Source organism: Arachis stenosperma, chromosome 3 (genome assembly GCF_014773155.1).
Source record: "Arachis stenosperma cultivar V10309 chromosome 3, arast.V10309.gnm1.PFL2, whole genome shotgun sequence".
In the NCBI taxonomy this organism is placed as follows: domain Eukaryota; kingdom Viridiplantae; phylum Streptophyta; class Magnoliopsida; order Fabales; family Fabaceae; genus Arachis; species Arachis stenosperma.
The window spans coordinates 96,058,205-96,130,293 of NC_080379.1; the positions used below are offsets into that span (position 1 = coordinate 96,058,205).

A 72,089-nucleotide genomic window follows, 5' to 3' on the forward strand; every position below is an offset into this window, starting at 1 on the left:
CGCCAGAACAGAGCATGAATCTGGCGTTGAACGCCAGAAACAAGCAACAATCTGGCGTTTAAACGCCTGGATTACACCCTGAGGAGAGCTGGCGTTAAATGCCAGAAACAAGCATGGAACTGGCGTTCAACGCCAGAAACATGCTGCAGACTGGCGTTGAACGCCCAAAACAAGCATAGAATTGGCGTTTAACGCCAGAAACAAGCATCAATCTGGAGTTAAATGCCAAGATTGCATGCAGAGGGCATTTTACACGCCTCATTGATGCAGGGATGATAATCCTTGACACTTCAGGATCTGTGGACCCCACAGAATCATCTCAGGATATGTGGACCCCACAGGATCCCTACCTACCTCAATTTACCTTCTCTCTTCTTCACACAATCCAATAACACTCTTCCCCAAAACCCCTTCACCAATCACCTCAATCTCTCTTCCCCATCACCTATTCACCACTCACATCCATCCACTCTTCCCCATAAACCCCACGTACCTTCAAATTCAAAATCCCTTTCCCACCCAAACCCATCCAATATGGCCAAACCTTAACCCCTCTCCCTCCACTATATAAACCCCTCTATCCTTCTTCATTTTCACACAACACAACCCTCTCTTCTCCCCCTTGGCCGAATACACACCTCTCTCCCTCTCCTCTATTTTTTTCTTCTTCTTCTCTTCTTTCTTCTCTTGCTCGAGGTCGAGCAATATGCTAAGTTTAGTGTGGTAAAAGCATAACCTTTTTTTGTTTTTCCATAACAACTTATGGCACCTAAGGCTGGAGAAACCTCTAGAAAAGGGAAAGAGAAGACAAAAGCTTCCACCTCTGAGTCATAGAAGATGGAGAGATTCATCTCAAAGGTCAATCAAGACCACTTCTATGAAGTTGTGGCCAAGAAGAAGGTGATCCCTGAGGTCCCTTTCAAGCTCAAGAAAAATGAGTATCCGGAGATTCGACATGAGATCCAAAGAAGAGGTTGGGAAGTTCTGACCAACCCCATTCAACAAGTCGGAATCCTAATGGTTCAAGAGTTCTATGCCAATGCATGGATCACTAGGAACCATAATCAAAGTATGAACCCAAATCCAAAGAATTATCTTACAATGGTTCGGGGGAAATACTTAGATTTCTGTCTGGAAAATGTGAGGTTGGCATTCAACTTGCCTATGATGCAAGAAGATGCATGTCCCTACACTAGAAGGGTCAACTTTGATCAAAGGTTGGACCAAGTCCTTATGGGCATATGTGTGGAAGGAGCTCAATGGAAAAGAGACTCAAAAGGCAAGCCGGTTCAATTAAGAAGACTGGACCTAAAGCTTGTGGATAGAGGATGGTTGGAGTTTATCCAACGTTCCATCATCCCCACTAGCAACCAATCCGAAGTTACTGTGGATCGGGTCATCATGATCCATAGCATCATGATTGGAGAGGAAGTAGAAGTTTATGAAGTCATCTCTCTTGAATTCTACAAAATAGCCGAAAAGTCCTCCACCATGGCAAGGCTAGCTTTTCCTCATCTTATTTGCCATCTATGCTACTCAGCTGGAGTTATCATAGAAGGAGACATTCTCATTGAAGAGGATAAGCCCATCACTAAGAAGAGGATGGAGCAAACAAGAGAGCCCATTCATGGATCTCAAGAGACACATGAGGAAGCTCATCATCAAGAAATCCCTGAGATGCCTCAAGGGATGCACTTTCCTCCAAACAACTATTGGGAACAACTCAAAACTTCTCTAGAAGACTTAAGTTATAACATGGACCAATTAAAGGTGGAACACCAAGAGCACTCCATCATTCTCCATGAGATTAGAGAAGATCAAAGAGCAATAAGGGAGGAGCAACAAAGGAAAGGAAGAGACATAGAAGAGCTCAAGGACATCATTGGTCCTTCAAGGAGAAGGCGCCACCATCACTAAGGTGGACTCATTCCTCGTTCTTATTTCTCTATTTTTCAGTTTTTATGCTATATGTTTGTCAATATTTGTGTCTTCATTACATGATCATTAGTGTCTAGTATCTATGTCTTAAGGCTATGAATAATTCTATGAATCCTTCACCTTTCTTAAATGAAACATGTTTTTAATACAAAAGAACAAGAAGTACATGAGTTTCAAATTCATCCTTGAATTTAGTTTAATTATATTGATGTGGTGACAATACTTTTTGTTTTCTGAATGAAATACTTGAAAAGTACATATGTTTGATCTTGTTGTTTATGAATGTTAAAATTGTTGGCTCTTGAAAGAATGATGAACAAAGAGAAATATTATTGATAATCTGAAAAATAATAAAATTGATTCTTGAAGCAAGAAAAAGCAGTGAAAAAGCAAAAGCTTGCCAAAAAAATGGCGAAAAAATAGAAAGAAAAAGAAAAAGCAAGCAGAAAAAGCCAATAGCCCTTAAAACCAAAAGGCAAGGGTAAAAAGGATCCAAGGCTTTGAGCATCAATGGATATGAGGGCCCAAGGAAATAAAATCCAGGCCTAAACGGCTAAATTAAGCTGTCCCTAACCATGTGCTTATGGCATGCAGGTCCAAGTAAAAAACTTGAGACTGAGTGGTTAAAGTCATGATCCAAAGCAAAAAGAGTGTGCTTAAGAGCTCCAGACACCTCTAACTGGGGACTTTAGCAAAGCTGAGTCACAATCTGAAAAGGTTCACCCAGTTATGTGTCTGTGACATTTATGTATCCGGTGGTAATACTGGAAAAACAAAGTGCTTAGGGCCACGACCAAGACTCATAAAAGTAGCTGTGTTCAAGAATTAACATACTTAACTAGGAGAATCAATAACACTATCTGAAATTCTAAGTTCCTATAGATGCCAATCATTCTAAACTTCAAAGGATAAAGTGAGATGCCAAAACTGTTCAGAAGCAAAAAGCTACAAGTTCCGCTCATCTAGTTAGAACTAATATTCATTGATATTTCGAGATTCATAGTATATTCTGTTCTTTTTATCCTATTTGATTTTTAGTTGCTTGGGGACAAGAAACAATTTAAGTTTGGTGTTGTGATGAGCGGATAATTTATACGCTTTTTGGCATTATTTTTAGGTAGTTTTTAGTAGGATCTAGCTACTTTTAGGGATGTTTTCATTAGTTTTTATGCAAAATTCACATTTCTAGAGTTTACTATGAGTTTGTGTATTTTTCTCTGATTTCAGGTATTTTCTGGATGAAATTGAGGGACCTGAGCAAAACTCTGATAGAAGGCTGACAAAGGACTGCTGATGCTGTTGGATTCTGACCTCCCTGCACTCGAAACGGATTTTCTGGAACTACAGAACTTCAAATGGCGCGCTCTCAACGGCGTTGGAAAGTAGACATCCAGAGCTTTCAAGCAATATATAATAGTTCATACTTTGTTCAAGCTTAATCGACGCAAATTGGCCTCCAACGCTAGTTCCATGCTGCATTCTGGAGTCAAACACCAGAAACACGACACAAACCAGAGCTAAACGCCAAAAACACGTTACAACTTGGCGTTTAACTCCAAGAGAAGCCTCTATACGTGTAAAGCTCAAGCTCAACCCAAGCATATACCAAGTGGGCCCCGAAAGTGGATTTCTGCATCAATTACTTATTTTTGTAAACCCTAGTAACTAGTTTAGTATAAATAGAACTTTTTACTATTGTACTAGGGGTCTTTGACTGTCTAGTCTTTTGACCACATCTCTGAATTGTATTTTGATCCTTTGATCGCGTTTTGGGGGCTGGCTATTCAGTCATGCCTGGACCATCACTTATGTAGTTTCAATGGTGGAGTTTCTACACACCATAGATTAAGGTGTGGAGCTCTGCTGTACCTCGAATATTAATGCAATTACTACTGTTTTCTATTCAATTCAAGCTTATTCTTATTCTAAGATATTTGCTGCACTTCAACCTGATGGATGTGATGATCCGTGACACTCATCATCATCCATCCTCATGAACGCGTGCCTGACAACCACTCCCGTTCTACCTTAGATCGAGCGTGTATCTCTTGGATTCCTTAATCAGAATCTTCGTGGTATAAGCTAGAATTATTGGCGGCCATTCTAGATAATCCGGAAAGTCTAAACCTTGTATGTGGTATTCCGAGTAGGATTCAGGGATTGAATGACTGTGACGAGCTTCAAACTCGCGATTGTTGGGCGTAGTGACAGACGCAAAAGAATCAATAGATTCTATTCCGACATGATCGAGAACCGACAGATGATTAGCTGTGCTGTGACAAGAGCATTTGGACCATTTTCACTGAGAGGATGGGAAGTAGCCGTTGACAACGGTGATGCCCTACATACAGCTTGTCATGGAAAGGAGTAAGAAGGATTGGATGAAAGTAGTAGAAAAACAGAGATTCAGAAGGAACACAGCATCTCCATACACTTATCTGAAATTCCTACCAATGATTTACATGAGTATCTCTATCTTTATTTTATGCTTTATTTATTATTATTTTTGAAACCTTTATAACCATTTGAATCCGCCTAACTGAAATTTACAAGATGACCATAGCTTGCTTCATACCAACAATCTCCGTGGGATCGACCCTTACTCACGTAAGGTATTACTTGGACGACCCAATGCACTTGCTGGTTAGTTGTGTGAAGTTTTGACAAAGTGTGATTCACGTTTGAGAGCGCTACCAAGTATTTGGCGCCATTGTTGATGATCCCAATTTCGTGCACCAAGCTTTTGAGATGAATCTCTCTATCTCCCAAGACTCAGAGTTGGAAGCAGCTGCCTTTCCTTTCCTCTTCCTAGAGGTTTCTCTGGCCTTAGGTGCCATTAGTGGTTATGGAAAAACAAAAAGTAGAGCTTTTTCCCACACCAAACTTAAAAGGTTTGCTTGTCCTCGAGAAAAAGAAGAAAGAAAGGAGAAGAAGAAAAAATAGAGGAAATAGAAGGGGTGAGTGGTTCGGCCAAGGGAGGTTAGGAAGTGTTTGTGATGTGTGAAATTGAAGGTGGCAAGGAGGGGTATTTATAGGGTAAGAGAGAGAGGGGATCCGTGTGAGAACGGGTGGGTTTTGGGAGGGAAGTGGTTTGAATTTGAATGGTGAGGTAGGTGGGATTTTATGATGGATTTTTGGGAAATAGTGGATGGATGTGAGTGATGGAGAGATTATGGAGAAGAGGGTAAGATTTGATAGGTGAATGGTGTTTGGGAAAGAGTATTATGGAATGGTATGAAGAGGAGAGAGCATGAGTTGGGGTAGGTGGGGATCCTGTGGGATCCACAGGTCTTGAGGTGTCAAGGATTTCTCATCCCTGCACCTTTCTGGTGTTTAAACGCCCTCTATGTGCCATTTCTGGCGTTTAACGGCAGCTCTGCTACCTTTCCTGGCGTTAAACGCCGGTCTGGCTGCCATTTCTGGTGTTTAACGTCCAGAATGCTGCCAAACTGGTTGTTAAACGCCCATTCTGCTATCCTTACTGGCATTTAACACCAGCCAGGCACCAGACACCCTTTTCTGGTGTTAAACGCCAGTTTAGCTGCCATTTCTAGCGTTTAATGCCCAGAATGCTGCCATTTTGGGCGTTAAACACCCATTTTGCTATCCTTACTGGCGTTTAGACGCCAGTAAGCGCGTCCTCCAAGGTGTGCTGTTTTTTATTCTGCTTTAATTCTGCAGTTATTTTGGTGACTCCACATGATCATCAACCTAAAGAGAACATAAACTAACAATGGAAAATAAAAAAGTCATTAACATAGATAAATAAAATTGGGTTGCCTCCCAATAAGTGCTTATTTAATGTCAATAGCTTGACAGGAAGCTCTTACAGAGCTTCACAGATACTCAGAGCATGATTGTGGCCTCCTGACACCAAACTTAGTGTTTGAATGTGGGGGCTCTGCTTGACTCTGTATGGAGAGAATTGGATGAAGCTTTTCATGCTTCTTCTCCATGTTTACAGAGGAAGATCAGTGAGCCTTAAACACAAGGTAGTCCTCATTCAATTGAAGGACTAACTCTCCTTTATCCACATCAATTACAGCCCTTGCTGTGGCTAGGAAGGGTCTTCCAAGGATGATGGAATCATCCTTATCCTTCCCAGTGTCTAGGATGATGAAGTCAGCAGGGATGTAGAGGCCTTCAACTTTCATTAAGACATCCTCTACAAGTCCATAAGCCTTTTTTATTGATTTGTCTGCCATCTCTAGTGAGATTCTTGTAGCTTGTACCTCAAAGATTCCTAGTTTCTCCATTACAAAGAGTGGCATGAGGTTTATACTTGACCCCAGGTCACACAGAGCTTTCTCAAAGGTCATGGTGCCTATAGTACAAGGTATTAAGAACCTTCTGGGATCCGGTTTCTTCTGAGGGTATTTTCAGCTGAACCAATGCATTCAGTTCATTGATGAGCAATGGAGGTTCATCCTACCAAGTCTCATTACCAAATAACTTGGCATTCAGCTTCATGATTGCTCCTAGGTATTGAGAAACTTGCTCTTCAACAATATCTTCCACTTTTTTAGAGGAAAAATACTCATCAGAGCTCATGAATGGTAATAGAAAGTTCAGTGGAATCTCTATGGTCTCTATGTGAGCCTTAGATTCCTTTGGTTCCTCATTAGGGACTTCCTTATTGGCTAGTGGGCGTCCATTGAGGTCTTTCTCACTGGAGATCACTGTCTCTTCCTCCTCTATAGATTCGTCCATTTCGGTTATGTTAATGGCCTTGCACTCTCTCTTTAGATTCTCTTCTGTATTGCTTGGGAGAGTATTAAGAGGAGTTTCAGTAACTCTTTTACTCAGCTGACCTACTTATGCCTCCAAATTTCTGATGGAAGACCTTGTTTCAGTCATAAAACTGAGAGTGGCCTTAGATATATCAGAGACCATGTTTGCTAAACCAGAGGGGCTCTGCTCAGAATTCTCTGTCTGTTGTTGAGAAGATGATGGAAAAGGCTTACTATTGCCAAACCTATTTCTCCCACCATTATTATTATTGAAGCCTTGTTGAGGCTTCTGTTGATCCTTCCATGAGAAATTTGGATGATTCTTCCATGAAGGATTATAAGTGTTTCCATAGGGTTCTCCCATGTAATTCACCTCTTCCATTGCAGGATTCTCAGGGTCATAAGCTTCTCCTTCAGAGGAGGCTTCTTTAGTACTGGCGGATGCAGCTTGCAATCCAGTCATATTCTGAGAAATCATATTGACTTGCTGAGTCAATATTTTATTCTAAGCCAATATGGCATTCAGAGTATCAATCTCAAGAACTCCTTTCTTCTGAGTCATTCCATTACTCACAGGATTTCTTTCAGAATTGTACATGAACTGATTATTTGCAACCATCTCAATGAGTTCCTGGGCTTCTGCAGGTGTTTTCAGATGAAGAGATCCACCAGCAGAATGGTCCAACGACATCTTGGATAATTCACACAGACCATCATAGAATATACATATGATGCTCCATTTTGGAAGCATGTCAGAAGGACACTTTTTGGTTAATTTCTTGTATCTTTCCCAAGCTTCATAGAGATATTCACCTTTCTTCTGTCTGAAGGTTTGGACTTCCACTCTAAGCTTGCTCATCTTTTGAGGTGGAAAGAATTTGGTCAAGAAAGCACTGACCAACTTGTCCCAAGAGTTCAAGCTTTCTCTAGGTTGTGAGTCTAATTATATCCTAGCTCTGTCTCTTACAGCAAAGGGGAAAAGCATAAGTCTGTAGACCTCATGATTAACCCCATTGGTCTTAACAGTATCACAGATTTGTAAGAATTCAACTAAGAACTGATGAGGATCTTCCAATAGAAGTCCATGAAACTTGCAATTCTACTGCATTAGAGAAACTAGTTGAGGCTTAAGCTCAAAGTTGTTTGCTCCAATGGCAGGAATTGAGATGCTTCTTCCATAGAAGTTGGAAGTTGGTGCAGTATAGTCACCAAGCATCTTCCTTGCATCTCTAGCATTGTTGTTGGGTTCGGCTGCCATGTCTACTTTTTTTTCAAAAATTTCTGTAAGGTCCTCTCCAGAGTGTTGTGCTTTAGCTTCTCTTACCTTCCTCCTCAGAGTCCTTTCAGGTTCAAGATCAGCTTCAACAAGAATGTCCTTATCCTTGTTCCTACTCATATGAAAAAGAAGAGAACAAAGGAAGTAGTGGAATCCTCTATGTCACAGTATAGAGATTCCTTTATTTGAGTATAAGGATAGAAGGATAGAAGGATGAGAAGAGAGAGGAGATGAAGAATTCGAACACAGAGAGAGAGAGGGGTTCGAATTATGAGTAGAAGAGAAGTGTTAGCAATTAAATAGAAAGAGATGAGAGAGGGAGTATTCGAATTTTTAAAGAGGGAAAAGAAAAATATTTTTTATTTTTATTTAATTAATTAAGTTAAGTTCAAAAATTTGAAAAAGAAATAGAAGAAAATTAAAAACTAAAACAATTAGTTAATTAAAAAGATTTTTGAAAAAGTGGTTAGTGATTTTCGAAAATTAGAAGTGGAAAAATAGTTAGGTGATTTTGAAAAAGATAAGAAATAGTAAACTTTTTAAAATTAAACGAACAAGTCAAGTAGTTAGTTGAAAAAGATTTGAAAATAAATTTTGAAAAGATAAGAAGTTAGAAAAAGATTTTGAAATTAAAATTTTAAAAAGATATGATTGAAGTTTATCTTGAAAAAGAATTGAAAAAGAAATTAAAAAGATTTGATTTTTAAAATTAAAGTTAATGACTTGACTAACAAGAAACTAAAAGATATGATTCTAGAATTTAAAGATTGAACCTTTCTTAACAAGAAAGTAACAAACTTGAAATTTTTGAATCAAAGCATTAATTGTTAGCAAGGATTTTAGAAAATATGAAATAAAATTAAGAAAAATATTTTTGAAAAATTAGTTTTAAAATTTTTGAAAACATAAAAAATTGAAAGATGAACATTTAAAACATGTTTGATGCAAAAAAATTATTAATTAAAACATGAAAAATTGAAAAAATTCGAATTGGAAATAAAATTACCTCCCTTGTGTCATCCTGACGTTAAACGCCCAGAATGCTATGCATTCTGACGTTTAACGCCCACTTGGCTGCCTCTATGGGAGTTTAACGCCCAGCCAGATACTCTGGCTGGCGTTAAACGCCAGGAATCCTTCTTTACTGGGCATTTTTCTAAACACCCAGAATGCTGCCCATTCTGGCGTTTAACGCCCAGAATGATACCTTTACTGGCGTTTTAACGCCAGTGAGCTCTTTTTCTCTGTGATTCTTCTGCTTTTTGTTTTAAGCTCTCTTTTTTTTTTTTGAATTTTGAAATTTTGACTTAACAAACAAGAAACAACTAAATTTTAAAAATGCTAGTCTAAGACTCCGGTCCAGGAATTAGACATGGCTTCACAGCCAGCCAAGCTTTCAAAGAAAGCTTCGGTCCAAAACACTAGACATGGCTAATGGCCAGCCAAGCCTTAGCAGATCATTGCTCCAATAGCAAGATTGATAGAAATCAACAAGCTATTGTGATGATCAGTTGAAACCTCGGTCCAATAAGATTAGACATGGCTTCTCAGCCAGCCAGATTTCAATAGATCATCATGAAACACTAGAATTCATTCTTAAGAACTCTGAAGAAAAATACCTAATCTAAGCAACAAGATGAACCGTCAGTTGTCCATACACGAAACAATCCCCGGCAACAGCGCCAAAAACTTGGTGCACGAAATTGTGATCATCAATGGCGCCACAGACTTGGTGGGCTCATTGCAATCTCAACTCTCTATCACAACTCCGCACAACTAACCAGCAAGTGCACTGGGTCGTCCAAGTAATAAACCTTACGCGAGTAAGGGTCGATCCCACGGAGATTGTTGGTATGAAGCAAGCTATGGTCACCTTGTAAATCTTAGTCAGGCAGACTCAAATGGGTATAGATGATATATGAATAAAACATAAAGATAAAGATAGAGACACTTATGTATATCATTGGTGAGAGCTTCAGATAAGCGTATGAAGATGCTTTCCCTTCCGTCTCTCTGCTTTCCTACTGTCTTCATCCAATCCTTCTTACTCCTTTCCATGGCAAGCTTATGCAAGGGTTTCACCGTTGTCAGTGGCTACCTCCCATCCTCTCAGTGGAAATGTTCAACGCACCCTGTCACGGCACGGCTATCCAGCTGTCGGTTCTCGGTCAGGCCGGAATAGAATCCAGTGATTCTTTTGCGTCTGTCACTAACGCCCCGCCTACTAGGAGTTTGAAGCACGTCACAGTCATTCAATCATTGAATCCTACTCAGAATACCACAGACAAGGTTAGACCTTCCGGATTCTCTTGAATGCCGCCATCAGTTCTTGCCTATACCACGAAGACTCTGATCTCACGGAATGGCTGGCTCGGTTGTCAGGCGAGCACTCGGTTGTCAGGCGATCAACCATGCATCGTGCATCAGGAACCTAAGAGATAAACACTAGAGCCTTGTATGCTTGTAGAACAAAAGTGGTTGTCAGTCACTTTGTTCATAGGTGAGAATGATGATGAGTGTCACGGATCATCACATTCATCAAGTTGAAGAGCGAGTGATATCTTGGACAAAGAACAAGCGGAATTGAATAGAAGAACAATAGTAATTGCATTAATACTCGAGGTACAGCAGAGCTCCACACCTTAATCTATGGTGTGTAGAAACTCCACCGTTGAAAATACATAAGAACAAGGTCTAGGCATGGCCGTGAGGCCAGCCTCCCAGTGATCAAAAGATTCAAAGATCTCCAGATGAAAAATACAATAGTAAAAGGTCCTACTTATAGGGAACTAGTAGCCTAAGGATTACAAAGATGAGTAAATGACATAAAAATCCACTTCCGGGCCCACTTGGTGTGTGCTTGGGCTGAGCAATGAAGCATTTTTCGTGTAGAGACTCTTCTTGGAGTTAAACGCCAGCTTTTATGCCAGTTTGGGCGTTTAACTCCCATTTTGGTGCCAGTTCCGGCGTTTAACGCTGGAAATTCTGAAGGTGAGTTTGAACGCCGGTTTGGGCCATCAAATCTTGGGCAAAGTATGGACTATCATATATTGCTGGAAAGCCCAGGATGTCTACTTTCCAACGCCGTTGAGAGCGCGCCAATTGGGCTTCTGTAGCTCCAGAAAATCTACTTCGAGTGCAGGGAGGTCAGAATCCAACAGCATCTGCTGTCCTTTTCAGTCTCTGGATCAGATTTTTGCTCAGGTCCCTCAATTTCAGCCAGAAAATACCTGAAATCACAGAAAAACACACAAACTCATAGTAAAGTCCAGAAAAGTGAATTTTAACTAAAAACTAATAAAAATATACTAAGAACTCAACTAAAACTACTAAAAACATACTAAAAACAATGCCAAAAAGCGTACAAATTATCCGCTCATCACAACACCAAACTTAAATTGTTGCTTGTCCTCAAGCAACTGAAAATCAAATAAGATAAAAAGAAGAGAATATGCAATGAATTCCAAAAACATCTATGAAGATCAGTATTAATTAGATGAGCGGGACTTTTAGCTTTTTGCCTCTGAACAGTTTTGGCATCTCACTCTATCCTTTGAAATTCATAATGATTGGCTTCTTTAGGAACTCAGAATCCAGATAGTGTTATTGATTCTCCTAGTTAAGTATGATGATTCTTGAACACAGCTACTTTATGAGTCTTGACCGTGGCCCAAAGCACTCTGTCTTCCAGTATTACCACCGGATACATACATGCCACAGACACATAATTGGGTGAACCTTTTCAGATTGTGACTCAGCTTTGCTAAAGTCCCCAATTAGAGGTGTCCAGGGTTCTTAAGCACACTCTTTTTGCCTTGGATCACAACTTTATTTCTTTCTTTTTCTTTCTTTTTCTCTTTCTTCTTTTTTTTCGTTTTTTTTTCACTGCTTTTTCTTGCTTCAAGAATCATTTTTATGATTTTTCAGATCCTCAGTAACATGTCTCCTTTTTCATCATTCTTTCAAGAGCCAACATTCATGAACCACAAATTCAAAAGACATATGCACTGTTTAAGCATACATTCAGAAAACAAAAGTGTTGCCACCACATCAAAATAATTAAACTGTTATAAAATTCAAAATTCATGCAATTCTTTTTTTTTTCAATTAAGAACATTGTTTATTTAAGAAAGGTGATGGATTCATAGGACATTCATAACTTTAAGGCATAGACACTAATGATCATAAGACACAAACATGGATAAATATAAGCACTAAAATTTGAAAAACAGAAAAATAAAGAACAAGGAGATTAAAGAACGGGTCCACCTTAGTGATGGCGGCTTGTTCTTCCTCTTGAAGGTCTTATGGAGTGCTTGAGCTCCTCAATGTCTCTTCCTTGTCTTTGTTGATCCTCTCTCATGATTCTTTGATCTTCTCTAATCTCATGGAGGAGGATGGAATGTTCTTGGTGCTCCACCCTTAGTTGTCCCATGTTGGAACTCAATTCTCTTAGGGAGGTGTTCAGTTGCTCCCAATAATCTTGTGGAGGAAAGTGCATCCCTTGAGGCATCTCAGGGATCTCATGATGAGAGGGGTCTCTTGTTTGCTCCATCCTTCTCTTAGTGATGGGCTTGTCCTCATCAATGAGGATGTCTCCTTCTATGTCAACTCCTACTGAATAACAGAGGTGACAAATGAAGTGAGGAAAGGCTAACCTTGCCAAGGTGGAGGACTTGTCCGCCACCTTATAGAGTTCTTGGGCTATAACCTCATGAACTTCCACTTCTTCTCCAATCATGATGCTATGAATCATGATGGCCCGGTCTAGAGTAACTTCGGACCGGTTGCTAGTGGGAATGATTGAGCGTTGGATAAACTCCAACCATCCTCTAGCCACGGGCTTGAGGTCATGCCTTCTCAATTGAACCGGCTTCCCTCTTGAATCTCTCTTCCATTGGGCGCCCTCTTCACAAATGTCGGTGAGAACTTAGTCCAACCTTTGATCAAAGTTGACCCTTCTAGTGTAAGGATGCTCATCTCCTTGCATCATGGGCAAGTTGAATGCTAACCTTACATTTTCCGGACTAAAATCCAAGTATTTACCCCGAACCATAGTGAGCCAATTCTTTGGTTCTGGGTTCACACTTTGGTCATGGTTCTTGGTGATCCATGCATTGGCATAGAACTCTTGAACCATCAAGATTCTGACTTGTTGAATGGGGTTGGTAAGAACTTCCCAACCTCTTCTTCGGATCTCATGTCGGATCTCCGGATATTCACTCTTTTTGAGTGAAAAAGGGACCTCGGGGATCACCTTCTTCAAGGCCACAACTTCATAGAAGTGGTCTTGATGCACCCTTGAGATGAATCTCTCCATCTCCCATGACTCGGAGGTGGAAGCTTTTGCCTTCCCTTTCCTCTTTCTAGAGGTTTCTCCGGCCTTGGATGCCATAAATGGTTATGGAAAAACAAAAAGCAATGCTTTTACCACACCAAACTTAAAAGGTTTGCTCGTCCTCGAGCAAAAGAAGAAAGAAGAGAGTAGAAGAAGAAGAAATGAGGAAGAAGGGAATGGCTTTGTGTTCGGCCAAAGAGGGGGAGAAGTGGTGTTTAGGTTGTGTGAAAATGAAGGGGTGAAGAAGGGTTTATATAGGAGAGGGGGGTTCATGGTTCGGTCATGTATGGGTGGGTTTGGGAGGGAAAAGTGGTTTGAATTTGAAGGGTGAGGTAGGTGGGGTTTTATGAAGGATGGATGTGAGTGGTGAAGAGAAAGATGGGATTTGATAGGTGAAGGATTTTTGGGGAAGAGGGGTTGAGGTGATTGGTGAATGGGTGAAGAAGAGAGAGAGTGGTGGGGTTGGTGGGGATCCTGTGGGGTCCACAGATCCTAAGGTGTCAAGGAAAAGTCATCCCTGCACCAAATGGCATTCAAAATCACGTTTTGAGCCAATTCTGGCGTTAAACGCCGGGCTGGTGCCCATTTCTGGCGTTTAACGCCAGGTTCTTGCCCTTTCCTGGCGTTTAACGCCAGTCTGGTGCCCCTTTCTGGCGTTAAACGCCCAGAATGGTGCCAGACTGGGCGTTAAACGCCCACCTGCTAGCCTTACTGGCGTTTAAACGCCAGTAGGTTCTTCCTCCAGGGTGTGCTATTTTTCTTCCTGTTTTTCATTCTATTTTTGCTTTTTCAATTGATTTTGTGTCTTCTTATGATCATCAACCTACAAAAAACATAAAATAACAAAGAGAACTAGATAACATATAACATTGGGTTGCCTCCCAACAAGCGCTTCTTTAATGTCAGTAGCTTGACAGATGGCTCTCATGGAGCCTCATATTTTCTCAGAGCAATGTTGGAACCTCCCAACACCAAACTTAGAGTTTGAATGTGGGGGTTCAACACCAAACTTAGAGTTTGGTTGTGGCCTCCCAACACCAAACTTAGAGTTTGACTGTGGGGGCTCTGTTTGACTCTGATTTGAGAGAAGCTCTTCATGCTTCCTCTCCATGGTGACAGAGGGATATCCTTGAGCCTTAAACACAAAGGATTCTTCATTCACTTGAATGATCAGTTCACCTCCATCAACATCAATCACAGCCTTTGCTGTGGCTAGGAAGGGTCTTCCAAGGATGATAGATTCATCCATGCACTTCCCAGTCTCTAGGACTATGAAATCAGCAGGGATGTAATGGTTTTCAATCTTCACCAAAACATCCTCTACAAGTCCATGAGCTTGTTTTCTTGAGTTGTCTGCCATCTCTAATGAGATTCTTGCAGCTTGCACCTCAAAGATCCCTAGCTTCTCCATTACAGAGAGAGGCATGAGGTTTACACTTGACCCTAAGTCACACAGAGCCTTCTTGAAGGTCATGGTGCCTATGGTACAAGGTATTGAAAACTTCCCAGGATCTTGTCTCTTTTGAGGTAATTTCTGCCTAGACAAGTCATCTAGTTCTCTGGTGAGCAAAGGGGGTTCATCCTCCCAAGTCTCATTTCCAAATAACTTGTCATTTAGCTTCATGATTGCTCCAAGGTATTTAGCAACTTGCTCTTCAGTGACATACTCATCCTCTTCAGAGGAAGAATACTCATCAGAGCTCATGAAGGGCAGAAGTAAGTCCAATGGAATCTCTATGGTCTCATTTTGAGCCTCAGATTCCCATGGTTCCTCATTGGGGAACTCAGTGGAGGTCAGTGCACGCCCATTGAGGTCTTCCTCAGTGGCGTTCACTTCCTCTCCTTCCTCTCCAAATTCGGCCATGTTGATGGCCTTGCACTCTCCTTTTGGATTTTCTTCTGTGTTGCTTGGAAGAGTACTTGGAGGGAGTTCAGTAACTTTCTTGCTCGGCTATCCCACTTGTGCCTCCAAATTCCTAATGGAGGACCTTGTTTCAGTCATGAAACTTTGAGTGGTTTTGATTAGATCAGAGATCATGGTTGCTAAGTCAGAGTGGTTCTGCTTAGAATTCTCTGTCTGTTGCTGAGAAGATGATGGAAAAGGCTTGCCATTGCTAAACCTGTTTCTTCCACCATTATTGTTGTTGAAACCTTGTTGAGGTCTCTCTTGATTCTTCCATGAGAAATTTGGGTGATTTCTCCATGAAGAATTATAGGTGTTTCCATAGGGTTCTCCTAGGTAATTCACCTCTTCCATTGAAGGGTTCTCAGGATCATAAGCTTCTTCTTCAGATGAAGCATCCTTAGTACTGCTTGGCGCATTTTGCATTCCAGACAGACTTTGAGAAATCAAATTGACTTGTTGAGTCAATATTTTGTTCTGAGCCAGAATGGCATTCAGAGTATCAATCTCAAGAACTCCTTTCTTCTGACTTGTCCCATTGTTCACAGGATTCCTTTCAGAAGTGTACATGAATTGGTTATTTGCAACCATTTCAATTAGCTCTTGAGCTTCTGTAGGCGTCTTCTTCAGATGAAGAGATCCTCCAGCAGAGCTATCCAAAGACATCTTGGATATTTCAGACAGACCATCATAGAAAATACCTATGATGCTCCATTCAGAAAGCATGTCTGAGGGACACTTTCTGATTAATTGTTTGTATCCTTCCCAAGCTTCATAGAGGGATTCTCCATCCTTCTGTCTGAAGGTTTGGACTTCCACTCTAAGCTTACTCAATTTTTGAGGTGGAAAGAACTTTGCCAAGAAGGCATTGACTAGCTTTTCCCATGAGTCCAGGCTTTCTTTAGGTTGTGAGTCCAACCATGTCCTAGCTCTGTCTCTTACAGCAAAAGGGAATAGCATAAGTCTGTAGACCTCAGGGTCAACCCCATTAGTCTTGACAGTGTCACAGATTTGCAAGAATTCAGCTAAGAACTGATAAGGATCTTCCAATAGAAGTCCATGGAACTTGCAATTCTGTTGCATTAGAGAAACTAATTGAGGCTTAAGCTCAAAGTTGTTTGCTCCAATGGCAGGGATAGAGATGCTTCTCCCATAGAAGTCGGGAGTAGGTGCAGTAAAGTCACCCAGCACCTTCCTTGCATTGTTGTTGTTTTCGGCTGCCATGGGTTCTTCTTCCTTGAAGATTTCTGTTAGGTCCTCTACAGAGAGTTGTGCCTTAGCTTCTCTTAGCTTTCGCTTCAAGGTCCTTTCAGGTTCAGGGTCAGCTTCAACAAGAATGCCTTTGTCCTTGCTCCTGCTCATATGAAAGAGAAGAGAACAAGAAAGTGTGGAATCCTCTATGTCACAGTATAGAGATTCCTTGAGGTGTCAGAGGAAAAGAAAAATAGAAGGAAGAGGTAGAAGAATTCGAACTTAATTAGATAGAGTTCGAATTGTGCATTGAGAAAGAGTGGTACTCCATAAATAGAAGGATGTGGGAAGAGAGGAAGAAATTTTCGAAAATCAAGTGAAATATTTTGAAAACATTTTTGAAAAACTCTAATTGATTTTCGAAAATCAAGAGTGGAAAAGAAATCAAGTAATTTTTGAAAAAGATTTTGAAATTAGAAATAAAAAAGATATGATTAAAAACTGTTTTGAAAAAGATGTGATTAAAAAGATTTGATTGAGAAGTTATGGTTTTAAAAAGATATGATTGAAAAGATATGATTTGAAAATAATTTTAAAAAGATTTGATTTTAAAAATTAATGACTTGCCTAACAAGAAAAGATATGATTCAAACATTAAACCTCTCTCAACAGAAAAGGCAACATACTTGAAATGTTCAATCAAATCATTAATTATTAGTAAGTATCTTTGAAAAAGGAAAGAAATTGATTTTGAAAACATTTGATTGAAAAGATTTGATTTGAAAAAGATTTGATTTTGAAAAACTTTTGAAAACTTAAAAAAATTGATTTTGAAAACAAAATCCTCCCCCTTGTGCCATCCTGGCGTTAAACGCCCAGAATGGTGCACATTCTGGCGTTTAACGCCCAATGCACTACCTTTTTGGGCGTTAAACGCCTAACCAGGTACCCTGGCTGGCGTTTAAATGCCAGTCTGTCCTTCTTTACTGGGCGTTTTGAACACCCAGCTTTTTCTGTGTAATTCCTCTGCTGCATGTTCTGAATCTTCAGTTCCCTGTACTATTGACTTGAAAATAGAACCAAGATCAAATAAACAATGCATGCAAGACACCAAACTTAAAATCAGACACTAGACTCAAACAAGAAACATAAAATATTTTTGGTTTTTATGATTTTTATAATTTTTTTGTGCTTTTTCGAAAATTATATGAAAATAGAAAATAAAGGTTTCAGAATTCTCAATTTGATTTCCAGGAATCATTGCAATGCTAGTCTAAGACTCCGGTCCAGGAATTAGACATGGCTTCACAGCCAGCCAAGCTTTCAAAGAAAGCTTCGGTCCAAAACACTAGACATGGCTAATGGCCAGCCAAGCCTTAGCAGATCATTGCTCCAATAGCAAGATTGATAGAAATCAACAAGCTATTGTGATGATCAGTTGAAACCTAGGTCCAATAAGATTAGACATGGCTTCTCAGCCAGCCAGATTTCAATAGATCATCATGAAACACTAGAATTCATTCTTAAGAACTCTGAAGAAAAATACCTAATCTAAGCAACAAGATGAACCGTCAGTTGTCCATACACGAAACAATCCCCGGCAACGGCGCCAAAAACTTGGTGCACGAAATTGTGATCATCAATGGCGCCACAGACTTGGTGGGCTCGTTGCAATCTCAACTCTCTATCACAACTCCGCACAACTAACCAGCAAGTGCACTGGGTCGTCCAAGTAATAAACCTTACGCGAGTAAGGGTCGATCCCACGGAGATTGTTGGTATGAAGCAAGCTATGGTCACCTTGTAAATCTTAGTCAGGCAGACTCAAATGGGTATAGATGATATATGAATAAAACATAAAGATAAAGATAGAGACACTTATGTATATCATTGGTGAGAGCTTCAGATAAGCGTATGAAGATGCTTTCCCTTCCGTCTCTCTGCTTTCCTACTGTCTTCATCCAATCCTTCTTACTCCTTTCCATGGCAAGCTTATGCAAGGGTTTCACCGTTGTCAGTGGCTACCTCCCATCCTCTCAGTGGAAATGTTCAACGCACCCTGTCACGGCACGGCTATCCAGCTGTCGGTTCTCGGTCAGGCCGGAATAGAATCCAGTGATTCTTTTGCGTCTGTCACTAACGCCCCGCCTGCTAGGAGTTTGAAGCACGTCACAGTCATTCAATCATTGAATCCTACTCAGAATACCACAGACAAGGTTAGACCTTCCGGATTCTCTTGAATGCCGCCATCAGTTCTTACCTATACCACGAAGACTCTGATCTCACGGAATGGCTGGCTCGGTTGTCAGGCAAGCACTCGGTTGTCAGGCGATCAACCATGCATCGTGCATCAGGAACCTAAGAGATAAACACTAGAGCCTTGTATGCTTGTAGAACAAAAGTGGTTGTCAGTCACTTTGTTCATAGGTGAGAATGATGATGAGTGTCACGGATCATCACATTCATCAAGTTGAAGAGCGAGTGATATCTTGGACAAAGAACAAGCGGAATTGAATAGAAGAACAATAGTAATTGCATTAATACTCGAGGTACAGCAGAGCTCCACACCTTAATCTATGGTGTGTAGAAACTCCACCGTTGAAAATACATAAGAACAAGGTCTAGGCATGGCCGTGAGGCCAGCCTCCCAGTGATCAAAAGATTCAAAGATCTCCAGATGAAAAATACAATAGTAAAAGGTCCTACTTATAGGGAACTAGTAGCCTAAGGATTACAAAGATGAGTAAATGACATAAAAATCCACTTCCGGGCCCACTTGGTGTGTGCTTGGGCTGAGCAATGAAGCATTTTTCGTGTAGAGACTCTTCTTGGAGTTAAACGCCAGCTTTTATGCCAGTTTGGGCGTTTAACTCCCATTTTGGTGCCAGTTCCGGCGTTTAACGCTGGAAATTCTGAAGGTGACTTTGAACGCCGGTTTGGGCCATCAAATCTTGGGCAAAGTATGGACTATCATATATTGCTGGAAAGCCCAGGATGTCTACTTTCCAACGCCGTTGAGAGCGCGCCAATTGGGCTTCTGTAGCTCCAGAAAATCCACTTCGAGTGCAGGGAGGTCAGAATCCAACAGCATCTGCAGTCCTTTTCAGTCTCTGGATCAGATTTTTGCTCAGGTCCCTCAATTTCAGCCAGAAAATACCTGAAATCACAGAAAAACACACAAACTCATAGTAAAGTCCAGAAAAGTGAATTTTAACTAAAAACTAATAAAAATATACTAAGAACTCAACTAAAACTACTAAAAACATACTAAAAACAATGCCAAAAAGCGTACAAATTATCCGCTCATCAGACACCAAACTTAAAATTTGACACAAGACTCAAACAAGAAACACAATTTTTTTTTGTTTTTGTGATTTTATTAAATGTTTTTGTATTTTTTGACAATAAAAATAAAAAGCTTTAAAAAAATAAAATTACCCAATCTAAGCAACAAGATGAACCGTCAGTTGTCCAAACTCGAACAATATCCGGCAACGGCGCCAAGAACGTGGTGCATGAAACTGCAATCACACTTTTGCACAGCGCACAACTAACCAGCAAGCTAAGTGCACTGGGTCGTCCAAGTAATAAAACCTTACGCGAGTAAGGGTCGATCCCACGGAGATTGCCGGCTTGAAGCAAGCTATAGTCATCCTGTAAATCTTAGTCAGGCGGATTCAAATGGCTATAAGGTTTTGATAATTAAAAAATAAATAAAATATAAAATAAAATAAAGATACTTATGTAATTCATCGGTGAGAATTTCAGCTAAGCGTTTAGAGATGCTTTGTTGCTTCTGAACCTCTGCTTTCCTATTGTCTTCATCCAATCATGCGTGCTCCCTTCCATGGCAAGCTATATGTTGGTAGATCACCGTTGTCAATGGCTACAATCCGTCCTCTCAGTGAAAATGGTCCAGGTACGGTTTCCGCACGGCTAATCATCTGTCGGTTCTCACTTGTGTCGGAATAGGATCTCTGATAAACCACTATTTTATGGTTTATATGTGTTTTATTGAGTGGTATTATCAAGCTTTTCACCCACTTATTCATATGATTTGCATGTATTTACAATTCCTTACTAAAAATATCCTATGATTAATAACTTACTTCCTAAGGACCTTTTTGTTGTATATTTTTATCTTCCTTCGTACCATTCGATGCTGTGATCTGTATGTTAAGTGTTTCAGGCTTCATAGGGCAGGAATAGCATAAGGAATGAAGAGGAAGCATGCAAAAATGGAAGGAACACAAGGAAATTGAGAAGATGACCAGCAAGAAGTCACGCGGTCGCATGGCTCACGCGACCGCGCGAAATGGAAGAAATCAGAGTGACACGTTCGCGTGCCTGACACGACCGCGCGGATTGGAAGCTGCACGAACGACGCGAATGCGTGGACGACGCGCACGCGTGATACGAAAAACGCTAAGTGACGCGATCGCGTGGACGACGCGGACGCGTGACGTGCGCGATCTGCAGAATTACAAAAGTCGCTGGCAGAGATTCTAGGCCGCATTTTCAACCCAATTTTTGGCCCAGAAACACAGATTAAAGTCAGGGAACATGCAGAGACTCAACAGGCTTTCATAATTAAATTTTAGGTTTTAGAAGTAGTTTTTAGAGAGAGAGGTTCTCTCTTCTCTCTTAGAATTTATGATTAGGATTCCTCTTAAAGGATTTAGGATTTATTATTATTTCAACTTACAATTTCTCTGAGCTCCAGGTTTAATATTCCTTTATTTTGACTTCTCTTATTTGTAATTATATATGTTGCCAATTTGGCTTAATGACATTCATGTTATGATTTTCTTAATTAATATTATTTGAGGTATTTCAGATTTAGGATTTCTTTCTTTTATTTATGTTACTGTTGCTTCCAATTCGAAGACCTTTTTATTCCAGTAGATTTACTTTTCTCCTTTTGGTCTTGGTTAAGAAATCAGTAACTCAGGAGTTATTAGACTCAACGTGATTGATAATCGCTATCTTTGCTAGTTAGCTTGAACTTCTATAATCCCAATTTTTTTCTAGGAATTAACTAGGATTTGAAGATCAAACTAATTAGTCACTTGACCTTCCCTTGCACTAGCAAATGTTAACTAAGTGGAATTAAGATTCAATTTTCATCATCATTGATAAGGATAACAAGGATAGGACTTCCAATTTCTCATACCTTGCCAAAAGTTTATTTTACAGTCATTTATTTATTTTACCTGCCATTTAAATTACTTGTTCCTCATCTTTAAAACCCCGATTTACAATCTTCATAACCAATAATAAGAACATACCTCCCTACAATTCCTTGAGAAGACGACCCGAGGTTTAAATACTTCGGTTATCAATTTATTTAGGGGTTTGTTACTTGTGACAACCAAAACGTTTGTACGAAGGGATTTTTTGTTGGTTTAAAATCATACTCACAACGCGACTATATTTTTATAAATTCTTTACTAGCAAAAATCCTAACGTTAAAATGGCACCGTTGCCGGGGAATTGCAAACGTGTGCCTTATTATTGGTTATTGTAAATATTTTTCAAAAAAAAATTCCTTTTACTTGTTTATTTGTTTTCTCTCTTCCCTCTTATTTCTGATAGCTATTATGAATTCTCACCCCTCTCGCTTTGAGTTTGGTTCTAATTTTGTTGCAAGAAATAGAAGTAATAACAGGACTATGCATCAAGGTCTAAGTAATCAAAGATGGATGGAGCCACGAGGATCTGATCACCCCTTTAGGCAACAACATCCTCCTAGATATCATGGACAAAGACCATTTTACAATGCATGCCCAACTAATAGATTTGGTGGACCGCCTTGTAACTACCAACAAGCCCCACCCTGTGCTCAGAGACCATCCTCTCGACATAACTTCGAACCACCACACTCACAAGCTTCTTTTCACCATTCACAACCACATGATCCTTATCCACCCCAACGCCAATCCAATTACTCCCAAGAACCACCACTCCCCTATACACCATGTTCGCATTCATCGAGCCAAGAATCACAGGTTCGCTTTGAAGAATCAGTAAACCAATTTAATGCAACCCTTCATCAACTGGAGCAAGAAATAAATCAATTATCTTCCAGACGTTCAGACACTCAACAGACTCCCATGGCTTCATGTGGGGAATCTAATGAAGAATGCAGCACGAAAAAGACACTAGAAGCTCCAGTGGACAGCATAGAGCATAACTTCGTACTGGAACAAATAGAGGAAGCTGTCATTGTAGAAGATGAAGAGTTGGTTGAAGATTTAGGAGATGCCGAACCGCCACCTGAATCCCGAGTTGTGGAGAATTCCGTCAAAGATATTACAATTGATGCTAAAGAGGATGTTGCGCAGCCCCCAATGCAGATATCTTATGAAGAACTGGACGGAATAACCCAAGATACAAGTTTCCTTGATGATGATGATCACAAGTCAAGTTCTCTTAGTAACGAACTTGCATCCGCAAGTGAATTCTTTGAGATGGAAGAATCTCCCCCAAGTGAATATGAAGATGATGCAGAGGTCGACTTTTCTCAACCTCCTGTTTATGACTCAAGTGATGAGGAAGATATCAATGACTTTGATTAAGACGTGGGTGAAGTTGAAGAAATTTGCAAAGAGGTGGAGGAATTCACTGAAGACCACAAGGGAGTAAAGCTTGCAGAACCACTGGAAACACCTATCCCAAGGCCACTACCACCCGACACAACCTTCAAGTGGGTAAACTCCTTGACCTTTCTCTTCAATTTTCCACTTGAATTTGGTTTACTTGAAACAGATGGCCAGCTTAGAGCTTTTTGCGGCTTTAAGAGGGAAATGACTCATACTCAGAGCTGGTGCACAAGGTTCAATAAGGTTCCACGCTTCAACTTGAAGTGCACGGATTGGTATCATGTTCAATCGAATGGATCTCGGAAAACGTTTGGTCATCTTGGTGAGAATACAATTTCTGAGCCGCCCGGATGGAAGAATATAGATCAAGCTAAAGGCGGATTTAAAAGTAAAGTTTGGGATCCTGGAAAATATTCTAATATTCGTCACCCCGGGAGCCTGAGAATTTGTTTGAATCTGCTCAGAAGCTTCACATGCCTAGTTTGGGACTCCGGAGGCTGTTGGCATTCCAAACATTGGTGGAGATTTTTAGATGAATACAAGCACAAGCCACCATAGCAGAAAACTCATCAAAAGTCCAACTTAAGGACCTTAACTAAAAGTGCTAGGTGGGAGACAACCCACCATGGTATGATCTTTTCTTTTGCAATTATAATTTTCTCTAGTTTTGTTTGTTTTTGAATTTTATTTTATTTTATTTCATTGAACCTGAAATTATTCATAACATCTGCATTAGCATTGCATTCTACATTTTTGCATAAAAAAAATCGCACGCGACGCGATAGCGTCGCTGACGCGTCCGCGTCGCAGGCACATTAGGGAGAAAAGAAAAGTGAACAGAGAGTCACGCGAGAGCGTGGCTGGAGGCGTGCCTTTGGCACAAATTGATCCACGCGTCCGCGTCATGTGGGAAAATTGCCTCCCACGCGTTCGCGTCACCCATGCGAACGCGTGACCTGAAATTCGACGTAAGAAAGTGTGCACGACCGAAAGTTGTACTGGAGTGGTGCTAGATTGGTGCTGAACGCACAAGCCTTACCATGCGGACGCATGGCTGATGCGTTCGCGTCATATCCCTGTAATGGCCACTCACGCGATCGCGTCGTCGACGCGGCCACGTCACCTTGGAATTTGGCAATAATGAATTTTGAACAGAGAGTTGTGCGAACGCGAGGCTGCCCTCGCGCCAGTAGCACAAAATGCGTCACACGTCCGCGTGACCGACGCGACCGCGTCGATTAATTTAAGCGCAAGTCGCGCGACCGCGTCCCCCACGCGTCCGCGTCGCTTGCGCCGCACAGCTTACCCTAAATTGCCAAAATATCTTATCTTTTCTTCCCCAATCCTAATTTTTCCTCCCTCCTTTCTTCCTTACTTCTTTCTTCCCTTCCTTCCCTTCTCATTCTTCTTATCTTTCATTTTATTTATTTGCATATTCCATTCATTGCATTTTAATCTAGTGTATATTTTTCCTTCTTTTCTAAATTCATTATTTTTCCTTTGGTGTTGAATTTTCTTATTTAACTGTTGCATCCTCTCTTGAATTATTTTGGGTGCTTAGTGACTTGTTTTATTCTGGTTAGGTAATATTATTTATATCAATGCCAATCTTTTATACCTGTATCACTTTTGCATTGACATGAATTTATATTATCTCTCCTTACCCACACTCTCTTCCCTCATTTTTGCAAATTTTTACATTATTGATATGCCATGTGTCTCTACTATTTTCTCACTTGCATGTTGTAGCTACTATGTAATTGAGACCCCCATTATTTGGCATTAACTCACCCAGACTTTATTTATATTCTTATTTTTATTTCTGGGTTACTTTTTCTTTTTTTCCCTCTTCTTTCAGGATGGCCACCACAAAGGGAGAGGAAAAGCTTCTTACTGGGGAGACAAACAAGTTCATCTGCTCAATTTTTGGAGAAAAGCATCAGTTGAAGCAACCCGTCCACCTGCACATCTTAGCATGCACCGAGGACGGTGCAATCTTTAAGTGTGGGGAGGTCGATACCGATCTCTATGGGTTAGTTATTTTCTAACTCAACACCAATGTTTAAACTTCTCTGTAGTTAGTTCTTGCATTTGCATGTTTGATTGCATTATAGTTAGATTTTGTGCATATTTTACCACCACTTGGTTGAAGTAATAAATTTCTTTTCAAGACTTTATTTTATAATATTTCACTAATTTAAATTAAAAATTAAAATTTTCTATGTGTTAAATTTGTTTGAAGATTGTAAATTGGAACATGATTTTTGAGCTAAAGAATACACAACCCATGAGATTTTGAGCTTATTTACATGGTTACATTATTTAACCATAAATTTTTATTCTTGTGTGTTTTCTTCTCTATGATTGCAATCGTTGCTTTGTTCCATTCTATATGTCCATTATTTAGTGTATTTACATGCTTGCATATGATTGAGGCCATATTTGATTATTAACTCACTTATCCCAAATAAGCCTATCCTTTTATGCCATCCTTGTTAGCCCCCTTGAGCCTTTTAGCCCCCTTCTGTTCTATAACCACATTACTAGCCTTAAGCAGAAAAATAAATTAAAAATCCCAAGTCGAATCCTTGGTTAGCTTAAGATAGAAATTATGTATCAACTAAGTGTGGGAAATTTATGGGAACATGGGATGATAGGAAAAAGATATTCAAGTGAATAAATTATTTGAAATTTGGGAGCATGCTCATGCGAAATCAAAATAATTAAAACACCATGTGCATTGATATATTATACTTATATTTCGAAAAAAAAAAGAAAAAAAAGAAAAAAAATTATTAAGTAATTAAATAAGGGGACAAAAATTACCCCGATGCAAAAAAATTAAAGAATCAATGCACATGGGATAAAATCAAAAATAAAATTGGTGCATGAGTATGTAACACACAAGTGGGAAAATTAGGTAGCTAGGCAAGATTTCTAGATTATATAGAGTATGTATATGTTAGGTGACATCTTAAACTAATCAAGGGTTCAATTATTAGCTCACTTAGCCTTATATATGTACCCTTACCCTTACCTTAGTCTCATTACAACCTTGAAAAAGACCTCATGATGTTTGTATGTATACATTAAATATTTGTTGATTGGTTAGATGAAGAACAAAGTTTAGAAAGCATGATTAGAGAAGAATAGAGTGATTACCCTATACACTAGAGAGACTAGAGTGAGATATACACTACCAGTAAGGGTTCAATGCTTGATTCTATGTTCCCTGCTTTCATGAGTTATCTTCTTCTTGAAAGTTATTTGTATTGTATTTTGTAATTTGAATTAGTGAAATTCAGTTCATATTTATTCTTGAAAGATTTATTTACTTTTTCACCAAGTAGGTAGAATCATTTCAGCATGTAGTTGCATTCACATTCATAGGTTGCATTGCATGAGTCTTGTCTTTTCCTACTCATTTATTTCGTCTCCTTGAGATTAGCATGAGGACATGCTAATGTTTAAGTGTGGAGAGGTTGATAAATCACTATTTTATGGTTTATATTGTGTTTTATTGAGTGGTTTTATCAAGCTTTTCACCTACTTATTCATATAATTTGCATGTATTTACAATTCCTTCCTAAAAATATCCTATGATTAATAACTTGCTTCCTAAGGACCTTTTTGTTGTATATTTTTATCTTCCTTCATACCATTCGATACCGTGATCTGTATGTTAAGTATTTCAGACTTCATAGGGCAGGAATGGCGTAAGGAATGAAGAGGAAGCATGCAAAAATGGAAGGAACACAAGGAAATTGAGGAGATGACCAACGAGAAGTCACGCGGTCGCATAGCTCACGCGACCGCGTGAAATGGAAGAAATCAGAGTGACGCGTTCGCGTGCCTGACGCGACCGCGCGGATTGGAAGCTGCATGAACGACGCGAATGCGTGGATGACGCGCACGCGTGATACGAAAAACGCTAAGTGACGCAATCGCGTGGACGACGCGGACGCGTGACATGCGCGATCTACAAAATTACAAAAGTCGCTGGTAGAGATTCTGGGCTGCATTTTCAACCCAATTTTTGACCCAAAAACACAGATTAAAGTCAGGGAACATGCAGAGACTCAACAGGCTTTCATAATTCAATTTTAGGTTTTAGATGTAGTTTTTAGAGAGAGAAGTTCTCTCCTCTCACTTAGGATTTAGGATTAGGATTCCTTTTAAAGAATTTAGGATTTATTATTATTTCAACTTACAATTCTTCTGAGCTCCAGGTTTAATATTCCTTTATTTTGACTTCTCTTATTTTCAATTGTATATGTTGCCAATTTGGCTTAATGACATTCATGTTATGATTTTCTTAATTAATATTATTTGAGGTATTTCAAATTTAGGATTTCTTTCTTTTATTTATGTTACTGTTGCTTCCAATCCGAAGACATTTTTATTCTAGTAGATTTACTTTTCTCCTTTTGGTCTTGGTTAAGAAATCAGTAACTCAGGAGTTATTAGACTCAACATGATTGATAATCGCTATCTTTGCTAATTAGCTTGAACTTCTATAATCCCAATTTTTTCTAGGAATTAACTAGGATTTGAAGATCAAACTAATTAGTCACTTGACCTTCCCTTGCACTAGCAAATGTTAACTAAGTGGAATTAAGATTCAATTTTCATCATCATTGATAAGGATAACTAGGATATGACTTCCAATTTCTCATACCTTGCCAAAAGTTTATTTTACAGTCATTTATTTATTTTACCTACCATTTAAATTACTTGTTCCTCATCTTTAAAACCCTGATTTACAATCTTCATAACCAATAATAAGAACATACCTCCCTGCAATTCCTTGAGAAGATGACCCGAGGTTTAAATACTTCGGTTATCAATTTATTTAGGGGTTTGTTACTTGTGACAACCAAAACGTTTGTACGGAGGGATTTTCTATTGGTTTAGAATCTATACTCACAATGCGACTATATTTTTACAAATTCTTTAATAGCAAAAATCCTAACGTCAATCTCTCTATCCTTTTGCACACTGTCACTGTGCCCAACATTTACGATTTTGAAGCTCGTCACAGGTATCCCATCCCAGATCCTACTCGGAATATCACAGACAATGTTTATACTTTTCGGATCTCAAGAATGCTGCCAATTGGTTATAGCCTATACCACTAAAGTTCTAATCTCACGGATTCGAATGCTCTATTGTCAGGAGAGGCGAGTCAAATCCGTGGATCAGAGACCCAAGAGATTATACTCCGGCTGTCGTCCAATGACTACGTTGAACATCATGTAGACCGCTTGTGGTTATCAGGCACGCGGATCTTGGCTAAGCGAGTAACGAAGATAGTGGGTGATTGTCACGGGTCACCCCTTCATTCTGACTTAACTGAATTAAGTACGAGAGTATATCTTGGAGAAGAAGTAGGCATGAATTGAAAGAGAAACAATAGTACTTGCATTAATTCATGAAGAACAGCAGAGCTCCGCACCTTAATCTATGAGGTGTAAAAACTCCACCGTTGGAGAATACATAAAAGAAAAAGGTCTAGACTTGGCCGAATGGCCAGCCTCCCAAATGTGCAAAATGGCATAAGCTCCCCAATACAATAGTAAAAAGTGCTATTTATACTAAACTAGTTACTAGGGATTACAAAAAATAGGTAACTAAGTGCAGATAGTGCAGAAATCCACTTCCGGAGCCCACTTGGTGTGTATTTGGGCTGAGCTTTGAAGCTTTCACGTGCATAGGCCATTCTTGGAGTTAAACGCCAGCTTGGATGCCAGTTTGGGCATTTAACTCCAGTTCTGGTTCAGTTCCGGCATTTAACGCCAGAAAAAGGTCTCTGGTGGACGTTTGGACGCTAGTTTGGGCTGTCAAATCTCGGGCAAAGTATGGACTATTATTCATTGCTGGAAAGCCCATGATGTCTACTTTCCAACGTAATTGAGAGCGTGCCAATTGGGCTTCTGTAGCTCCAAAAAATTCACTTCGAGTGCAGGAGGGTCAGAATCCAATAGCATCTGCAGTCCTTTCTCAGCCTCTGAATCAGATTTTTGCTCAGGTCCCTCAATTTCAGCCAGAAAATACCTGAAATTACAGAAAAACACACAAACTCATAGTAAAGTCCAGAAATATAATTTTTGCATAAAAACTAATAAAAATATATTAAAAAGTAACTAAAACATACTAAAAACTACCTAAAAATAATACCAAAAAGCGTATAAATTATCCGCTCATCAATCATCAATCAAGAACAAAAATAAAAAAAACGCACCTCATAGTAGATGTAGCCCTAAAATCGTCGACCAGGGTTATTTTTTGTTCCCGAAATTTACAGTAGAGGTCTCTCACCGTGCCCACAAAGAAGCTCCCTCTTTTGCGCAAGCGAGCGACTTCGAGACGACCTTGAGCTCTCCGAAGTCATGGCTGCATTGCAACCTCTGGAACCCTAATAGACGTTTTTATTATTTTGGTTGGTGGTGAGTTTTTTTATTTAATCTCTATCTCTCCAACCAATTATATAAAAAAATAACTTAAATTTTTTAATCAATTAAAGGCATCAACTATCGGTAATAACCTAAAGGGTAAAAATGTCCAAAAAATTCGTTAATGGAGGGGAGGATGATTTTAAAGTGTTTGTGAACGTTGGGAATGATTTTAATAACAAAAGAAGGTCGGGGACGAATTTGATTTTCACCCCAGACCTTAGGAACGAAAAAAGTACTTAATCCTAATTTTTACTATTCTATTTTAATTTCTAAATTTTGTGTGAAAGAAAAAAAATAAATTATATTTTTTATTATTTATTCTATCTTATCTTCAATTTATCATCAAGTAAAATACAAAAACATTATTTTTTATGTTTCTATTCTTTATATTTTTTTATACTTGTTCTCATAATTATATGCCGCATACGTATTAATAATTCTTGTGAGAAGTAAGGCTAGAAGTGAGTCGAGTTAGATCAAATTTAAGTTCGACTCACAGAAAACTCACGAGTTGGCCCAAGCTAGCGAACTGGCATAAATAAGAGAATATAATATAATTTTATATCAATAAATCATAATTTATATATATTAAAAATATTTAAAAAGATCAATTTTATATATTGACTATCTATCAATTATAATTTTTTTACTCATGTCTTACATCAAAATTATATATAAAATATATATATATATATATAATCGAGTCCGCTTAAGAGTTAATGAATTGAGCTTATCAAAGTTCAAGCTCATCTCATTTAATATATGAACTCAATTTCAAGCTTAAACTTTGCTCAATAGCTCACAAATTTAGTTTATCGAATTATTAACAAGTCGAACTCGAATTAGTTCATGAGTTCGACTTGATTCAATTGCAGCCTAGGGAGAAGTGTTGCGAAACTGTGTTAGCTGCATTAAGGAATAACGAAAAGTCTTAGTACAACTACAAGGAAAAAATAATTTCTGATTTTTGTGTATGCCACGGCCGGTCTCATATGTTGCCACTCAACGGTGGCGGCCCAATCCAAAGAGGGTGAAGACGACAAGAAAGCCTCTAATAAGTTGTTTATGCCTGATCCAATAATTAAGGTTTATATAGCACAACCAAAGATTGAGAAAGAGAGACAGAAGATGAGGTGTCATAGGAGAAGAGACATAGAAAAAATAGAAAAGAAAAAAATAAATAAAAATGAGAGGCCTGAAATCGCTAGCCTTAAATTCTCTCTGTGCGTGTATGTGTACAAGAAGAGGCTACCCTGGCTTTAGTTTTCCCCTTGGCTTACCTTATCCTATCCACACTCTCTTTTCTCATTTGTTTTCATGTTTTATTTCTCTCTCTCTCTCAATATCTTCTCATGAACTAATCTCTACTTTACGTACCCTTTTTTCCGCTGAGTACTCCCACCTACACTTTGACTTGATCCTTAATTAAGCTCAAGATTCTTCCACACCCATTTCTGTTCAGTACTCAAAATTAAAGCTCTTATTAGCTTCCCGCACTTCTTCAGCTCCATTTATTTCCACAAACAAGATAACATCTATTTTTTTGCTTAGCTTCCGTGTTTGAAGTTAATTACAAGCAGGTTTCTTGAGATTCAAACTCCTATTACATATCGTGTTTATTGTGATTAATATATATTCTTTTTTGGCTTGTTGAGCCACATATCAACTGATGAAATGTGTTGATTTTTGAGGCACTGGTTGGTTAGATAGTTGCTGTTCTGTTTGTTCACAAAGAAACTTGACATAGTTTATGGACGGAGAATAGATTCTTCCCAGTTCACGTGCAGAAGGATTTCATTTAATTATTCGATGAATTCAACCATTGTGTCATAGTTATTTCCGTCGGAGAGGAAGCTTTATAATTGAACTGCCGGTTTAGTTTATTTTGAAGTACAATAATGGCTCCCAAAACTGGGAAAACCAAACCTCACAAAGCTAAGGGAGAGAAGAAGAAAAAAGAAGAGAAAGGTACGGTTCACATAATAATAACAATAATAATAGTCCATCCTGCATTCGATGCCTGTTTCATTTTCCCTTTCTGTTTATGTGTTGTGTTTGAATACAATGCCTTCTGTTTATGAAACATATATACAATAATTCCTTTGGCCGTAAAAATAGAAAGATCGATAGACGCAACATGTCTCTCATCTCCTTCATTCTTTTAATTATTCATTCTATTCTATTCATTGCTTCAAATCCTCGGTTATGAACTTGCTAACGTGACTCAACTTCAATATTATTGTGCTCTTTTGGTTCTTGCATTGTTATTGAAAAGTTTTTTTTTTTACCAGTTTTAGGAGTATGTGAGGTTCATGTTCTTTAATGTTATCAATATCTAATATTTTAAAAATATTATCTTATTTAGAGATTAATAAAAAAATATTAAATTGATATTTGCCATAAGTATGTAGTTTTTTATTATATTTATAAAATCTATTATTTAATTATAATAATTAATTTTATCTAAAGAATATTTTATTATATTAATAACCTTAATTTATCATAACTAATGTAAAATATATAGCAAAAATTAAAGATATAATTGAATTAATTAATAATGTAAAAAATGTGCAATATTAAACCGAAATCGCAGGTTCAAGTCTCTTTATCTTTGATTTAAAAAAAAATATATCACACAAAGACACAAAAACTTGTATATTGAAAGTTTGAAACAGGTCCGACGAGAACATGAGAAATTTTTTTTTCTCTCTTTAAATTGATTATTAACATTTATTAAAAATTGCTGATATAAAACAACTAATTAAGAAAAATATTTATACTCATTCTATAATAATTGTTATCAACTTTATATAATATAAAGAGATTTTATCATCCTTTGTATGTGGTAACCAAACATTAAAGCGGTGTTACTTATCTCAAATTTAATTGGCTCTGAGAATTCTCCACCTTATCCTATGAGAATTTTAATCAGAATCACATTGTATCCATTTGCAGTTTTGCCAACGGTCGTTGAGATTTCTGTGGAGACACCGGACGACTCGCAAGTTACACTTAAGGTATGGACTACGGATCGGCATTTCCAGTTTCTTTGTCTTTTTTCACAAATTAGGATACTTGAATTTCGTTCATATTCGTTTATTAACACTCAAATATTAATTTATCTTCTTTTCCTCCTTTTAATTCTTTCTTCTCTTCTTCAATCAACATAAATGCGTATTTATATCTAAAATGCTCCGAGTGAAATCAACTCTTATATATATATAATTATATATAGAGTCAAATCTCTTTGCTATAGAATAATCAAATCTTTTATTTGTGAAATAAAAAATCAGTCATTATTGTATTTTAATTTTGAATATAAATCTAGTTTAATTATTTTATTTATAAAATTTAATATAAATTTGAATATTTTAATTATATTATTTATAAAATTTGGTTATAAATATAAATATTTGGTCATTCCAAATTTCATATTTATATAATTTTTTTATTTTACTTTTATTAGAGAAAATGTTACACTATTTATATAAAGGAAAATTGAATCAATATCATGAATCATTCAATATATTTCTGTATATTTATAAATATTCTCCATATTATTTTAATATAATAATTAATCACAAAAAAAAAAATCAAATCTTTATCAAAGTCAGTAATGTAGTAATCAATTTCGCACTTTTCTCTAACACTAAAATTATTGATAATTTTTAGTTGTTTTACTTTCACTCATATTTTAATTATAAATTTGAATAAAGTTTAATTATATTATATATAGAGTTTTATTATAAATAAAATTTGTTTATTATATTATTTATAAAATTTGATTATAAATATGAAAATAGAGTTATTCTGTATTATTAGTTGAATTTTTGTATTCATGCAACGTGACAAATAAATTAAAAGTTTAACTAATATATATCTTAAAATTAAATGTTAAAATTATCATAAAAAAATTTTTAAAATAAAAGTAAAACAAATATATTTAAAAAAATTAAATTTTTTTATTTTCTATAAAATATCTTTTAATTAATAATTTTAACATGTATCCCTAAAACAAATTCAAAAATGAAATACGAATAAAATTCTGTTTTTTATTTTTAGCACGCGATTGTTTAGTACTATTTTGTATTTATGTTCTTTTGTCACAGGGTATTTCTACGGACAGGATCCTGGATGTGAGAAAGCTTTTAGCGGTACACGTTGAAACTTGTCATTTGACTAATTACTCCTTATCACACGAGGTATGCTTCTCTCTGTACTTCTGGATTTCCCGCGAGCTCAGAAAATTGGAAAAAATAATCTCACTTTTAAATTTATAAATTATTTTTTTAATTATATTTTTTATGCTCTTCTAACTACTTATAATTTTTATTTATCATATTAATATTTTATGATATTTTTATTTATATCCATAAAAATTATGGATAATTTAAAAAATATATATAACTAAAAAAAGTAAAGTTATCAATATGAAAATAATATTATCATCTTCCTAATTGGATGACTTAAAACCTACTTTTCCTATAATTAAATAAGAAGAGAGAAACTTAGAACTTCTTTGTTTGTGTTTTTATTTTAACATTTTTGTTTTTAAAATTTTGTAATAAAAGATAAAATAAAATATTTTCTTTTTTCTTAATAAAATAAAAAAATAAAATATTAAAAATAAAAAATAAAAACACATAATTTACCATTTTTTTAAATTAATAAAATTCTTTTTCGATAATACGTATTTTAACTATTGAAAAATGACAATTAGTCTATTATTTTTTCTTCTCATTAGACGCATGACTCTTGAATGAGAATTTTTGATAAAAAATGACGGAAAATACTTATATATCATGCATGTAACTTATATGACTTAGACTTTATTAATCCTGCGTGAATGATAACTATTTTATTGAGAATATTTAACTCCTATAGAATAATCAAAATAATATCTCAATCAAATAGTTTTCATCCTTTTGTAATATTATTTTGATAAATGTATAAGTAATAAATGGTCATAACCAATAGTTATCATATATATATATATAGAACAGGTAAAAGACAAATAATATAAGCTAATATTACACGTAAATTTTTTTTGCCATTTTTTTATCAAAAATTCTCATAGAAGGATTCATGTGTCTAATAAAAAAAAATGATAAAAAATAATTTTTCATTTTTCAATCATTAACATGTGAATTGTCTAAATTAAAAAATTAAAAAATAAAAACTGAAAAATATTTTACTACTCTTTTTAAATCTACTTCTTTCATGTTCTCTCTCCCTTTTTTCATATTTCTTTATTTTTTTATTTGAATCTATTGGGTTATTCATATTAGTATGAATAATTATATTCTACCATTTCTTATGGAATAATTGTTTTGATTTTTTTTAAAATTTAGATAACATTACTAAAATTTTTTAAAGAAATAATTATTTATAAAAAATAAAATATTATTTTAATTCCTAACGTTTAGATTATATTCTGATTTTGTTTTTAATGTTTAAAATATTTTATTTTTATTTTAAGCATTTTATTTTATCCTATTTTAACCCTCTTATCAAAATTAAATTTTTTTGTTCCCAAAAAAAAAACAATTTTTGCTCTATTATTATTTTGTTTTTATTATTCTGTCACTTACGCATTCAAATGACTACAATAGTTACCATGATCATTACAATTACAATATTTTTTTGTTATCTAAAAGAAAATTATAATGAAAAAAGAGTATTTTTTAAAGAAAAAATGTTAATATTGACCAGAAGATTAAAATAAAATAAATAATATTTAAAATAAAAAAATTTTTAAATATTAAGAATAAAATTAAAATTTAGTCTAAATATTAAAAATTAATATGAAATTTTATTCTTTACAAAAACTTAAAAAGTATACCATTTTTTAAGGAGTATAAATATAGATACATGTGGCCTGCGCCCATGTCCAAGAAGTTCTAGTTTATTTATTTGTTAAAAATATGTGAAAAATTGCACTGTTAGATTTGGATATAACTCTAATTAATCACTACTCCTAATAATTTAAAAAGTAAAATATTATTTTAATTTTTAATATTTAGGCAAAATTTTAATTTAATTTTAAATAATTTAAATATTATATTTTTGTTCTAAAAAATTTTAGACAAGTTTAATATTATCATACTATTAAATTTGACACTAATAATTAACAAAATAAATAATGTGTACATTAATAATATTATTATTTGAGATATATATTTTTCATGTATTAGAAAAATATAATCAAAACCGTCCTATAACTTCTCAATTTTTTTTGTACAAAATTACAAATCCTAACACTCAATTATCAAATACTTCAAAATTAAAGAAAAACTTTTATATTAATGATCGCTAATAGATCGATTTTACTCACATACTGAAATTAATTACTATTAGTAAATGATTACCATATGTTCATAACATGCAGAAAAAGAAATGAGAAAATTCCTAAAGATTTATATATTTCTTAAATTTCATTCTTATTTTTTAAAAATTTATGAATTAATATGATTAATTCAGGTTTTTAATATTTAAGCATGTAATTTAGTTATTCCTATTGAGTTTTTTTTAATAAATTAATAGTTAATTTATTTAAATTTTAATATTTAAACATGTAATTTAGTTATTTCTATTGAGATTTTTTTAATAAATTAATAGTTAATTTATTTTTATTTTAATTATTTAATTGGGATATAAGTATATATATTGAGAATGTCAAATTTAATTTTATAATTTTATAAAGTTAAATATTAGTTTAATAAAAATTAAATTTTGATTTGATTAATATGTTTTGAATAGTATAATTTAATTTTTTTTATAGTATTCTTAGTTATAAAAAACGGCTTGATAACTAGGAGTTTTATTTTCAAGATAATAATAAGTGAATACAAAATTTTTTTGTTGTCAAGTCGCTTCTTGTAAATAAGAGATAAATTTATTTTTGGCAAGCTTCTACCTTTTAAAACTTATCTCTATTGTCAGAAAATTTGTGTTAGTACTCATATATTAAATTTTATACTCCCAAATTATCTAGATAAAATATAAAATTAAATCTCTAAAATTATAGTGTTCAAAACCTATCAATCAAATCAAAAATTTGATTTTAATAGACTAACGTTTAGTTTTATAAAATTATCAAATAAAATTTGACATTTTCAATATATATACTTATATATATAGAAACAAATAAAAATTTATTTTTGTATTTTATTCTTTTTAATGTGATTAAAGTCTAAGATGAAATTTAATAAATAAATAAATCAAGTTAAATATTTGATTATAACATAGGTATTAAATTAAAAGAATGATAAGTTAATTATAATTAAATAATAACAGGACAGTATTGAATTCACTTAAAAAAAATTTTGGGATTGAAATAAGATATTTAAAAGTTTTTAGAATTGAAATATGACGTATAAAACGTTAAGGATCAAATTAGAATTTAGTTCAAATGTTAGAGACTAAAATAATATTTTATTCTAATTTAAATTTATAATATGAAGATAATATAAGTTTATAAGTTTTAAATAAAACATCCACCCGAACAAATTGTCTATGGGATTAGAGGAAGGAGAAAAAGTGATGCACTGGGAAGCTTTTCTAAAACAAGTTAGCACCGTTGGGCGTTGGCTAATACAATTTTCAACCATTTAAGTCTTTTGGTCTATCCTTCTTTGAAGCATCAGTTTTTTCTATCTTCTAAGCAAAAGAATGATGAAGTGAGAAAACATGAACAGATTAATGTCATTAATCACTTTTGTGAATTAATCTCGACAAATAAATAAACATTATAAAGACAAATAGTAATTATCTACAAAAGTGATTAATCCCTAAAATTATTGTCACAAAAAAACCTTAAAATTATTATTATTATTATTATTATTATTATTATTATTATCTTTTTTTGGTGTGATGGATCAAGATTAATCCTCATTTGTTTTTTACTTTTCAACCCTTTTTACCAAATTTTTTTAAATGTTTTTAAAGTGATGCAATGGATTAATGGAGTTAACCAAAAAGATCCCGCCTGGCGACTGGCGTTAACGAAGTTCGTTATTGGTTGCACAGGTGCGAGGTGCTAGGCTGAAGGATTCAGTGGAAATCGTGTCCCTCAAACCCTGCCACCTTGCCATCGTCCGGGGTAAGTTCTTCATTCTTCGTATCGTATATTCATGTTACGACTCTTTTAGTAATGTATAATCTTTTCAAAAATTATTATTAAAATGTCTACTTTTTAAATTAATTATCATAAAAAATTAATTATCACTGTAGTGAAAAAGAACATTTAAAGAATTAGTTATAAAATTGAAATTAGTAATGAAATATGATTTTTTATACTTCATCATTATTTATTTAATTTATTTTTAATATATATTTTATATTTAAATATATTATAAATAAAAAATACTTAATTTTAAATATACATATATTTTTGGTGTCTTTTTAATATATATATATATATATATATATATATAGTTAAAATGTATATAATATTTATTAAATTTAATTTTAAATTTAAGATTTTATTATTTTGTTATATAAAATTTATAAAATTATATACATTAACTATACGTCAGCTGAATCTGATTTAATCTAATTTATTTTGATTGAATTTAAGATTGAATTAGAGTATTAAACTGAGTTACCTAATTTTACTTTTATCAATTTAATAAAAATATTATTTATATACTAAAATTAATTATTAATATATTTATATATAAATATATGTATAATTTAATTTATTTTTAATATATATTTATATTTTAATATATATTTTATATTAATAATTAATTTTCGTATCTGATTTTTGTATACAACTCATATAATTGCCAATTTAATTGTATGAAAGATTCTAATGTCAAACTACACCCGCTAAAACTTTGGTTCACCAATTTGTGGATTGAATCAGCTGGTTTCGTCCGGTTTTGATAACTGAAATTTAACTGACCAACTCTCTCGCCACTCCTCTTCTTTTCTTTTCTCCAATTTTTTTTTTATTGAAGTTTTCAATTTATTTATTTAATTACTATTTTCTAGAGGACTACAGCGAAGATCTCGCCGTCGCTCACATCAGACGACTCCTTGACATCGTCGCATGCACCACCTCCTTGGGCAAGTCCACCGCCAGCAGGTCCACTGTCAAAGAACTCGCCGCCGCCAAAGACTCTGTTTCCGTGGACAACGAACAGTCGCAGCAGAGCTTTGGCCCAGAAAATGGGTCCCAAACGAGTCCAAAGCCCAAGCCCAGCGACCCGAATTCGGATTCTGGAAATGCCAAGAGCGAGAAGGCAGAGAAATTGGAGGGAGACATATCCATGTGCCCCCCACCCAGACTCGGACAGTTTTATGATTTTTTTTCATTTTCGCACCTTACGCCGCCGTTTCAATGTAAGCATTTCTTCTCTTCCCCGTTTCTATAATTGCTGTGTCTGCAAATGTGTTTTCTAGGGGAGTCAAAGAGGGTAACCCGTCCCACCAAGCCCGTCCCGTCCTTTCGAAGTGTCGTTTTCATTTTCATCGCAGCACCATGTTGTTTTACTAAGCAGAAGTGAGAAAGTTCATATCGTTGAAGAAGAATTGTAACGTAAAAGACTTTAAACTAGTAAATGCTCAAATTACTCCCTGGAATTTCTTTGAATGAAGTTGGTTCTCAATTTCTATTTCTTGTTTATTTTCCCCCTTAAATGTTAGGTACTAAGTTGTTTTAAAAAATACTCTAGAACCAACTTGATTCAAGCATGAAATTTGAGGGACTAACTTGAGTATTCACTCAAAAGTTTATGCTTTTAAAACTTTTGAGTTTAATTTTCATGCACTTACAGTGTAAAAAATGTGCAATCACAACCGTTTTTCTTGGATAACCATTCACCCGGTCAATCTAAAAGATAATATTATGTGATTGGATGTAGGTGTAAAATGGTTTTACATGATAGTGTATTAAAAATAAATTCTTAAGCCAACGCATTATTTATTTGTTTTATTTATTTATTTATTTTTGAAGAATTTAATTTTGATGCATTGTCCGTGTAATGTAGTTTTACACGAGCATCCAATTACGTAACGCCACATCAGTCAAAATAACTACCTTTACATTGACCGCATGAATGATCATCCAAAAAAACGGATATGATTGCACGAATTGTTACACTGTCAGTGCATCAAAATTAAACTCTATTTTTGAAATTGCATGCATTTTGCAATGTAAAAACGATGTAGCTTCTGGCATTGTAGAAAAAAAAAATGTTATTTTCTTTTACTCAAATGAATCTATATATGTTTGTGGAAATATTTTAGATAAAATTCTTTAAGGCAAACGGTATTTAATTTTTATTTGATTGTTTTCTTTTTTTACAACTTCTAATTCAGTTTCCTCTTTAATAAATTTGTTACAATGTAGTTTACAGGCAAATGGGTTATGCCCGTGGATTTTAGCTTGGTTGAATAAGTAATCAAACTATTCAGGCACGGGAAACCAAGAAGACTTTGGTTGATGCTAGATTGAATCCAAAGCTATGTTCTTTTTTGAAATACTTTTTGTTTTCTTGCAGACATACGGAGATCAAACCGTCCATTCCTTGAGGATAAGACAGAAAATGATTTCTTTCAGATTGATGTGAGGATCATGTTGTTAACAGTTTAGCAGCCGGTTTTGTTGTTGTTGGGGTGTGTGTGTGTGCACGAGCCTTTTTGATTGAGCTTTGGTAGACTAACTCATCTTTGATGTGGGATTGCTATGGATATGGCATGTGCAGGTCAGGGTTTGCAGTGGTAAACCGACTACTATTGTTGCTTCAAGAACAGGATTCTATCCTGCTGGAAAACGTCTTCTTGTCTGTCATACTTTGGTTGGTCTTCTTCAGCAGATAAGCAGGGTGTTTGATGCTGTAAGTTTAGTGGTTGCTTACGGTTGATGCTATAAATTATTTCTGGCCCTTTCGGATCACTTAATTTGATTACTGTTTGACTATTTGAAGGAATAGAAGAGTTGTCGGATTATTTTAAAATTTTTACTTTCTTTTCAAAGTATATGTTTATGTTAGTAGAATGTGAAGGTCCAAAGGATGCCTGAGTGAATTTCATTTGTAAGCTTTGAATTTGCCTGTGTTTGACAGGTATAAATGTAGAAGTCGTCCTTGAAAACAGCAGCATAGCATGAAAATTAATACTCATAACCCATATCCATCTCTCTCTCTTAGTCTCTTTCCCCCTTCCCCCTTAAAATTAAAATCTTTTTAACATGGACTCCTATCCTGTGTTTCTTTTCTGTACAAAAACCTATCATCATATCTAATGAATTCGAAACAGTGTAAATAAATGAAAGCACTGGAAGCAAATACATGAGAGATCTAATTTCATAAACATTATATTGTATCTTTAAAGTTACCCCACGAAATTGATGGTGCATTGCTCTAAACAATATCTATTTCCTTTTATGAATTAATAATAATGTATTGCAATCTTTCATGCAGGCCTACAAAGCTTTGATGAAAGCTTTCACGGAACACAATAAGGTATATACTTCTCATCATAAATTTTCACACTACTCTGCTACCTATACTAGACGTTCTTAATATCATAGTGGCATCTTTTCAGTTCGGCAATCTTCCTTATGGTTTTCGTGCAAACACTTGGGTTGTTCCTCCAGTTGTTGCTGACAATCTATCTACATTTCCTCCACTTCCCGTGGAAGATGAAATGTGGGGTGGAAATGGTGGTGGGCAGGGCAGAGATGGTAAACATAAAAAGAGACGGTGGGCCAGAGATTTTGCAATACTAGCTGCAATGCCTTGTCAAACAACAGAAGAGAGGCAAATTAGAGATAGGAAAGCGTTTCTTCTTCACAGTTTATTTGTCGACGTGTCGGTCTTTGAAGCTGTTTCAGCAATACAGCATCTTAAAGATAGTAGGCAAAGCCCTTTCAGTGATACAACTATTCCAATTTCCTATGAAGAAAGAATTGGAGATTTGACTATAAAGGTAACAAGAGATGTATGTGATGCAAGTTTGAAATTGGACTGCAAAAATGATGGGAATAAGGTTCTTGGATTGTCGGAGGAAGAACTTGCTCAGAGAAACTTGCTTAAAGGCATAACTGCTGATGAGAGTGCAACTGTTCATGTAAGTGATATAATAAGTGTTGTGGACCTATTAGAATTCCCCTAAGTTCCTTTTTGATAAATCATTCTTTTGCTCTTGTAGGATACTCCTACTTTAGGTGCAGTAATTATACGACATTGTGGCTACACAGCTGTTGTGAAAGTTTCAGCTGAAATGGATTGGGAGGGGAGTCCTGATTCCTTGGAAGTTTCTATTGAAGACCAGCCTGAAGGAGGTGCAAATGCCTTAAATGTTAACAGGTAATTTTAATCACTGCCTTGATCTACTTTGGTTATTGGGTACCATCATGTGTACCTACACAAATTTAATTCTTGGGTTGCATTCTTGTAAACTTTAACCTGTGAAATCATACACCAATAATCAGGAAAAATGCTGGCTTGGCAAATTATAGTGCAATAGCGACAATCTGTTTTGGTATATCTGCTTTTATAAGTTTTTGATATGACCCTATTAACATATTAGCTTCAGCGTGAGGATGTTTTTAATTAGTTTTCTTGGATATTATTATTATTATGATAATATTTTCTTTCCTTTCTTTATTTTTTATTTTAATTTTTAAAACAAAATTAGCTTGAGGATGCTGTTGCATAAGTCATCTACACCCCAATTGTCAAATACAACTCAACGACTCCAGAGCACAGATAATGAAAATTCACGTTCTGCGGTGTCCTTGGTTAAGAAAGTTCTAGAGCAAAGTTTACATAAACTAACGGAAGAACCCACAAGATATAATAAGTCCATCAGATGGGAGCTAGGGGCATGTTGGGTGCAACATTTGCAAAATCAAGCTACGGGAAAGACAGAGACAAAAAAGACGGAAGAAGCGAAACTTGACCCTGCTGTGAAGGGTCTTGGGAAGCAAGGTGGGTTGCTGAAGGAATTGAAGAAAAAAATTGACAACAGGCACTCTAAAGTTGAACATGGGAATGATATTTCCACCTGTAATGGTGTTGATATAAACAAGCTAGATGCCAGTCAACAGCATTTAGAGAAACAAGATGAAGAAAAGGAAACAATATGGAGAAAACTGCTTTCTGATGCTGCATATACAAGACTCAAGGAATCGAAAACTGGTCTTCATCTGAAGGTTGTTTAATCTGTATCTTCCTTTTTCTCTGTGCATAAATTGTAATGTGATTCTCCCAAAGATTACATGAAATTTGTACTATCTAATGGTATTATCATAATAGTTCTGAAAATTAAGGATATACTTTGATACAATACTTTATTGGTTCTTTATCTATACAGTCACCTGATGAATTGAGGGAAATGGCCTACAAATATTATATTGATACTGCCCTTCCAAAGCTGGTTAGTTTCTTACTTATTAACATGTTTATCTGTTACTGTGGAATATATTTGATTATTGTGCCTTCAAATTCCTAGGTGGCAGATTTTGGCTCCCTTGAGCTCTCACCAGTTGATGGAAGGACATTGACTGATTTCATGCATACTAGGGGCTTGCAAATGTCTTCCTTGGGAACAGTGGTAATATATTTAATCATTCATCTTCTGTTGCACCCTTTAACCAACTGTTTTGCAGTGTTTCTCTTTGACATTGTGCAAAATAGATCAAATGAAAATTTGGTGATGCTGCTAACTATGGCTGTTTTTTATGAAACAATTGATAAACGAAAACCATATACTATTACAGTATTGCAGCAGAAGAAATATAATGAACTGGCTTTTATAGATTCCATGGATTGAGAATGGAATGGAATGTCCTCTCCCAGGTTACAGTTTGGTAGCTTTAGGATTAGCACTCCCATGTTTGTACATAGAACCAAAGTTGGTCCAAATGATTTGAATATCTGTCATGGTATAAACAAATAAGTTTAGCAAATTTCAGTTTTAACATATGTGTTCAAGCAACATAGGATGATAGGAATAGAAAATTAAATCTCATTCCAAATAGTATGTTAACTCAGACCCCACTTCCATTTGAGAATCTTCATTCTTAATTATGTAACGAGGTATGAGATAGAATCACAATTCTCTACTTTTGGAACGGAGCAGAGGATGCTTAGTAGTAGTCTGCACATTTCTCAATTTATATGTCATCATAGCATCTTAATCTACTGTTTCCTGACATTCTACTACAACAAACTTGCTCTTGCTCTCCTTTAGGTTTGCAATATGTCTCAAAGACACTGTTCCCACACGGGGCACACGCATGCGTGCACACACACAACTTTAACAATAATATGTTATCTTAATTCTGTTTTCAATTGCCAGGTTGAGCTTGCAGATAAGCTTCCACATGTACAATCACTATGTATTCATGAAATGATTGTTCGAGCCTACAAGCACATCTTGCAAGCTGTTGTTCCAGCAGTTGATGATTTTTCTGATTTGGCTTCATCGATTGCCGCATGCTTAAATATTTTATTTGGAACACCATCTTCTGATTCTGATACTAATGATGCCGAGATAACTAGTTGTTATGAATTGAAATGGAAATGGGTAGAATTATTTCTTTTGAAGAGGTTTGGGTGGCAATTTAAGCATGAGAGTTGTCAAGATTTAAGAAAGTTTGCAATTCTTCGTGGACTGTGCCATAAGGTTAGAAAAAAAATACACACTAGGTCGATTTTGTAATACTGTGATATGCTCTATTTTGTTCCCTTATCCAATATGAGAATCTTTTGACAGGTTGGGGTTGAGCTGGTTCCGAGGGACTATGATATGGATAGAGCCTCTCCTTTCAGAAAGTTTGATGTTGTAAGCATGGTTCCCATATATAAGGTAAAATATAGTACAAAGTGAGTTGGTTGTAAGGAAAATTCCATCACTATTATTATTATTGTTGTTGTTGTTGTTGAATTGTAATTGTGATTGTTTCTGCAGCATGTGGCATGCTCATCTGCTGATGGTCGCACACTGTTGGAATCGTCGAAGACGTCATTGGATAAAGGTAAATTGGAAGATGCTGTCAATTATGGCACTAAGGTATGTTTAAATTCAATCATCTTACAATATAGTTTGTTCACAAGACCAATAGTTAAATGAATTAACATTCCACATTCAATGTTGAAGGCGCTTTCAAAATTAGTGTCAGTATGTGGGCCTTACCATAGAATGACAGCGGGAGCATATAGCCTTTTGGCTGTTGTGCTTTACCATACTGGAGATTTCAATCAGGTCTGTGTTTTATATATTTTAAGTGCTCTTTGTTTATTCATCAGAAATGGTGACATTTGCTGTGAAAATGAATAGCAATTGATGTGCGCTATGTCAGGGTCAAACTATTTCTAATGTACAAAACTTGTTGATTTTATAATTCACTAAATTTTCCAAATATTGGGGGGAAAGAGCATTTTTTTTCTGGACGTGAATTACATCTTTTCTGATATAAATATTTATTCTTATACTGAGCACAAAATTAAAATATGGTAGAGAAATTTTGCAAGTTGCAACATTATCTTATTCGTCCCAGTCGATACTCGATACCAAATAGTATTACATAAAGCAGACCGCTATCAACATTTATTCATTGCAAAGTCTTCAACTGATAAATATTTTTTTTTATAAATTTGTTAGTGGTGGAAAACATATAATACACTAGGTTCTGTAACTTACATTTTCTTCTCTAGTAATTTTGCTAAGTTTTGATGGAAATATCATTTCCTAGTAAATGTATTATAGCCTGAACATGTGATAGTAATGCTCAGGTTGCAGCAGAGAATTCCTTTGATGATGACAATTTTCTTACATAAATTTTGATTATTGCAAATGACTATTTCAATTAAGAATATAAGGTTGACATTTTCTTAACTCATTTGGAAACATAGACACAGAACAATAAAATATCTACTTGCTAAGCTAAAGTAATTCTAGTCAGTATCATCGTAATAATTGTAGCTATGATTTTGTTAGGCAACTATCTATCAGCAAAAGGCACTTGATATTAATGAGAGAGAGCTTGGACTGGACCATCCTGATACCATGAAAAGTTATGGAGACCTTGCTGTTTTCTACTATCGACTCCAACATACAGAGTTGGCTTTAAAGTATATTTCCCTATCCTATTAAATTGTTGAATTATTATACGATATCATAACGTTTGTGGTTCAATGTATGAGAATCTATTGTTCCAATCTTCTGGGATCCTTTCTATCTCTATTCTTTCTTCATAAAACTAACATTATGGTAAAGTAATAATACTGTCATTGGAACAAAATTCTAAAAGTGGTTCAAGTCCTCAGAATTTGGCCATTCCTTTGTCTATAATTACCTTAAAGTATGATTCGCAATTGTAAACTAGTAATCTTTGATGGTTTGTTTTATATCATTGTGGGGACCATTGATTAAAATCACAGATAGGAGTGTCATCCCATGAATTCATTAACCTAATTGCTTTAGTAGTTGTTGTTCAAATTATAGGGATCTGGCAGTAAGAGATGATATATGCTGGCTAATGTATATAAAATTGGTCATGGTATCAAATGGGAAACTCCTGTGAGTTATTCTTGTTCTGCTGCCGAAATTGATTTTGACCAATTTTATATTTTTCCTTATATGCTAGGTATGTCAATCGAGCACTATATCTTTTGCACCTTACTTGTGGACCTTCACATCCAAATACTGCTGCCACCTACATTAATGTAGCCATGATGGAAGAAGGATTGGGAAACGTCCATGTTGCTCTCAGATATCTTCATGAAGCTTTAAAGTGTAATAAAAGGTTACTTGGAGCTGATCATATTCAGGTTCTTTCTCATTCCAAAGCATGAGGAATTTTCCATGTGTTGCATGAGTCCTTATTTTAGAATGGCTTGACATGGTTCTAGAACTTTTGAAACTTAGAAGCATGCTCATCTATGTGCACTAATTAATGTCGGACTACGTTCAAATGGATAGTAAAGAAGTGGGACACGACATAGTTTATTTGGTGACAAAAATAGGGATTCTAAGCTAACCACTTTTATTCAACCTTTTCTTCATGATTCATGAAGATTAAAATTTGTAACAGACTGACTTATAATTGTTGGAAACAAATAGGTTTTCAAAATCTAGCTTGACTTGAACCACAATGGTTTCTGGGTTTGAACCTTTTGAGCCACTATTTTATTGTCAATACTAAAAGCTCAAATACAACTTGGTTCCAAAGTGGTGGGTTTACAAAACCTAAAAGTTGGAGATTTGGGCACACCTGGTGGCCATTAATTAGCTGAATCAAGTAAAATGAAATTCTTGCCAAAAATTAAAATAAATAGATAACTCAACATGATATTTAAGTACAAAAGATTTTAAAGAAGATGAGGGAACCAACATTTAGTTAGCCAACACTAGCCAACTTTGGGGTTTATAATTTAAGGTTTAGGGTTAAGGGTATATAATTTGGTTGATTCTAGTATGAGTATACTATGGTGACTACGGTGATTATGCAAGTGTTGTTAAAATTAAAGTTACATTTTCTTTTACATTTTAGTAACACTTTTTTTAAGCAATACTTTTTAAAGTGTTGTTTGACAATAAAAAACCTTACTTTAATTTTAGCAACACTTTTTGAAACATGATAGCCACCGTATCATAGTCATACTAGAACTATAATTTAGTGTCTAAAATTTAAGATAAGCAAAAAGTTATTTTAAAAAAGTTTATTAATGTTGGCTGCAAAAAGTTGCTTCTCTAGCATTACTCATGCGAGGCCATCCTTCTCTTTTATGTGACGTTTGCTTTTCAAACTTAAACGAGCTGACATAATATGATTTTCTGTTATTTGCAAAAGAAATAAAAATTAAAAAAATTGTTTGGTTGGACTTTGATGCCTTGAACATAAAGCTTAGATCGTTCTTATAGTGGAAGTTCAATTCAATTGATCTTGCAAGTTAAAAACCGATAAATCTTTTAATAGACACTATTTGTTCTACACAATGTATAAGTCACAATTATAGTTGAAAAATCAATCGAGAACAGAAAATATTAGATCATATCATATCTTGATTTCTAACAAATTCTTAGAAATGCAATCAAATCTTGTACTGGTTTATGTGGTCACATGCCATTGTTTTTGTTGGCACATTATACGCTTGAGTTCTTGGTTCATATTAATTAGATTAGGGTAACTGGCATCTTTAACTTGTTTTATGAATTCATGGCTTATTCAGACAGCTGCAAGCTATCATGCAATAGCGATTGCTCTTTCTTTGATGGAAGCATACTCACTAAGTGTTCAGCATGAACAAACAACCCTCCAGATATTGCAGGCTAAACTTGGCCCTGATGATCTAAGGACACAGGTAGGTTGCTATTCGATGGTAGATCAAATACATTCCAATTGTTTTTCTTGTTCTTCAAGCCTACATGAATCTATTACAGGATGCTGCTGCTTGGCTAGAATACTTCGAATCAAAGGCTCTGGAGCAACAGGAGGCTGCACGCAATGGCACACCTAAGCCAGATGCCTCAATTTCCAGCAAAGGTCATTTAAGGTACTCATTACAATTAGCACAAGTCCTCCTTATTTGAGTAACCCTGATTCAGTTCACAACATTTTCACTGTCTCTGAATGGCCTGCAAGACTTGAAATTTAAATTTAATTTCCATTTTAGAAAGAAAAAAATATTCTCTGAAATTTTATGCCTATAAAAATGATTTTATCAGTGTGTCAGACCTTTTGGATTACATAACACCTGATGCTGATCTGAAAGCAAGAGAAGCACAGAAAAAGGCCCGTGCGAAGGTATCACATAACTCCTTTCATCTATGAATACACTTGTCCTTTCCTGGGTACTTCCTTCTTTTCTCTATATTTCATTGAATGAAACCATTTTTCATGAATCTTACAGTTAAAGGGAAAACCAGGCCAAAACTGGGAAACTACATCAGATGAAAATCACAAGGTTGAAGATGTGTCTCAAGGTTATTCACTTGCTGAGACTACAAGTGACAAAGAAAATAAAACAGAAGCTCATTTGGAAGAACACAGGATTCATAAAGTTGAGACCACTCACTTAGATGAAGCACAAACAGTACTGAACGAAAGCAATAATATGGCTCAAGATGACAGCTCAGATGAAGGATGGCAAGAGGCTGTACCTAAAGGTCGTTCACTTACAGGGCGCAAAACTGCTTCGTCGCGGAGGCCTACCCTAGCAAAACTGAATACAAATTTCATGAATGTTTCTCAGTCGTCAAAATATCGGGGCAAACCTACAAATTTTTCTTCTCCAAGAACAAACATAAATGAGACTTCTTCCATTGGTCCATCCTCTCCTGTATCAAAAAAGTTCCTCAAGAGTGCAAGCTTCAGTTCTAAAATAAATAGCCCCAACTCGCAAGCTGTTGGAGCAGATAAATCAGGGGATTCAAATTCAAAGTCAGCTCCGGCAAGTCCAGCTGATAACATAAAAGCTGCTGCTCCTAGCAGTGCCATCAGTATTAAGTCAGCAGGTAAACTTTTCTCTTATAAAGAAGTTGCCTTAGCCCCACCTGGTACAATTGTCAAGGCTGTGGCTGAACAGTCACCAAAAGGAAACCCTGATGTGAGTCATGAGATAGTTGCAACAAAGGAGATTGATAGTTATGTGCCAAGTACAAAGGTTGCAGAGGAAGATTATGGTCAGAAACCAATCGATGATAATCAGCAAAGCTTGGTACATGAACACAAAGAAAAACAATTGGTGATTGATATGGTAAAAGGTAATGAGGTCCAACATGAGGTTGTGGAAGTTGAATCCCAGGAGCAGAGAATAGCCAATGATGATTTGGTAGATAAAAAAGTTGAAGAAGTTAATATCACTACCATGGAGGTAGAGAATTGGCATATAAGCAACAATGCCTATGAAGATTCATCAGTGATAGAAGTGATAGAAATTTGCCAAGCAACTTCCTCTGATCCAAATCCCCTACCAAGGTTAGTTGAAGATTCAAAACATTTGTTTGACAACGATGACTCTGTCTCAAAAGAGAAGGTCAAGGAAGATGAGAAGCAACAAGTTATTAAGACACTACCAGCCGAAGGAGAAAAGCAAGATGCATTAGAAACAGGAAAAGAACCAACCAAGAAACTGTCTGCAGCTGCACCACCATTTAATCCATCTACAATTCCAGTTTTTGGTTCAGTTCCAGTTCCAGTTCCAGTTCCTGTACCAGGTTTCAAGGATCATGGGGGAATTTTGCCACCACCAGTAAATATTCCTCCCATGCTTGCAGTCAATCCCCGAAGATCAGCTCATCAGTCAGCAACTGCACGGGTTCCATATGGTCCGCGAATATCTGGTGGTTACAACAGATATGGGAATCGTGTTCCACGGAATAAAAGTGTATTCCACTCCTCAGGTGAACACACCATTGATGGCAATCCCAACAGCCCTCCTAGAATAATGAATCCACATGCAACTGAGTTTGTACCTGGGCAACCTTGGGTTCCAAATTGCTATACTGTACCTGCTAACGGATACCTGGCTCCTCCAAATGGAATTCCAATTTCACCAAATAGTTTCACACCCATGTCTCCAAACGATATCCCAGTGTCACCCAGTGGACTTCCTACTTCATTAAATGCTATCCCAGTGAATCAAAACGGGCTTGCAACATCTCCAACCAGTTCTACAGATTCAGCACAAGTTGTAAATGTTGAACCGAATTCTGAAAACAAGGATCAAGCTCTCGATGAGGAAAACAAAGATGCCTCCTCAGCGGAGGTGATCATATGTGAGAGTGAGCAGCAGCAAGCTGAGCAAAATCCTGGAAATGTATCTGCTGCCATTGATGAAAATTGTTGTCCGAGAACGGAAGAGAAGCATGCAGGCTTTGGCTTGACAGCTGGTTGTAGTGAAGAGGATAAAGTGACCACCAGCAAGGAAACATTAGATGAGGAAAAGCCAAGCAAGTGCTGGGGAGATTATAGTGATGGCGAAGTGGAGATGATTGAGGTCGCAAGTTAAATAATGACATGCTTTTTCTGACCTGTCAAGCTACCCTGAATGTGATGCCGGGGACTGGACTTAAAGTTCTTTAACCTGAATTTTCACGGCGGAATTGACTTAAAAGTTCTTTCAAGCAATGTGAATTTTATATACATATTAGTTCTACTCGTTTACTGTGATTAAGAGGATCAGGTTTTATAGCCTGTTTTGGGATGTTACCATGGAAGGATTTGTAGATTAACTATCTGGCACTGTCTTCAATCTTTTCCTAATATATATATTTTTCCTGAGATATCGGCATATCGCCTGCTTTGCGGTCATAAGACTCTGAACTGATGACGTGGTGTCATTTTTGAGGCCTGTGTATGTTTTTCCAAGTGGTTATCTTTGTAGCAGACGTTGTATTCATGAATTTGTTCATAATTCTAGTTTGAAACGGTATCTTTCATTTGATAAATGACAATATTCAGCACCAAAGGTGATGAAATATCAGTATTTTGCTATTTTGAGAATGTGAAGGAAACATTGTACCCTAATATGGGCTGAAAATTTGGATATGGATGATTGGATGTTATTTTGGTGAAATGTTATCAAACGGGACTAACTAATCGAAGATATCGTACTATTGCATGTAAAATTTTATAGTAATATAAAAAATTTAGAAATTTATTATTTATTTAAAATTTTAAAATTTTAATTTTATTCTTAAATAATATACTTCAAATTCTTTAGAAATGAATAAGTATATAATTTTTTAATAACATAAATATTAATTTATTTACAAAAGTATATTCTACTTTAAATAAAATTAATACTAATTTGTTCAATTTAAAAAATAAAAAGATATTTACAAACTATACATTTTCTAAAACATAAAGCTTTATTAACATGATGATGCCATGTAAGTATAATTTGTTTCTCTATTGTTAGTATATATAGATATGGATGAAAGCAAGCTGAAGTGATGGATATATTTTCTTGTAGAGGTAAAAATGCTTTTGTAGATTGAGTTGAAGAATTCAATTTTTTCGAGTAATTGATTGATATTAAAATAATATTTTTTAAACGAAATCTAGATGTTATAAAATGAAAAAATGTTATATATATATATGCTACTTGTGATGACTACTTATCAATCTTTCATTATAAGTTTTTCTTCTTCATTGTATTCCATTTAAAGTTTCTCATCTTCAATCTGTATAAGCGTGGAGCTGAGTTAGTAAAGTTTTGAGTAAGATTATTAAGTTTCTGGAGGGAGAAATGAAGTTAGTGTGAGTTTATTAGTGTACTGTAACGATGAGATTATATCATATACATGTAAAGTAATTACTTTGCCGCATCAGAATAGTATCGCACACTACGGAAGGCTGCATTTATACCTAGTATATATAGTAGTATTACTAAATAATCATTGCTATCAGTATTAGCTAGCCATTCCTTCCTAATATTACAATAACGCAATTCATAAAAGAGAAATAACCAAGAAGGATGGTGGTTTTGTATATATAGCATTTTTCATGTGAGTTATGCGTGAATTGCATAAAATGCACAGGTTGGCGATCCACGGCGGAAATCCATTATCCATAGAGTTGCAACACTATGTGCAAGAGCTCCAAGAACAACAAAAATATGGAAAATCTGGTGACTATGCCCTGCAATATCAAACGCACCAGGCTTCCATCTCTCAGGTATTCTAGTAACATAAAAGACTGCTCCTGTGGCATATAAAACGGCCATAACAACCTCGTATCCAAGTGCAACAAGAACAGGAGAGTGGTCCCAGTGGAGCAGCAGAGCATGAACGGCCGGGATGACACCTGAGAATCCCATGGCAAGGAATATGGAGGCCCGGAATGGTCGAAAGCGAGGGGCCGAGAGCGAAGGCGCAAGAAGAGTGATGATGGAGAGGACACCAAGCAGTGATATTGAGGTCATGTAGAGTAACCTCACGGAAGGGTTGCAGAAGAAGACATAGTGAATTGGAGCAAAGAAGGAGCATACTATCATTAGAGAGATTCCGGCGTAGTCGAGTCGCCAGAAGAAGAGATTGAAGTGCTGCGAGTGGCAGGCCAGCAGATGGGAGATAGAACTGCATGCCAAGCATCCCATTGCTCCTCCCAAGAAAACCAACCATGGCCATAGTGATATTGTTTCTGCACCCTTGTCTCTCAGATCATGAAAAACTAGAGGTTCCAAAAGCCGTCTCAAATGTGAAACCTGAGGGTTTGATAAGAATACACATTAATTCGATTATCCAAAATGCTGAAATGTAAGTTTACAAACCAACGCATAGGTATAATGTTTCTTTATCTTATTATTGTCACGGAATTAGTTACTTCCTCCTTTCAACCTAAAGAGGGATGAAGTCGTAAACCAAGCTATTATGGACAAGTAAATTGTTTGATTTTCAGATTTTTGGGCATAATAATGAGCATATTAAGTCAGTTTATAACTTGCATGGTACCCGAGTTTCGGGGAAGTGCCCACTCACAATTTTTTTTATTCTAAATGTTATATGACTTTCATTACATATATTAGTTACGAAATAAAATTTTAACGTTACATGTTCAGTAGATATTATTAATTTTTAGTCAATATTTAACTAATAATAATTTATATTTATATTTATCAAAATTCACATACATAAATTAATAAAATTTATTTAATAAATACAATTTAATATTTATATTCATCAAAATGAGAGCCAAAAATATTAAAAAATCCAATGCATGGGTATTTAATTTGAAGCATAGGATTTTGATTATTGATTGTCAGATTAAAAGTTCATATTAATTGATTTTACAAAATCATAATGTGACTCACGGAAATTCATCGGTTGGTAGTTTCACCAAAAACATTTTATCAGTTGATAGAACCACCATGAACAACTAACAACAACTCAGGTTATTATCATAAATATTTATTTATTTCTTTGGTCCACTACTATCATAATATTATATCATAACTAATTAATTTTTAATCCATGAAATGCACTGGAAAGTTGTAAAATATTCATGAGTAAGTGTTTGTTAAAAATTAAGTATGATGTGTATCTTTGTAATATGCTAACTCTTATCGATTAAATATGTTTACATTTATACCACCCGTGAAGTGCAAAAATTATTAAGAATTTTTTTAACTAATGACAACTATTCTAAATACTATACATAATATGCAACTTCGTCAAACCTAACAACCCTGTCATTTTCTGATATAATATATATATATATATATATATATATATATATATATATATATATATACGCGCGCACACCCCTTATGTCTTTATTGTTTGGGATTGGTTTCAGTTTATTTCAAGCATTTCGCCTCCCTTCCCCCTTCCCCAAGTTTACTCATAAGATGTAAATAATTAGTAAAAGATTCCCAAGAACAAATTAATTGTTCAAGTACTTTTATTAATTATTTTTTTACCTTTTTATCAAAGATATAAGTTAGAAAGTGAATGTTTAAATATTTTAATTACTATTAAATTTATAATTTTCTATATGTGTAAGTCTTATCATCTTAATACCTACAATATATAATAATTTCTAAATTAGATAATACTATTTTAAAATTAGACTCATGTTTTCTATTTGTTTATTCTAGAGAATATTATGCTGTAAGATAAAATTATACTGTCCTTCAATATCAATAAATCAATTAATACATTGCTTTTATTATCATTATATTTGATTTTGTAAATGTCGTGTATACATATATAGTTGTATGTATTAAAAACTGTTTTATTTAGAATCATATAAGCTTTATTTATTTATTATTATTATTATTATTATTATTATTATTATTATTATTATTATTATTATTATTATTATTATCTTTTTTTTGGTGACTTATTATCAAATTTAATTTTCTATATCGTTACATTTTCTTTTGTAATCAGCACGCATTTTTCTATAATTTGTGTGTATTAAAAAACACAGCATATATTATAATTGAATTTGAGTTTAACAAAATCACGTACCCGACCCATGGACAAGAGCAGAAATCACATGAAAATGGGCTATGCTGGTCCACTTAGCACGTAGGTTCGGAGAATATTAGAATTCCTGCTCTTTGTATTTAAAAAATAAAGAGTGATATTACACCTTCAAGTTCTTTTATAAATTAAATTTAATTAAGTTAAATAATAAAATTTAAAATAATATTAATTATAATTAATTTTATTATATTAAATTAATTTAATTAGATTTAATTTATAAAAAAATTTAGATATATAATATTATTTAAAAATAAAATAAAATAAAAGCTGGGATTCCCTTGTTGGCTTGTTGCCTTTTCAAAGTTAACCTCCACTTCAATTGACAAGAGAAATTAAATATATTGGATTTGATCAAAAACCAAAAATCAGAGGGAATGGATAATTATTAATACGAACCAGATTATCAGAAAACGATTGTGAATAAATTTTTTATAACTTGTGATAAAGATAGATGTCTATTTAATGGGTCCCTCATTTTCTTAAGAATAAGAATTCAGTTTATTAAGGAAGACTGAAGTGAATGTAATATGTGATTTTTGTACGTATAAAAATAAAGCATAAGTGAAGACAAAAAAATACACGCAATATAAATATAAAAATACTTTTTTTTTCTCGTTTTATAGATATATGCTGCAACATATAATCGTAGTAAATATATATAAATTATTTCAGTTATATTGAGATAATAATATTAGTGAATATTAATATTAGAATTTTTTATTTATATTTTTTATTTTATATTTATTTATTTATTTATTTTATAATATGTTATTATCACGAAATTTTGATCAAAATTTAGAAAGATTCAAGTAATAAATTTTTATTATGTCAAAATTTTTTTATCTTGAATTTAATACTTTTGATATATCTAAAAACAACTACTTATCATAGATATTAGATGCTGAAATTCATCTTGATTCAATGAATTTTGGAGATACCATTAAGATTGAAAATAAAACATCACAGAAGAATAAAGCTAAAGTCATGACGATCTTCCTTCGCCGTCAACTTGACGAAGGATTGAAAAATGAATATCTCACACTAAAAGATCCTGTAGTCTGTAGATTATTTGTGGAAGAACCTTTATCAATCCGATATGAGTGGACACACTTGCGTCTACAGGATTTTAAATCTATAAATGAATACAATTCAACAATGTTCCCAATTATCTCACGAATGAAATTATGTGGGAAAAAGATAACTAATAACGATATGTTAGAGAAAGTTTTCTCGACCTTCCATGTATTGAATGTGTGGCTGCAATAACAATATCGAGAAAAAGAATTTAAAAAATATTTTAAACTAATTTCTCGCCTTCTTGTTGCTGAACGAAACAATGAATTGCTTTTAAGAAATCAGGAAGCGCGCCCAGTTGGCATTGCCCTATTTCTTGAAGCAAATGTGACAAATTATAACCCCAGAAGAGGTAAATGGTATGACTTTGGTAAGAAAAAAAATTATGGAAGGAAGAAAACGTGAATTCTTTAGACCTGTAGTCCATACACCAGAAGATGTAAAACTTGTTGGATACAGATGGGTATTTGTGAGAAAATGAAATGAGAAAAATGAAGTTGTACGCTATAAAGCTCAAACTTGTAGCACAAGATTTTTCACAAAGGTCCGGTGTAGATTATGAATAAACATATTCTCCTGTAGTAGATGCAATAACTTTGCATTATTTGGTCAGTTTATTCGCATACCATAAACTACATATGCATCTAATGGATGTAGTGACAACTTATTTGTATGGATCATTAGATTGTGATATCTATATAAAAATTTCTGAAGGACTAAAGATATTTAAATTATCCAATGAATATTCAAAGGGGTTATACTTAGTCAAATTGCTAAGATCTTTATATAATCTGAAGTAATTTAGACGAATGTATTATAATCGTCTTACTAAGTATTTGGTTAAAAACGGATTCAAAAATGATATCTGTCAATGTGTTTTTATAAAGAGATCTGCATATGGATTCATTATAATTGTTGTGTATATTGATGATTTAAATATCATTGAAACTCTTGAACAGATTTCAACAATTATAAAAGCTCTAAAAGAAGAGTTTGAGATGAAAGATTTTGAAAAAAATAAATTTTGTTTTGACCTGTAGATTGAGCATACAAAAAATGGGATCTTTATTTATCAAACAACATACACAAAAAAAATCTTAAAAAGATTTTATATGAATAAATCATATCCATTAAGTACCCCAATGATTGTAAGATCTTTGGATGTGAAAAATGATCAATTTTGTCGTAAAGAAAAAAAATAAAAATATCCTTGATTCTAAAATAGCATATCTCAGTGCCCTCATAACACTAATATATCTTGCTAACAATACAAGACTTGATATATCATTTGTTGTGAATCGAAATTTTTTTTTGATATCTTCATAGAACAGTTGATATGGATTTGTTTTATTCATATGAATCTAAGTCACAGTTACTTGGTTATGTAGATACAAGATACTTGTTTGATCTACACAAAGGAAGATTTCAAATAGGATACCTATTCACATATGGTGATACAACTATATCAGGGAAGTTTACAAAACAGATGATAGTAGCAACATCTTCTAATCATGCTGAAATACTAGCGATATACGAAGTAAGTCGCGAGTGTTTTTTGCTCAAGAGTTTAATCCAATATAATCTGTCGTGTGAACTGATTGATTATAAAATAACTCCAACTATTCTGTTTGAAAATAATACAACATGCATTGCTCAACTGAAGAGTGGATACATCAAAGATGATAGAATAAATTAAAACACATTTCTCCCAAATTCTTCTTCACTCATGTTTTTCAAAATAAAAAAATAATTGATGTCCAACAGGTCTGCTCAAGTGATAATTTGACAGATTTATTTATAAAGTCATTTCCAAAAATCCTTCTTTAAAAGATTGATATATCATATTGGAATGTATCGATTTTGAGATATTAAATAATGTTAACAAGAGGGGGAGGTTATATTCTTTTTTCCTTAATCAAGTTTTTTATCTCTATTAAATTTTTTTGATAAAATTTTTAATGAGGCAGTTTTTAAGAATATTGTACTTTTTTTTTTAACTAAAATTTTTTTATTAAATTTTTTTTAATAAAATTTTAATGAGACATAATTATAAATGAACATCCAAAAAAGAATGTTGTAATAAAGATGAATGGCCATTTAATAGAAGCTCACTTTTTTAATAATAAATTTAATTTATCAAGGAAGACTAAAATTAATGAAATTTGAATATATGACTTTTGCATGTATGTAAATAAGCATGGATTGAGACAAAGAAGATACACACAATGCTAATATGAAAACATTGTTTTTTCTTTATAGATATACACTATAGTAAATATATATGAATTATCTCAGTTATATTAAGATAATAATATTAGTAAATATTAATACAAAAAATTATTTATTTATATTTGTTTATTTTATATTTATCTTTTTATTTATTTATTTTATAACATAACTAATATTAACTAATATTTTTTCTTTACTTTTTTTACCTTTCTTAATCTTTTATTTGTTTATTATTTTGTGGGAAGGTTTTTTGGTTAAACAAAAATCTATTTTCTAACAAATAGATTAAAATTTAGGTGATACTGTTGTTATAATTAGTCTTAGAGAAAAAAAAAAAAAAAAACCCTCGGTCACCTTCTAAGTCTAAACACACACGGATATACCATCCTTTAAGTCATACCTGAAATAAAAAAACCCACATGCTAACAAATTAATTACGTAGAGTAAATAAATAACTAACCGGGAACATATTTGTGTCGTGTGGAGAACCATTGATCTCTTTCTCGGTCGTCAGCGACCCCATTCCGTCTGCCTTACTGGCTCCACCACATACAAGATGCATACAACATCAGAACGTGACATTTTGTTTTATAGGTTTAGCTAATGATTCGGTATAAATAAAAAGTACGAGAAGAATTTCTCTTTAGGAAAGGCTTTTCATATCTGATTTCATTAATATAAAACACCAAAGATATACCCAAATTAAAAGTATTCAACCATATTGTCTTCAACAACAACGACATATATACCTGTAGAAATTTGAGGTAAAGCCTCCAAGACCGCCGGTTCCAGTGGTTCCCACGGGCAATAAGCTCATGACCGTCATCGCCCCAAATATCAGAAAACCAACCAAATGCCTGCTCCATACCAACATAATAAAATGAAAACATGGTAATAATTATAAGTAGCAATTAAAAAATAATTACACAACAGCAAAATACAAATTAATTGTATCCTGAATGAATTTTTTAGAGCACAAAAAATGAAATTGGCTTACGTCCAAACGTTTAAGGTTTCGTTATGCCAGGCGAAGACGCTCCATAATGCATCCTTGACGGGCCATTCCGAACGGTAATGGTCCAAGATGAACTCGTTATCTTTCATGTACTCCGGCAACTCCTCGAACCTGAGCAATCGAGGTTCGAATCTCGCTTCTGCCTTCGTTTTCGTCTTCGCCTTCATCATCATCATCGTCGTTCCGTTGTGTTTGCCGCCGTTCTTCTTGCCTCTCCGGTATTGGACGCTGCCGTTCATCCTCCGCCAAAAGGTCGCCGGAGAAGAAATATAAATTAAACTCCCTTCCGGCGAGGTTGTCGCCGGCTATTTCGTATTCCTCCTAGATCTTTGCTTCTCACACCTTTGTATTTGTATATCCTATCTCTGTCTCCTTCTATTTATATACTCATCAATAAAACAATACAAAGTCATGTGAAAATATTTTCTTATTTATTTTTTTGATAATAAGAAATTAATCAAATTATACATAGGATGGGACGTCTCCCACTCTCTGGTATTGAAATTTTGTGTTTTTTAATATTAGTTTATTTTTTTAATAATTTGTATTACCAAAAAAGAAGAAAGTGTACCATTTTTTACTTTCACGGTTGTTGATTTTTGGGGAGAAATCGGACATAAAAAGAAAAGAAAAAAAAAAAGAAAAATGGATTTGGTGGCAGCAAGTTGAGAATGAGAAGTGAGATTTCTGTCGGAACTTTAAAGCCAAATCTAGTGACTCGTTTCTTTTGGGAGAAGGTGAAGAATGAGTTTTCTGTGTGAACCAAGAAAAATGTGATAAAGCCAAAGTTCTAAGACTTGGGATTGAGAAGCATGTTGAGGAGTCATAAGAAATCTAATCTTCCCCTTCTTTTTCTTAACATTTTTCCCTAAATAATTAATTAAATTGATTGTATTTCATTTCCACTACTTTTCTTACAGATCCATATGATCGATGAAGTATGAGGTAACTGTCAACAGCGTAAAAAGTTATTTTATGGGTTTGTATTCAATTGCAAGATTTATTGACTGGGGAGTAGATGGTTCATACTTCATACACTCTTGACACAAGCTAATAGGAGTGTTTAAAATCGATTTAAATAGAACAAAATCGATCAATGGAACTATTATGTAGATAACCTGAGATAGGTGGATTGGGCTTGAAAGATTGGCCCAAGCGTCTAAAGGAGGTGGTCTCTGACTTGGTACGTGTTTGGGAGCCGTCATCCGATGCGTGTGTGAAAGAATGGGGGTGGTACTTGCAAAGACATTCCGATGCCTAAGTCAACAAGGGGTTAAGCAGGTTTAGAGAGTATTAGAACTTAGAGATATCTAAGGGGTGTCAATGTATTTATAATGGTGATCTAATAACCATTGTTAGAGTAGTTCCACCTTTCAAGGTGGATAACCGTCCCTTTATCTTAGGATAGTAGTGATATGGCTCTTGGAAGTGGGTTGAGAGATTTTAAAGACAGTTACTTATTTGAATAAGTGTTATCTGCCAGCTATCCTTTGAGCCCGACTTCTTTGAGGTGGAGTCTGTGTTGAATCCGACCTCTTCTAACAAGGTCGGTGGGCAGTGAAGGCCAATCTTTGGATTGGGCTTTTTGGTGTATTTGGACTTGGGCTATAGTGTTGAGTCAGGGTATGAACAGTGCCCCTACTCGAATCCGATATCTTTTACTTATGAATTGGATTCGAGTATTTGAACTCGGGTTTGTAGCCGACGTGATTAATTTTTTAAAACCAACGTGATTTAAATTTCTCAACCGTCGTGTCTAATCAAACGTCGCGTCCGTTTGAGTTTTTGTATTTACACGTGAGAGCAATTACATTGGTAACGACGCGTTTCCTTAATGATTGCGTCAATTTACCCTTATGCCCCTGGCGTGTTATAAATACTTTTTCCTCTCTTTTCTCTGTTTTCTTTCGTCTTTTGAAACTTTCCTGCCTACAATCCTTGTTCTTTCCAAAGAGAAACTCTTTAGCCTTCCTTCTTGGAGTGCTTTGTCGCTGCTGTACTTGCTACTCTTTACTTTTGTGAACAAAGGCTAGTTATTTTCTTCTCCTCTTCCTTCATTTATGTTGGCGCTTGCTTTGTATATTACAGGAGATTTGCGTGTTCTTGGTGATGTTTAGTCCCTTAGCGAGTCTGTTCATCGGTCTAGTGATTCGGTTCTTTATTTTGTTTTGGAGTGAGGCTACTTTGGTCTTTTAGAAGTCTTGTTTTTTTATGTTTTTTCATTTTTCTTTGTAGATCTTATCGCTTTTTCACCTACTTCTTTTTACCGGAAAGATGTCTTCTCATATCCCTGAGTCTCTATCGAAGTGGGTAGATGTTACCGTTCCTGAGGAGGAGCCTTTAGTGGATACCGACAACCTTTCTGAACTTCGTGTTCATCATAGGATTTGTAGCTTAGAAGCTGATGAGCCTAAGTATGAGCTGTTGGTCCCGGGTCCTAGAGACCAGATTTGCTGTGGGAGAGTCGCTGATTCTGATCCTCACTTTTTCTTCATGTATGACTACTTTTTTACCCATTTGGGGGGTTTTTTGCCCTTTTCTGACTTCGAAATGGGATATATTATCTCACTGTCGAGTTGCCCCTACTCAGTTTCATCCCAACTTTTGGGGTTTTATGAAAATTTACCAACTTGTTAGCCGAGAGCTAGACATTCCGACTTCCATAAAGATTCTTTTCTATCTTTTTCACTTGACCAAGCCGTTTAGTGGACAGAATAAAAAGCAGTAGTGGATCTCTTTCCGTGCCATTCAAGGTCGAAAAGTTTTTTCTATTTTCGACGATTCTTTCCATGACTTTAAAAACTTCTACTTCGAAGTTCAAGTGGTAGAGGGTCACCATCCCTTTTTTCTTGATGAAAACTCCAACCTCCGATTTCCTCTCTATTGGTTAGAGGCCTCTCCTGTGGAGAAGTATGGCCTGGATGATTTGGACACTAAGAAATTTCTCTTGGGCTCTCCGAGTTTTATGCGGACCTAACTAGGTAGCTTTTTCTTTTTGTAGAATATCTCCCGACTTGTGATACTTTTCTGACTTGTAGATTAATTGCTTGTTTTCTCTTTTCAGAGATGGTGAAGAGTGGATCTAATGCTTCCTACCAGAAAGTTCAGGATGCCAAGAGAAGGGCTCGGGCCCGGGCTAATGCTACGAGAGCTACTGGCATTCCTCATCCTCCTCCTCCTCCTCTTCCTTCTCCTCCTCCTCCTCCTCCTCCTCCTCCTTGTAATCTGGGGACCTCTTCTCATCCCATTATGAAAACCTCTGCCTCTACTTTTTCTCTTCCTCCTCCTATCCCCTCAGTCCGACCTCCCTCCGAGCCCGAGAAGAAGAAGTGCAAGACCTTGGAGTCTGGCTCTTCTCATTCTGGAGAGGCCAATTTTGATGGTTCTAAATTTGTTTGAAATCACATCTTCCTCCATACTTAAATTAGTATGGATGATGCTTTCCTTCGAAACCATCTTCAAATTATGGTTCAGGGGAGTGTTCGGATTGCTGGAGTCTGTACTGCTCTTCTTGATATTTTGGACAAAACTCCTCTTAGTTCTTTGGGTTCTTCCCAAAGGGTTGTGGAGAAGCTGGAGGGAAGAATGGTCTTTTATCAAGAGGAAGAGAAGAAGCTTTAGGAGGAGGTTACCGGGCTAAGGGAGGAGCAGGCCCGACTTCAGGAGAGGGAGAAGAAGCTGATGGCTCATTGTGTTATGACGGAGGGCCTCAAGGAGAAGGCGAAGCAAAACTATGTTAAGCCTTTTTCTGAAAATATTGACCTTCAGAAGCAGTTGGAGTTGAACCGGAAGGCCTATCAAGACTTGGACGATTTTGTAGCGGAGAGCTCGGAAGAGGTGTGGAGGATATTCAAGAAATAGGTCGGAGTGATTGCCCCTGACTTGGACCTTTCTCCCCTCGATCTCGATAAGATTGTAATTAATGGAGCTATTGTCTCCCCTCCTCGTCCCGAGACGGATTCGGAGCTGAAGACTCGAGGGCAAAGGCTTATTGATTCTCCTCCCCGCGAGGTGAAACCAGAGGGACCCCTGCCGAGTTCTTCAGAGGTTCCGACTTTTGCTGTTGAAGAGACCACTCCGACCCTTCCTGATGTAGATCTGAGCTCCCTTCCTATTGGTGATTCCCCTCTACCTTCCCAGTGATTTAGCTATGTTAGGGCCCGGCTTGTGGGCCCTTCTTTGAACAAATTTTATTTCTTGTGTTTGCGATGGTTGCTCCTAACTCTTCTGGCCTTCTGGCCATTAATAAAAAAATTACTTTATTTCAATTTGCCCTTTTTTGGATAAGGGCTCTTGGGTATACTTTGCATGTGCATACTTTGTTGCGATTCTTTTGCTAGGTTCTTATAAAAATCCTTTTGACTTTGTGAAAATCAGGCTGTTTTTGTCTAAGTTATTTCGTATAATTTTTTCAACAATAGCCTTTTGAACGATTTTTCTTATCTCTTTTGTATTCCCTCATATCCAATTTTTGCTTATTGAATTGTTTTCACGACTTAGGTTATTTTTGTGATGCATTTCAATTCTTTTCAGGTTTTCTGACTAATAGGCCGTATTATTACCGAGCTGTCATGATCGTCTTTATAACCTCTTTACGCCGACTTGTACCTCGTCGTTTTAACCTGCTGACCACTTAGATCGGGCATGGAGTTTTCACGTTTTTTCGAGTTTAAGTCGGCACGTTTCGTAGAACAATGATAACAAGAATGGAATTTATAAAGAGATGAAATGAAAAGATCTTTATTTATTGATGAAGGTACTTTTTGCTACTAGGAGAATTTTTAAGACTTATTTCCCCTAGTTTCCACTTTGATGCCTCGTTAAAACCCCCTCCAAGAAAACCCTTTTTGGGAAAAAACCGTGAAGTCGGGAAAAAAAGTACATCAGGGAATGGAGTTCGCTTTTAACTGTAATACCTTTTCATGTTACAAGCAAGCCACGACCTAGGTAGCTCGGTACCGTTCAAGTCGGTTACCGTGTAGTATCCCTTTTCTAAGACTTCGCTTATCTTGTAAGGCCCTTTCCAATTAGCAGCGAGCTTTCCTTCCCTTGACTTGTTAACGCTAATGTCATTTCTGATCAAAACCAAGTCGTCGGGGATGAAGCTTCTTCAAATGACTTTCTTATTGTATCTGTTTGTCATCCTTTGCTTCAACGCTGCTTCCCTTATTTGGGCTTGTTCTCGGACGTCAGAGAGTAGCTGGAGTTCCTCTTTGTGTGCCTGACTGTTGTCAACCTCGTCGTAGAATCTCACCCTTGGAATTTACTCATTGATTTCAACTGGTATCATGGCTTCTATGCCATAAGCAACTCGGAAGGGTGTTTCTCCTGTGGCAGACTGAGGTGTTTCTCCTGGTATCATAGTACTTGATGGAGTTCTTCAGCCCAAGCTCCCTTTGCATCTTGCAACTTTTTCTTCAACCCAGCCAGTATAACCTTGTTAGCTGCCTCAGCTTGCCCATTTGCTTGTGGGTGCTCTATGATGCGTGAGTATCTTATCTATCTTTTCCTAGTGAATTTGCATCTAATTTGTTGAGTTTAATTAAGAATTAATTATATTTTAGCCGCTATGGATGCTATTTTGAGTTTTGTGTAATTTTATTTATTTTAGGTAGCATTCGGTGGGATTTGATGAAGTTTCTGCAGAGAAAAAGAAGAAACCAAAGAAATGACCAGCGAAGACCGACGCGAACGCATGGCTCACGCGACCGCGCGAAATAGAGAAATCACAATAACGCGATCGCGTGCCTGATGCGAACGCGTGGACTGGAATCTGCACAAATGACGCGAGTGCGTGGACAACGCGGACGCATCACATGCGCGATCTGCAATAATACAGAAAATGCTGGTTACGAATTCTGGGCTGTTTTGACCTAGTTTCCAGCCCAGAAAACACAGATTAGAAGCTACAGAATAGACAAAGTAAGTGGTCCCCACCCATCAGCTGAAGACTTGTTAATTAATTCGAATTTAAATTCAAATCTTATCTTTTAGGAAAAGATTATTATTTTTAGTTTTAGATAATTAGATTTTAAATTTATGAGGATTAGTAATATAATAGTTACTCTGTACATTTAGACAGGGACAAAAATTTTTATTTTACTTGAATCCTTATTTTTCTTCTCTGAACTATGAGCAACTAATCCTCTACTGTTAAGGTTAGGAGCTCTGTCTATTTGTATGGATTGATTTTATTGCTTTTTCTATTTTAATTCATGTATGGATTTATAATTTAAGAATTGTTTTCGCTCTTTATCTTATGAATTTGGGTGGAGCGGAAGTATGACCCTTTTTCTATTTGAGTTCTTGTAAAACTTGGAAAAGCTCTTTACTTGAACAACAACTTGAAAACATATTCTCCTAAATTTTAATTATGTGGATTTAACGGGATACGTGACATATAATCCTTCTATTTTTGGGTAATTAGAATTTATGTGGCATGCAAACTGGAATTTGATCATCACCCTCTAATTGGAATTAATTGACCAAGGAATTGGCAGTTAATAAATTTTAGAGGAGACTAGGAAGGTCTAAGGAATTAGGGTGTAGTCACATATAGTTTGCCATGAAATTAAATCTTGCATGATTAAATTAATTAGTAATAAAAGTTAATCCGAAAAATAGATAACTCTGAAACCTTAACTGCTTTCTCAATACTTTATTCTCAACTTATTTATCTGCCTGTCTTTAATAGTCCAAATTTGCTATTTAATGCTCTTTGAATATCTCAAAACCATTTTCTGCTTGCCTAACTAATCCTATCAAACGCTATTGTTGCTGGATCCATCAATCCTCGTGGGATCGACCCTTACTCACGTAAGGTATTACTTGGTACGACCCGGTGCACTTGCCGGTTAGTCTGTGGGTTATAAAATACCGCACCAAGTTTTTGGCGCCGTTGCCGGGGATTGATAATGATTAACAACTATTAGTTGTTTGATTGCTTAGATTAGGCATTTTAGTTTTAATTTTTATTTAAATATTATTTTATTATTTTTCGAAAAAAATTTTCAAAAAAAAACTTTTTTTACGTTAATATTTTTTCTTTTTACACTTCCTTTTTTTTCTTTTGTTCCCCCCTTCCCTGTCACGTTTTCCTTCTTTTTTCTTTTTTTCTTTTATTAAAAAAAGTTTTTATAAATAAATAGCACCAATATTTTTCTTAATTTCTGAAATTAAGTTTGGTGTTGACTATTTATTATTTTTCTTCTATTTATTTTATTCAATATTTTTATCTCTTTACAAAGGTTACCTCACTGGGAATTCTTTGCACTCTGATGTAGAGATTCCCATTCTTTCTTGTTTTCTATTTGTTTATGCGTAGGAATAGAGACAAAGAACATCTCTTAAGCTTTGATCCTGAACCTGAAAGGACTTTCAGGCGGCGTTTACAACAAGCAAGACTTTATAAGGCTGCAGAATCCACTATGAATCCGACTAATACTGAGAATACCAATGCGGCAAACCCGAATGGGAATGAACAAAGGAGAGTACTTGGCTCTTTCTCTGCTCCTACTGCAGATCTGTATGGAAAGAGCATTGTGGTGCCTCCTATTACTGCGAACAACTTTGAGTTGAAGCTTCAACTGGTCACTCTAGTGCAACAAAACTGCCAATATCACGGTCTTTCCCACGAAGACCCAAATCAATTTATCTCTAGTTTTCTGCAAATTTGTGATACTGTAAAGACAAATGGAGTAAACCCTGATGTGTACAAACTCATGCTCTTTCCGTTTGCTCTGAGGGATGGAGCAAAGCTATGGCTAGATTCCCAACCCAAGGAGAGTTTGGACACTTAGAACAAGGTGGTTACTGAGTTTCTCACTAAATTTTTCCCACCAAAGAAACTGACTAAGCTTAGGGTGGAGGTTCAGACCTTCATACTAAAGGATGGTGAAACTCTGTATGAAGCTTGGGAGAGATACAAGCTACTGACTAGGCAATGCCCTCTAGATATGTTCTCCAAATGGACTCAACTAGATATCTTTTATGAAGGCTTGGGTAAAATGTCCAAGATGTGTTTAGACAATTCTGCAGGAGGTTCATTGCACAAGAAGAAGACACCGGAGGAGACTATTGAGCTAATTGAATTGGTTGCAAGCAACCAATATTTATACTCCTCTAACAGGACCCATGTGAATTCTGAAATCCCTCAGAAGAGAGGCGTGTTGGAAGTAGATGCTATTAATGCTCTTCTTGCTCAGAACAAGCTGATGTCTCAGCAAATAAATCTACTTACTCAACAGATGGGTGGCATACAAGTCTCAGCTATCAACACCCAAAATCCACCACAGGAAGTCTCCTATGACATGACAGGTAACTTTATGTAAATTGATAATTATAATTATACTCAACCCCATTTTGAACAGGTGAATTACGTGGAGAGTGGTCCTAGGAATCCCAACAATGATCCATATTCTAAGACATACAACTAGGGATGGAGGAATCACCCAAATTTTGGATGGAGGGATCAACCTCAGAGACCTTAGAACTTCAACAATAATTCTCAGGGCGGTTTCCAGCAGAACAATGATTTAGAAGCAATATTGACAGGTTTTAGACAGGAAACCAGAGCATCCATCAAGAACCTGGGGATTCAAATGGGTCAAATAGCCACCAGAGTTAATGAAATTGATCAGAGGACCACTAATAGCCTTCCTAGTAACACAATTCCAAATCCAAGAGAGGAATGCAAGGCTATCTCCGTGATAAATAGACAAGTGGCAAGTACAGAAGCACAAGTTATGCAGGAAACCAGAGTCTCAATTAGAAATTTAGAGGTGCTAGTGGGCCAACTGAGCAAGCAAATACTTGAGAGGTCTGCAAGTATATTTCAAGGTGATACAGTGGTGAACTCAGGAGAAGATTACAAGGTTATTCAATTGAGAAGTGGTAAAGTAGCTGGCTCTAAGACCAAGGCCAATGAAGAGTTAGTTGAAAAGGAAGCTCCAGAGGAGAAGAAGGGAGAATTGGAGCACGCCCCTCCAAAGCGTGCGAACAACCCATTCCCGGATTCTCTTGACACTTATCCTACTTTGCCAAAGGCTCCTAAGTACAAGCCTAAAATGCCATATCCTCAGAGATTTCAAAAGGAGACCAAGGATAAGCAGTTCTCAAAGTTCTTGGAAATCTTCAGAAAGTTACAAATCAATATTCCTTTTGTTGAGGTTTTGGAGCAAATGCCTATCTATGTCAAGTTCATGAAGGAGCTGTTGTCAATGAAAAAGCGTTTAAAGGGAGATGAGATAGTAGTCCTGACTAAGGAATGTAGTGCTGTCATTCAGAATAACTTGCCAAGGAAGATGCCAGATCCAGGGAGCTTTCAAATTCCATGCACCATTGGGAGCACTACCTTTGAAAAAGCACTATGTGATCTGGGGGCAAGCATAAATCTAATGCCCTTATCTGTGATGAAGAAGCTACAAATCCAAGAGGCACAACCCACAAAGATAGCATTACAGATGGCAGACAAATCTATGAAGCCTGCATATGGATTAGTGGAGAATATCCTAGTCAAAGTGGGTAAGTTCTTCCTCCCAGCAGACTTTGTGAGTCTTGACACAGGGGAGGATGAGAATGCCTGATGATTGGATTTTTTGACGGTTTAGAATTTTCCAAATGAAATCTCGTTGTAAAGTATAGTTTCTAAACCAAACAATAATCCTTTCATACAAAAGATTGTTTGTCACAAGTAACAAACCCCTAAATTTATAAACCGAAGTATTGAAACCTCGGGTCGTTCTCCCTAGGAATTACAATAGAGTGTCTTGTTGTTGGTTGTGAGTTATTTTGGGGTTTTGATATGAAGCATGAAAGATAAATGGCAAGAAAGTAAACTAACAACTATAAAAGGCTCTTGGCAAGGTATGAAAATTAGAAGTTCTATCCTAGTTATCCTTCTCAATTGTGATGAGAATTGTTCATTGCTACCACTTAGTTAACCCTTACTAAACACTACTAGAAAATTAGTTATTACAGACGGATATTTCCGACGGATTTTATCCCACTGAAATACAGACGAAATTTCAGAGGGATTTTTTTGTCGGAAAACAAAAAAAATATATTAGCATAAATTACAGACGGAAAAGAGAATCCGTCTATAATTCCATCGGAAAAATTAATTTTTTTTTCTTTAAAATGGTTACAGACGGATTTTCCGTCTATAATTAAGTAGACAAGATGCGCATTTTATTAAATTATTACAGACGGAAAATCTGTCTGTAATTTAAATTTTCCGTCGAAAAATATTCAATTAAACCTAAATCAAACACGAGCTTCTTTCATATCAAACATGAGCTTCTTCTTCTTCTCTCTGTAGCACGAGCTACTTCATTCTTCTCTCCGTGGCTGCTTCTTCCGCCGCTGCAGCTGTCGCCGTTGCGTCGCACAATCTCTCTCTATCATCCTTTGCGTCGCACGAGATCCCTCCGCCGCCGCCGCTCTCGTCGCATCTACTCCCATCGTCGCAGATCTCTCTTTGCCGCCGCTCTCATCGCATCTGCTCCCTCTGGCTCCTCTTCCATCTAATCTCAACTCGCTCTCTTAGTTCTTCTCGTAACCATCTCAAATTTCAGGTATATATATCCTGATTTTGTGATTCTGTTCTTCGTGATAAATCTTAGGGCTTAATTTTTCTGTGCCATTTTTAGATTTATCATACTCTACTTTTGTGCTTTGTTTGAATCTGCAGGTTTACTCTGATTTTGATGAATTATTTTCTGCAATCGAAGCTTTTTTGACCTAAAATTCATGGTAGGCCATTGCTTTCTATAGTTTTTAATATTTCTTTTTGTCATTGTGCTCTTGAAACTTGTTTATTGTGTATTGCCTTGTTGTTCTATTTGAACTTGGTGACCTGAGGTTTTCTTAATTATAACTTGGAAGGTCCCTGAAGAATATAGTACTAAATTTGATGGATCTTCTATTTTGAAGGTATAAAATTCTAATTCTTCCTCATATTAATCATCTAAATGTTAGTAGTTATTAACACATAAGTTTTCTTGTTGAACTGGTGGCAGAGATGTAGTTCCAAGCGTTGAAGGTAACTTAGCTTCTTTTTTTGAATTAATTTTATTTTCCTGTATAATGGTGTTTGGTTTTTCCTTGCAGGAGACTGACATTGGGAGGCACGTGAATCAGTTGCGGAAGCATTCCTCCAATGGCGTTCGCAGATTGGTGAAGCTACTTGTGAGGTTGTTGATTAAACACTACTTTTCTTTTTATTTTCAAAATTGAATTAATCTTATCATAATTTCAGTGTACTTGATTGAGCTGTTTTATTTGTAGGAAGTGGAAGGAAATTGTGGATGAGTGGGTGAGGTTGAATCAATCGAGTGGAACAGCTTCTCTCATGGGTAAAACCAAACCTCAACTCAAATGTTTTAGGACATTTTTCTTAGTTAAGGAATTAGAAATCCAAGTGTTTGATGATAATTATTGGCGTTGCATTTAAATTTGCAGCTGATGGGGACTCTCCACAGCTGAAAATCACCCAAAACGGGCATCATCAGCTCTTTCTTGGACCCTTTTTTTATTTTTATTTTTTATATCATGGTAAAATTTAAGGCCCTTTCTTGGGGAAGTGATTTGCTTCTATCTTAATCAAATTCCAAACTTTTAAAGAATTGTTTTTTTCATGTTTTCTTTATTGGAAACTTGTATTCAGATTTAATTTGAATATAATTTGGCAGATGTAGGCGCCCCTTGAGTTGCTTTTTCCTCAAAAGAACGAGCAGCAAAGCATATCTTTTGACAGAGACAGACGCTTTCACCTAAAGTATCAACAAAGGAGGAGTATGCAAAAGAATTTTACAGGTACCATGGATGTGGATTCAAGTTATCAGAGTGGTAATGGATCTGAAAAGTATGTGCCTTTTGATGTTGAAGATAACCCGAAAAGAGGGATGACTGGTGTTGACTCCTCCATTCGTGCGGTTGATATTGGATCTTTTGTAAAGGTAGAGTTAAGTGATATTTAAGAACTAGTTGTTAAGAACTAGTGTTCTCATCATGTGTCCTTTTTTCTAGTTTTCTAGGCACTTGCAGCATTAGTACTTAAGACTGGTGTTACCATTCAGCAACGTGCAGAGAGACTCTTCTTCACAAAGGTAATTTGTACTCCTTTATGAAGTAGAAGGATACAATTCCAGTGGCTTTTATATTCAAATCTTGTATGCATGTTCCTTTGTTTCAGCTTTAAAAAAGTAGAATATTCTTGTTTAATTGATTTCGTTGAATGCATGTGACTGTAAGCTAATTAGCAAGTAGGCTTGGTTTTGGCTGGGTAGGAAGATCATTGATTCTTGTTTTAGTTGAATGCATATTGGTCTAGGATAATTATTGGTGATTATATGTCTTTGCATGTGATGTTTTACAGCTTGATTATTGATTCACTTTTTTGTGCTAACTGCATTTTTTTAACTTTTTTCCCCCTTGCAGTGTGGAGTCTGGTGACATTGATCTATCTGAGTTTCAAGAAGAGAACCAGGGTGATGATGGTGATAGAAATGATAATGATAGAGATGACGGGGCTGATATTAAAAGAGAAGCTGGTAGTCAAGAGGGAACCAGCAAGCTGCTGAAACAAATGGTGAGATGTCACTAATCATTTTACCTTGACTTCTATCGTGATAAGAGCCTTTAAGCTTAAATCATTGTCTCAACTCTTGCAGAAAATGCAGCAGATGGATCTAACCCCCAGTCGAAGAAACTTGTTCTAATTTTTCTTGCGTACTACTTGAATAGCATGATGAGGTTCAAAATTTTAAATTTCTTAACCCTGTGCGTTTCTTCTTTTTCACAGTTTTGTACAGAAATATGATCCCTAGTAACTTTACAATGAGATTAAATGTGAATCAGCAACTTTCATCGGAGTTGGATCTCTTCATGAAACAGAGGCTCCAAAATTATGAGTTAAAACGAAGCGAAATCGGTATGTTACAATGTTTTGTTATATATAATTAAACACAATCATGCTCTTATTTTAATTTGTATCTTATTTTATTGGCAGCTTTTTGTGTTTTCAAAATCACACAAAGGAACCTATGATGGAGAGTGTCCCTTCTACTGCTCTTACTCAGGCTATAATGTAATCATTTCCTATCAATCTTATCAAGTGAATGTTATATATATATATGTTGATGTGGTTGTTTATAATAATTATTGGATAATACAGGATGAACTTATGTGGGCAGCAACATGGTTATACATGGCTACGAGGAAGCCTGCGTATTTGAAGTACATACAAGAAGAATCGATAAGTGCTAGCGTAACAGAATTTAATTGGGATCTTAAATATGCAGGAGCCCAAATCCTTCTTACCAAGGTTAACTAGTTCTTTATTTATTTATGAAAAAGTGTTTTAATTAATTGGTGTGTATCTTAT

At 35.5% G+C, this 72,089-nt stretch overlaps 2 protein-coding genes and 1 non-coding gene across 3 annotated transcripts; 2 read left to right on the forward strand and 1 right to left on the reverse strand.

The window, feature by feature from the left end:
- The first annotated feature begins 7,413 nt into the window (after positions 1-7,413).
- On the forward strand, positions 7,414-7,521 carry LOC130971809 (small nucleolar RNA R71). Its single transcript, XR_009083017.1, has one exon. It is a non-coding gene; the product is annotated as a small nucleolar RNA R71 (small nucleolar RNA).
- A 23,198-nt stretch (positions 7,522-30,719) lies between these two features.
- Positions 30,720-50,678, forward strand: LOC130966005 (protein REDUCED CHLOROPLAST COVERAGE 2). Its single transcript, XM_057890752.1, has 24 exons — positions 30,720-31,013; positions 31,125-31,401; positions 32,389-32,450; positions 33,543-33,635; positions 37,462-37,534; positions 38,431-38,781; positions 39,942-40,006; positions 40,146-40,277; positions 40,863-40,904; positions 40,987-41,511; positions 41,593-41,750; positions 42,082-42,598; positions 42,760-42,822; positions 42,898-42,999; positions 43,747-44,073; positions 44,164-44,256; positions 44,359-44,460; positions 44,548-44,652; positions 45,388-45,521; positions 46,037-46,220; positions 47,622-47,753; positions 47,833-47,945; positions 48,118-48,196; positions 48,303-50,678. Exons 2-24 carry the CDS (start codon positions 31,332-31,334, stop codon positions 50,400-50,402), a joined length of 5,622 nt encoding a protein of 1,873 aa, XP_057746735.1. The 5' UTR covers positions 30,720-31,013; positions 31,125-31,331; the 3' UTR covers positions 50,403-50,678.
- A 966-nt stretch (positions 50,679-51,644) lies between these two features.
- On the reverse strand, positions 51,645-59,039 carry LOC130970149 (heptahelical transmembrane protein 2-like). Its single transcript, XM_057896145.1, has 4 exons — positions 58,688-59,039; positions 58,440-58,547; positions 58,151-58,226; positions 51,645-52,601 (listed from the first exon to the last, which is right to left on the reverse strand). Exons 1-4 carry the CDS (start codon positions 58,942-58,944, stop codon positions 51,909-51,911), a joined length of 1,134 nt encoding a protein of 377 aa, XP_057752128.1. The 5' UTR covers positions 58,945-59,039; the 3' UTR covers positions 51,645-51,908.
- Between the last annotated feature and the right edge of the window lie 13,050 nt (positions 59,040-72,089).

Excerpts from the sequence above, each read along its gene's own strand:
- LOC130966005 (XM_057890752.1), top strand. The coding sequence starts at position 31,332 with ATGGCTCCCAAAACTGGGAAAACCAAACCTCACAAAGCTAAGGGAGAG. Across the intron at positions 40,278-40,862 it reads TAAGCAGGGTGTTTGATGCT|GCCTACAAAGCTTTGATGAA; the intron begins GTAAGTTTAGTG and ends TCTTTCATGCAG. Across the intron at positions 43,000-43,746 it reads TGTCTTCCTTGGGAACAGTG|GTTGAGCTTGCAGATAAGCT; the intron begins GTAATATATTTA and ends TTCAATTGCCAG.
- LOC130970149 (XM_057896145.1), bottom strand. The coding sequence starts at position 58,944 with ATGAACGGCAGCGTCCAATACCGGAGAGGCAAGAAGAACGGCGGCAAA. Across the intron at positions 58,548-58,687 it reads GAAACCTTAAACGTTTGGAC|GCATTTGGTTGGTTTTCTGA; the intron begins GTAAGCCAATTT and ends GGTATGGAGCAG. Across the intron at positions 58,227-58,439 it reads TTTACCTCAAATTTCTACAG|TAAGGCAGACGGAATGGGGT; the intron begins GTATATATGTCG and ends TGGTGGAGCCAG.